This window comes from Chionomys nivalis, chromosome 21, assembly GCF_950005125.1.
Source record: "Chionomys nivalis chromosome 21, mChiNiv1.1, whole genome shotgun sequence".
NCBI classification, from domain to species: domain Eukaryota; kingdom Metazoa; phylum Chordata; class Mammalia; order Rodentia; family Cricetidae; genus Chionomys; species Chionomys nivalis.
Window position 1 is genome coordinate 45,734,045 of NC_080106.1, and position 72,089 is coordinate 45,806,133.

The 72,089-nt window shown below is 41.9% G+C and overlaps 1 non-coding gene across 1 annotated transcript; it reads left to right on the plus strand.

The window, feature by feature from the left end:
• The first annotated feature begins 12,353 nt into the window (after positions 1-12,353).
• LOC130864219 (U6 spliceosomal RNA) lies at positions 12,354-12,460 on the plus strand. Its single transcript, XR_009055917.1, has one exon. It is a non-coding gene; the product is annotated as a U6 spliceosomal RNA (small nuclear RNA).
• Positions 12,461-72,089: the final 59,629 nt, after the last annotated feature.

Here is a 72,089-nt window from a genome sequence, read left to right on the forward strand (position 1 = left end):
CTGCATATGTTCCCATCTGCTGCTGGATGAGGCCTCTTTGATGATGCCTGGGAAAGCCACTGATCCATGTGCATAGCAGAATACTATTAGGAGTCATTTTATGGCTTTTTGTTTGTTTGTTTTGTTTCTTTGTTTTTTGGGTCAGTAGTTTTTAATTTGACCCTAGGTCTTTGGGATATCTAGTATCTGGCTTTTGTCTACCCAAGCAATGCAGAGCTCGGTATGGGCTCCTTCTTGTGGAGTGGGCTGTAAGTTTTAGTGACATTGACTGGCTGTTCCCATAAGCTGTGTGCCACCATTGCCCTAGCATATCTTGCAGACGTGACAGATTGTAGGTCACAGGTTTTGCAGCTGATTTGGTATTTCTGTTTCTCTTTTGGTAGCCTCAGAGTATCTTTCCACACCAAAAAGACTAGAATTCAGGGGTGAAAAGTCCATGTATGCACCAACTCTACTTCTCCATGTTCAACAAGTTATGTAGATGTTGTCCTGCGCAGTGGGAACTCTCTGGCAATTTGCAGAGAGCAATCTTTTGTCTTAGCAACAGTCTGGGGTGTTTGGGGATTTCCATGGGACCTCTTTGGCCAACAATTCAATTGAATGCAGCCCAGTATTTCTATTGGAAACCTGGAAGAGACAACCAGAGATGACGAGCCGCGACTCCACATCTTTCATTACTAGTCCTCAGTAGTCACAGTCATAGATTCTAGGAAGTTTCCACTTGCACTGGATTTCTGCACCACCCCCAAGTGTTCCCCCAATTCCAGCCTTCTCTCTATGTACGCTCTCCCTCATCCTATCACCTGACCCCCATCTTACGTCCCTACCCACCTCCAGGTCACCCATAAACTTTATTCTATTTCCCCTTACTACCCCCCGCCCCCCTTTACCGAACCTCTCTGGCTCTATGGATTGCAGCTTGGCTATCATTACATGATGGCTAATATCCCCTTATAAGTGAATACATACCAAATATATCTTTCTGGGTCTGGATTACCTCACTCAGATTTTTTTTCTAGTTTCATCCATTTGCTTACAAATTTCATGGTGTTTTTTTTTAACTGAGTATTACACTGAGTAATATTTTGTGGTGTAGATTTGACACATTTTCTTTATCTGTTATTCTGTTAAGAGACATCTAGGTTGTTTCCAGTTTTTGGCTACTATGAATAAAGCTACATTGAACATGATTGAGAAGGTGTCCTTGTGGTAGTAGGATGGAGAATGGCATTTGGGTGTATGCCCAAGAGTGGTATGTTGTGGAATATTAGTTTAAGATGTGTTAGATTTGTTTATGTTGTGGAATATTTATTTAATGCCAAAATGTGCTGCATTCTTTTATGCTGCATTTGTTTAACTCTGTAAAACTATGTAACTTTGCCTGCCTAAAACAATCGATTGGTCTAATAAAGAGCTAAATGGCCAATAGCCAGGCAAGAGACATAAATAGGAAATAGGAGGAGAAATCTAGGCTTAGGAGAAGAATGAAGAGTGAGAAGAGAAGGAGAGGAAGATGACAGGGCCAGCCACTCAGCCACCCAGTGACTAGCCACCCAGCCACTCAGTAACTCAGCCATGCAGCCACCCAGTCAGCCATGGAGTAAGAAGGAAAGAAAGATATATAGAATAAAGAAAGCTTAAAAAGCACAGAGGGAAAATGTAGTTAAAGAGAAATGGGATAATTTAAGTTAGAAAAACTGTCTAGATGGGAGGAGGCAGAAATTTTTTTTCAATAAAAAATAAAAAAAAAGAAAAGAAAAACTGTCTAGAAACAAGCCAAGCTAAGTCGGGGCAAAATAAGTAAGAATAAGTCTCCGTGTATTTATTTGGGAGGAGTTAGGTGACAGGACCTCATTGAGTAAACAAACAAAAACCACAAAAAACAAAACAAAAACAAAGCCACAGTGGTAATCTGGGTCTTGAGGTAGATCGAGTCCCATCTTTCTGTAACTGCCATATTGATTTCTGCAGTGGCTGTACAAGTTTGCACTCCCACCAGCAATGGAGGAGTGTTCCTTCTAATTCCACATCTTGTCCAGCATGAGCTGCTACTTGTGTTATTGATCTTAGCCATTCTGACAAGGGTAAGATAAATCCTAAAGTCATTTTAATTTGCATTTCCCTGATGGCTAAGGAGGCTGAGCAGTTCCTTAAGTGCTTCTCAGCCATTCGAACTTCTTCTATTGAGCATCTCATTTAGAGATTAAGGTCTTTATGTCTTTTTGTCTTTACCCAGTTTTCATTTAGTAGAGAATTGATAAGCTTCCATGCGTTTGTAAGCTTTCTGTTGTTTCTGTTGTTGGTACCCAGCTTTAATCTGTGGTGGTCTATAGGCTGCATAAAGTCACTTCAGTTTTCTTGCTTATGTCCAAGTATGTGGTCAATTTTGTAGAAAGTTCCATGTGGTGCAGAGTAGAAGGTACGTTCTTTCGTGTTGGGGTGAAATGTTCTGTAGATGTCATTAGGTCCATGGCTTTATAATTTTTTTAAAAAAATTTCGTAGTACTCATTTAGTTTTTGTCTGGATGACCTGTCCATTGGTGAGAGTGGGGTGTTGAAGTCTCCCACTATCAGTGTGTGAGGGTCAGTATGTAATTTAAGCTATAGTAGTATTTTCTGGTTTTGTTTGGTTTTGTTTTGCAAACTTGGGTACTCTTGTGTTTGAGGCATAGATGTTAAGAATTGAAATGTTATCTTGGTGGATTTTTTCATTTGATGAGTATGGAGTGGCCTTTCCTATCTCTTCTGATTAGTTTTGGTTTGAGTTTATTTTGTCAGATATTAAGATGGCTATACCAACTAGCTTCTTAGGTTCATTTGCTTGGAACAGCTCTTTCCAACCCTTTACCCTTATGTAACACCTATCCTAAATTTTGAGGTGTGTTTCTTGGATGCAGCAGAAGAATGGATCCTGTTTTCACAATCATTTTGTTAGTCTGTACTTTTTTGTGTATCAAATCCATTGATATTGAGATGTCAATGATCAATGATTGTTGACTCTGTTATTTGTTGTTTTTGCTGGTAGTGATAGTGGTAGTGGTGGTTGTGTGTGTACAGATGTGCATGTATGCATTCATGTGTGTGTGTGTGTGTTCATTCCTTCTTTTGGTTTTGCTGGTATGCTATTATTTGTTCCCTGAGCTTTCTTTTAAGTAGTTAATCTCCTTAGGTTGGAGTTTTCCTTCTAGTATTTTCTTTAGGGCTGGATTTGTAGATAGATAATTGATGGAGGTGGGTCTTGTATTAATCTGTTGCTTTCATTGGTTAATTAATAAAGAAACTGCCTAGGCCCATTTGATAGGCCAACCCTTAGATGGGTGGAGTAGACAGAACAGAATGCTGGGAGAAAGAAGCCGAGTCAGTGAGTTGCCATGATTCTCCCACTCCAGACAGACGCAGGTTATGATCTTTCCTGGTAAGCCAGCTCGTGGTACTACACAAAATATTAAAAATGGGTTAGATCAAAATGTAAGAGCTAGCCAATAAGAGGCTAGAACTAATGGGCCAGGCAGTATTTAAAAGAATACAGTTTCCATGTAATTATTTCGGGGCATAAGCTAGCCATGTGGGTGGCTGGGTGCCGGGGATGCAGCCCTGCAGCCACTCATATTACAACAGATAATGTTTAAATTTCACTTTATTATAAAATATCTTATTTTCTCCATCTATGGTAGTGGAGACATGTTGTCCTGACTGTTGTTATTGATTGTGCTTTTATTCAGGAATCCTGGCATCTGGGTTTGGGATTATTATAAGTTTGGATTTGTCTTTGTTGGGTGGATGTTTTGTTCCTTGGTTTCTGTTTCCTCTCTGGCGTTTTGGAGAATGTGGTGTGTTGCTTGTTTTTCTGGACTGCTGAGCTGGTACGTTCACAGGGAATGCTTGCTGGTGTTGGAAGTTGGGATATTGGAATGAATTGGGGGAAGGAAGGCTGGAGGAGCAGGTCTTTGTGATCCATTGGCGATGGGATCAGAGAGGGAGGGGAGACCACAGCAGGTTTCTAACTACAGAGTTGGTAATGGGATGGGAGGGTTGGATCTCAGGAGGAAAAGGAGAGGTGTGGATCTGCCTTCAGCCTACCTGTTGTGCTGGGAGGTTAGCAGAAGGTATCTGCTAGAGTTGGGGTATGGGGCATAACAACAAGTGTGTGGGGGGGTGGAAGCTAGGAGGGGATGGTTTGTAGGAGCCATAGAAGCCATGGGGAGGGATAAGGAAAGACTAAAGCTGGTGTTCTGTTTCAGTGCTAGGGACAAGACTAGGGAACTGGATCTTGGGGAGCAGAGAGCGAGGAGAAAATATCTGGGCAGCCTATTTCACTTTCTGACAGGCGTGGCCTTTGGAACTGGGGCTCTTAGGGTTGCAAGACCATCACTACCTCTTTATCGGTCTTCCTTCCTTCCTTCCTTCCTCCTTCCTTTCTTCCTTCCCTTTCCTTCTCCTTCTTCTTTTTGTAATTCAAAGAGGCTAAAACCTACTACAGGTAGGGTGACTTGGCACATACCTAGATATGATGGTTAACTTGTAATTTTAGCCTGCAATAGCCAAGAATCAACTGAGAAGAGGGCCTCACCCTAGTAACTGTCTAGATCAGTTTGCCCTGTGTGCATGTCTGGGGGGTCATCTTGACTATTAATTTCGATAGGAGAGTCTGCCTTGGATGTGGGGAGCATTGTTTCACAGACTGGGCCTGAACTGTTTAAGAGGAAAGGAAACTGGCTCCGCAAAAGGGAGGCTGCAGCATGGAGCATTCACCCATCTCGGCCCATGACTGCTCGTGCTGTGGACACGGTGGCCCTACTGTCTTAAGCTCTGTCTCTGTGGCTTTCCTTTGGTGATGGACTGCCATCTGGAAGTATAAGCTGCATGACCCTTTCTCCCCTAAGCTGCTTTTGGTCATGGTGTTTTATAACAGTAACAGAATGAAGCTAGAATACCATGTTAAGAGACAAACATGGATAGGTTTCATCTTGGAAAGAAATTAGGCCTGAATTTCCACATTCCCAGGACACCTTGGATAAGGAAGAGCTCAGCTCCAAGCCAAAAGCAGGGGCTGTGCACTCTGGATGGGGAAGCAAGAGCGGATATAGCTCCTTCTCTTGCCCTCCAGCTCTGTGACACTGTGTGACTCTGTGTCATCACTTGGCTTCTCTGACTCTCGGGTTTTCCTTTTGCAAATGGCTGCACTTTACAGGACTGTTTTGGGATGGAACAAGGTCGCACACTCCAGGGCTCAAGTGGGTTCATGCTCAGCATTAACTGTGGTTGGGTTTGGGCAGAAATGGGATTGCGCTTTGCAGGGAGCCTCTGGAGACAGTAAGATATCTTTTTAAAGTTGAGACCTCTTCAGATACTCAGGGTTCTAGACAGTCTCAGAGGCTGCTGGGTGAGCGATACATTTTTTTGTTATTAGGGCATGCAAGAGGGTTGTGCATAAGAACACAACTGACCAAAGGCAGAAGCCACGCTCACAGAGAGCCAAAGGCCGTGCTAATGAGTGCTCGATTCATTTTCTTTCTTTTTTTATTTCGATTTGATTCATTTTCAAGGTTCTTTATTGAGGCTTGGTCACCGTTCTGACCCTAGTGAGCCATTGTAAAGCAGACACACAGCTTTACAATGTGTGTAAGGGGTAGCCACTAGTCAGGTCAGGTCAGCTGATGGGTGCTTTTTTAAACCATACAAAGCTGTAGGTTTCTCTGCAGGACACAAGGAAAGGACATCCAGATGTATACCGAGAAAAGAAAGCAACATGAAAAGAAAGGAGCATTCGAAGGCAAAGACATCACTGAAAATCCCTGAGGTGGAAAGTGGAAGTGTTTTCTGGACAAGTTCTGATCACATCCTAAAGTTCTTGTCCATATTCTGATCTTGAGTGGACTTGACAGCCAGTGAATACAGACCAGCGATCAGAGCCTCGGCCAGCTGGAGTGGTGGCTGTCCTCATTCTCAGTACCATCTTCATCCGCTGTCCTGTCAGGCGATGCTAAGATCCTTCTTAATCTGACGTTGACTGTTCTCTGTCCGCTCGTTCCTTCTCCTGAGCCACGGGCTTCAGCTAAACCTCAGAGAATTCGCTCCTGAGTCCATAGGAATGTTCTCTCAGCTCCATCGTTCCTTCCCCTAAGCCGTGGGCTTCAGCTAAGCTTTAGCTAACATCGCTTCTGTGTCTGTCGGAATGCTCTGCTCTGGTGAGCTTTTCACGTTCTTCGTTTCTGGGGAAGAGCTGACACATCCAAAGGCAGAAGTCCTGCAGACTCTTCCTCTGGACCCTTCACACGGCCTCCCACTTTCTCCCCGAGCTGAGGGGAATGTAACCAAGTTGGTATTGGGATAGCAGCACTTTCTATGTGTGCTTTAATTCCCAGTGTTCCTCCACATTCCCCCAGGATACAGTTCAATAATAGGGTTCCAGGCTTATTTTAAAGCATTTCCTGAACAAACAAATCTCTCTGTAAATACCCAAATGATGCTATATAAAGCAGTGTGTAAAAGGAGATGAATGAGTGCCTTAATGTCTGCGCTCATCTTCCCATCGCTGTATCAAAAGACCTGAGCTCATCACTTAAAAAGTGAACTTGGTATTGAAAATAATTTTCCTTAAGAAATTTAAAGCCATTTCTCTATCAGATTCCAGTTATTATTATGTTTTAAAACTTGTTTACCCTCTGGTTCCTCTGCACTTGTTGCTTGTACTCGTCTCTGGGGCCGCTAGGGTTAGGGTTGATTCTCTGGGGCCAGGGCATAGCAGCATCCTTGTGTTGATTCTGGAGTGGCCCGTGTGCCAAACATACGTGACTCAGTCCTCACTGCTCACGCACCATATCCAACACACGACCTCAGTTCTGGGAAGTTTCCTTAAATTTCTAATTGTGGATTTCTTCTTTGCTTTTTAGTCCCCATTTCATAAAGCTTATTACTCCCCTACTAGATTCTCAGAACTTATCTTCCGTCTCTCGATTCTCTATTTTTAGAACATGTTTACTTGCCAATCTTTTTATTGAGTTTTCTTTCTTTTCTTTTCTTTTTTTTCTGAGACAGACTTTTTCTCTGTGTGGCCTTAGCTCCGTAGTCCAGGCTGGCCTTGAGCTCACAGAGATCTGAGATCTGCCTGCCTCTGCCTCCTGAGTGCTAGAATTAAAGGTGTGTTCCACCACCAACTGGCCAAGTTTTTTAATTCCTATCAAGTCAGAGCACCTGGGAAGTAGCTTAGCGTTTTATTCCAGGGATTACAGTGGTGGCATCTGTTTGGGTTTGGGTCACAGGTTGTACATGAGATGGATGCGTGGTAGGTACACACTGAAACGAAGAACAAGGGAAGCCAAGGGAATGTAACAATTCACAGCTTTAAGTATGGTGACTTTAAAGAGAATCCTCCTTCGGCTTTGGTATTTTCATACTTGGTCCTGTTTGAGGAGGTGTGAGCTAGTAAGAAAGTTATTACTGGCATGAACTTTGAGAGTAGATGTTCACTTGGCTCTGTCTGCTTTGTTTGTATTGGAAAATGTGAGTTCTCAGCTTCCTGCTGCTGTTGCCATGTCTATGGCTTTCTGCTGTGTCTCTGCTCCACACTATGGACCCTTATCCCTCCAGAGCAACGAACCAAAGCAAGCCTTCTCCTTCTTAACTTTCCTTTGGTCGTGATGTTTTTATCACAGCTATAAAAATGTGACTGGCAGAATAGCTTTGGTAAAAGAACACTTAGATATTTCTATAGATTAAAGACCATATCAGGTCTCAGACCTAGAGAGCAGTTTTAGGTAGAAGTGAATTCAGATAGTCCTAACCTCAAACAGATTCCCAGTGGATCAGTAGCTGGTTAAATCCTCTACAAGGTATGTCATTAAGATCTTAACTGGAAAATTTGTAGTCGCAGATATATGAGTGGGGTAAACACTGTTTATCACATAACCCATTTCCTACTTCTATTAAGAGATATATATGTATATATACATATATGTGATTTATATAATATTCTTAATACTATACATACTTGTGCATATATTGTTCACACAGTCTTAATAAAATGCAGTGGTTCCCTAAAGCGACATAGCTTCCAATAAACTGACTGGTCTGCTAGCCTCAAGGAAGTAGCTTGTTCAGTGTTTATGCATGTGACTGAATTATGTAAGCATCCTGTGTCCTGATCCCTGCGATGCTTGAAACTGCTCTATAGCAGGTCATCAGCATGCAGCAGAGATGCGAAGAAAGGCAGATGTTAGTTCCTGTGGGGAGCCTCCCCACTGGGACTCCTGCCAGTGCGAGCCTGATCTAGCATTTCTCAGCCGTACTTTCCTTCTCTTTCCTAAAGCCCCCTGGATTTGGACCGCGTACTTCTGCCCTGGCTTCCTTCTTCCCAGGACTGGTAGCATACTGTCTTCACATTTTCCTTTTCTCTCACTGTTGCTAAAGCCTCAGGTCTTCAAGGCTTTTACTGCTGATCCCTTCCTGTCTTGGGGATCAGCCTGCCCAGCCCATTTCTAATAAATTCCCTGGCTCATCTCTAGTTAGAAGATGAATGAGCAGCGTGTGGGTTCATGTCGACTAGATGAATGAAGATGTTTGTGACGTTTATAATGCCTACTTGGTTCCTGAAGCCCTTCCAGAGGCTTTGACTGTTCTGCATTTCCTTAGTCTCTTTGACTTTAGCTCTTGGAAATCCTGCTACTGTCTGGCCAATGCCTTGCTGTCCTTTCAGATTTGCGATAGTGTGTTCTCTTGTGTGGGACTCCTCACACTTGAAGGTGCACAAGGATTACCTGGAAGAGCTGCTGGAGCCACAGAGCCATTGGTGCCACCTCAGGAGTTCCACTTCTAGAAGGTCCAGGTGATAGTGACACTGTTGGGCCACAGAGGGAAACAAGACCTGACCACTGGGCAGCTGCTCTTCCTGGCAGACTGGTGCTTCCTTACCTTCCTGGGAGCTACAGTTTAGACCTCTGCTTCCTGTACTTCAGATGGCTCCAGGGGTCTGCTTGTGGTTTGTCTTTTCTCTTGAATGGTACAAGCAGAACTTGTACAGTTGATTTCCTTAAAAAAGGGAGGGGTTGAAATTGTAAGGGTTCAGTGGGTAAAGATGCTTGCTGCCCAAGCCTGGTGACCCGAGTTCAAACCTTGGACAGATGTAAAGGTGGGTGGAGAGAACAGACCCCCACAAAGTTGTCCTCCGACCTTCACATGTGTGCTGTGACATACACACATGCACACACACGCACACACTCATGCACGCATACACACACATACACACACATAACTTTTTAGAAAGGTGGAGAGGAAGGAGGATAAGAAGGAAGTGTCAGGAAGATGTAGTCTGTGCATGTGACAGGCTAGGGACAACCATGTATTTATGCCATTGTATGCTCACAAAAGCCTGTGGTCTCCCCATGGCCTGTCTTATTGTGCAGGCACGTTCAGTAACGAATCCAATAGTGATTAGGGAATGAGGGCTTATGCTTCTCGCTGAAAACTGCTGCTGCCTGCTCCAACACCACTTGCCTTGTATGAATCTCCCTAAAAGGTTCTCGTCTGGTTCTGAGAAATTCTTCCAAGGAGAACATTAACTGATAGGCCCTACGCCTAATGAGCAACCTCAATTTTCCTTATTCAGACTAAGTTCACTGTCTTCCTAGAGGCTGCAGGGCTCCCTCAACTGCCCTCTACCCCAGGAAAGTGTTCTGTAGAAACACACATTAGCAATGTCAGAAATAGCTCATAGCAAAGCAGTTTAGACAGTGTCTGTGGACAGCAGGGCTGCTAGGCTTTTCCCTAACAGACCTAAGGAAAATCAGGCAGCAAGGCCAATGCAATGGAGCAGTAGTATTTCTTCATTGAACTCTTTGTTTCTCTTATATTACATGACCCTACAAGGATAAATATACATTTGTATATAAATTGTAAGAGCACATAATTGCTATTATTATTTTGATATGAGAGCAATACTAAGAGATATAATTGCAATATTTAAGACTGGCTTGAGTCAAGGCTCATTTTTGGCCTTGTGGCTCCTGACACAGTAAACACTGGGTTTTAGTTCCTGAAACTTCTGAGGCAGTTGTGGGCTGGGAAGGTCTCTTTCCTAGCTTTTTTGACTGCCAGGAAGTCTGCATTTTTAGTGCAGGGAGTAGGTTATCTCTCTCTCTCTCTCTCTCTCTCTCTCTCTCTCTCTCTCTCTCTCTCTCTCTCTCTGCCAAGTGTCCTCCCCTCCCCCGCCCCGCCTCAGCTGCCACAGTTCTGGAGAAGACAGTGGTGATAATTTAGGAGACCAAGAACCTGGGTTCTCCTGACCCTAGCTGTACCAATATTAGCTACAGGAACTTGAACAAGCTGCTCCTGTTCATTGGTTCTTAGACAAGAGACTTATATGGAATTTTTTTAAATGTAAAATTTTATGAAACCAAAATTTAAATTTCATTTTGAATGAGTGACCTACCTAAACTTCTTGATGATTTTCACCTAACTGCTTAAAAGAATTTTTTTAAGAGTGTTGGCAGTTTTTCAACACTGCAAACTCAAAGGAAAACTAGAACAACCTTTTTAGGCAATTAACTGGAATGCTGAGGCCTGTCCCTTAATTATTAAGTATTTGAGAGGAGTACCAAAATGATGGACAAATTTGTGCTTTTATTTCTCACTTAAGAACTTTGATTTCAGCCTGTGAAAACTTTGCCATTTGTCAGTGACAAGAAAAAGATCAATGTCCTCATGCAATTTTGTCAAGTCAAAACTGAAGGCCCTGAGGAGTCAGACCACAGACAGCTTGGTGACTCAGTGGTTCCTTCAAGTCCCACATCCTGAAGACATTCTGCAGAGGAAAGCAAGGAGCTCTGGAAGTGGGGTGGGGACATTTGGGAAAGGCAGAGCTTCTCAGGGAAACCACGTGTCTGGCGTCTGTACACCCATGAGGTCAGACAAGCCCTTAGGAGCGGTCCTCTTCCTCAGCCACTCCAAACATGGTTATCCAACACAAGTTCACCATTGGAAGTGGGGCTTTCAGATCTGCATGGTTTGCATGGCCGGGGATCCCTGATGCTGAGGCACACACAGCACTCTTTGAGCTCCTCACATTCTGTCCTCCTAATGGAGAACAACATGGCCCAGCTCTACAGGACAACTGTAAGGAATCTGCAATGGTTAATAGCCAGGAGAGGTTGTGTGCTCCCTGGTGTGTGTCTCCATTACCTGCACCTCAGAGAATCTCATTCTGGCACACTTGATCACTAAATGACCCAGTTAAGTCTTTTTCTAGAAGTCTAATTCACAGGCAACCGGGGTCCTTACTCAACATCTCTGGGCTAGGACAGAGGTTTGTGGGGGGAAGCACTGATATATAGCTGAGTCGGGGAGGAGGATCATCTAGGAGGACTGCTTGTTTCAGGTACCAGGCTTCTTGTACGATCCAGGGCCAGGGCCATTGATCAATGCATATTCTAAGAGTAGCGGACAGCTGAGGGTGTGGCTCCTACATCAGCACCGCTCATGGCTGTAAACAGCACTGCGGAATTGTGTGTTGGGTAGCTGAACATCTAAAGGTTATTTTTTCTGAGTTTTTAAAATGGTTTATTTACTTTTATGTGTATTGGTGTTTTGCTGGCATGCATGTCTGTATGAGGATGTCAGATCGCCTGGAACTGGAGTTACAGGCAGTTGTGAGCTGCCACGTGGGTGTTGGGAGCTGAACCCCAGTCCTCTGGAAGAGCATTCAGTGCTCTTAACCACTGAGCCATCTCTCCAGCCCCTGGAGGATGCTTTTAAAGCTCATATCAGTCTCGTGCATCATACTTATCCATCCAAATCATACAAGCCAATCATTTCTACTGTAGTCACTGAAGTAGGAACATCACCATCATCTTAAAGTTTGGATATTTTTCTTCTCTGAAGTCTGGGATGTGACTCACTGGTACAGCACTTACAGGAAGCTGTACCCAAACACTGGAAAGAAGGGGGAAATAAAAGAGATGCTTTCCTCACCCGAATAACAAAGCCTTCATTTATTAAGTCATCCTTATTTCCCTTCACTCCTCCCATGCTTCTTTATAGCCCCAGCTAACTGCTGTCTACACATTGTTCTTAGAGTGACTTTCTGTTCAGAACACTGCATATACACGGAAGATGCCCCATTGTGGTTGGCTTCCCTCACTGACAAGGCTGTTGAACACTGGATTTCTCTAGAGAATTTACTTATTTGTTAAGACTTCTGTTTGTATGTGTTTTATTACTGAATTGGACTACCTTTGTCACTTATAGAGTATACCATATACAAGGTATATTATAAATGTGAAGTATAATATATATGTAACACACACACACAGTTGCATGCACGCACACACACACACTGTCCAGGCTAAGAAAATGTTGTTGTACCTGTTTTGGCAGCACAGGTATTAAAATTGGAACAATTCAGAGAAGGTTAGCATGGCTCCAATGTAAGGATGACATAGGAATTCATTGGATATTCCACAGTTCTATTTTAAACTTGCTTTGGGAGGACAACAGAGATGAAGTGAGTCCAGCCATGACAGGTTTGTCTGGAGTGAACCGGGACAGTCAAAGCATGGAAATTTGATGCTCTGGAAGGGCAATAGACAGCTCTTTCGAAGGATGGAATTTTCGAACCCTGAAAATGAGGTTTATTTTTGGAGAGTAAACACTTTTAGATTCTTATTACACTAAAACATATTGTATTTGAAATGTATCTGTTAAACCTTACATACTGAAACTGTGATAGATTTTGTGAAATATAAAGATTTCTCTTAACTGGTGAAGGTCAACCACTGTTTATGACTTGGAGCAATTGTATAGTTTGCTGATAGAAATTTTGCTTTGGACATTGGTAAGTGGGCTGTTATCTAACATGAAGTTCTTAGGATGCATTGATAAAAAGTCACCTCCTTTCTTTAAAAGTTGATTTCACAGGAAAAAGAGAAAGACAATGTACATTTAACCAACAATTATAGGAATCACTAGTTTATTCTTTTCCTGACAAGGTTTAGTTCATTTAGCATTAAGAATTGGTTCTTTCTTTGATGGGTGTCATCAACATCATTTGTGGAGAAGAGGACTGCGAGCCATCACGGGGTGTTGGTGGCTGAATGGGGCTGAGCAGCAAGTCCTCCTAACACTGAGCCTCCTCTCCAGGTCCCATTGCCTGCTCTAAAAATCCAGAACAATAATGAGGCAAAAACTAAAGTTACTTATGCATTTGCTTGTTTCATCTCTGTTTTCTTTTTCTTTTTTAAATTTAATTTAATTGAACTTGTTGTTTAGAGGTAAAATGGAGGGGGAGACCGATTAGCTGAATATTTTGGCTTTTTTGATTCTGTAAGGACAGGCCTTATAGTAACTTAGGGAAAAGCAACCCGACAAAGATCAATGAAAGAATAAATAAATAAACAAATCACCCAAACTGCCAGGCGGTGGTGGCACACTCCTTTAATCCCAGCACTTGGGAAGCAGAGGCAGGCGGATGTCTGTGAGTTCAGCTCTAGCATGGTCTTCAGAGCGAGTTCCAGGACAGCCAGGGCTACACAGAGAAACATTGTCTCACGTAACCCACACTGAGCAAACAAACAAAAACCCAAATCAAAAACCACCCAAACAAAACCCCTTGGTCTTCCTCCGGGCGGGGGATTTCTGAGACCGGTGTTCCCTTCTGCTTCCCATCTCCTGAGTGGGTCTGGGTTCTCATGCAGCAAATGACTCTGAAGCAAGGCTCATCTTTCTGCCGTGGGCGTGGGTGGGAAGCTGGGATTAGGAGCTGGGCCTCTGCAGTGGGCGTGGGCGGAAGCTGAGTCTAGGAGCTGTGTCTCTGCAGTGGACATGGGCGGGAAGTTGAGAATACCAGCTTTGCCTCAGATTCAATATCCAGCATGCTCGAAGGCCTGCTCAAACTAGGACAGGTACAGGAAAACAAACTTACAATTAAGCTGAATGACTCTCGTGGTGACAAAAATGACTATGGCATGAAAAGGGAACTTATCGAGTTCTTAGCTTGAAAGTGCCAAGTCGGTGCTCATGGGACTGCTCTCATGAAGTGGCCCTAGATGCATGGCTAAGCACCAGAAGATAGGAGAGGTAAAAAGCCACTGTCCTTTGGGACGGATCTCAGTCAGTGTGCATAGCTTTATATCCTTGAGAGACAAACCCTTGTTAGCAAGAGCAGCTGGACTCGGACATCAGGGGTGGGGTGAGGCTCAGCACACAGGAAACATTGCTGACATGGGACGCCCATTTCCGGCAGAGGGAAGGCTAGCGGAGGTGGGGAATCTCTTTTCTTAAGTACATTAAGGAAAATGCTGCCTTTTCGTGCATGTGGCTAAGAACTCGCACCAGAAATAGCAAATGTGCCATTGTGGGTTGTCCTTGGTGACCCTGGGCAAGTGATCTTGTTGTGTTGAGGCATGCTAAGTATAAGCTGCTAGATGGGAGAGATGCACATGAGCCAGGACGGGCAGAAGAGACCGTGTGTGCCGCCACGGACTGATCTTTAATCTCTATGAATTTCCTAAAGGTCGTTTTCATTCTTATGAAGATTACTTGGAAACTGACCGGTTTGTTCCACGTGAAAGCTTAGTTGATTTCATCTCTCATGACTTCAGGGCTCTCACGACTCCAGCCTCTCTCCTGAACTCTCTTGACTTCTCAGCCCACTGAGCCTTCTATCTAATTTGTTCACGTTGTCATATATACAAGTCCGCTGCCAGATGCTGACTCTCACAAGGTCCTGGGAACCAATCTCTTTTGTCGTGACCTCTTTATTAGCTGTGTGGACAGTTTCCTTTCATACTCTGGTCTAATGAACCTTACTGCTTCCTGGCTTTATGACCTCCTCAGCCCCTCCCCCACCGTTCCTGTCCTGCACCCAGACTGCTTATCTAGCTGGAATTTATTTGCGCCCCCCCCCCCCCCCCCCCCGTCCTATGGGAAAGCTCAAGGCTAGCCTCCCTTAAGCGTTAATAAATACAGTTATGCAGTGGCATCCTGGGATAAGTCAGGCTTGACCCTGTCACATGGTTTGTAAATCAGACTTGCTTTGCATGGTTTAGGACTGAGAATCTAACATGCTGTTCACATTCTAGGACTGTGGATTATGCTAAAGACGTGGGACACGGGGCTGACATGTACGGCACACTTCCCGTGTTCAGAGTGAAGTGCGGGGGGCCAGGATGCTCTGTAGTGAGTGTGGACTACACCAGTTCCTATCTCCCACCCTGAGATGAATCAAAGTTGAGAAAAACCAAAGGAAATCACAGGAGGACAGTGCATTGTGTTTTGTACTGAAATACCATGTGAGCTCATGTCTGGGTACCATATGAACACCCCTAACACACATTTTATATTGCAGCTGCCTGATTTCTAGATGTTTTTGAGCCCACTACATTTAGCCAAGCACATATCTTACTTTTCTTTTAAACCCTTGGTACTTCCTTGGATTATGCCCTGTTTTTTTTTTTTTTTTTGTGATTGATTACGATTTATCTTGGCAATGGTAGGAAGCTCGTTGTTATAGACTAGTTTTTTCTTTTAGTAGTTCAGACAGTGAAGAATGACTTTCTAATGCTGCTAAGTATTCTAGGCAGTGGGGTAGGGAGAGAAGAGTAGATTATTTAGCTCTAGACATGCAGAGTGCAGGGGCAGGAAAAAGGAAGGCGGTTTCCAATTTCATAGAGAAAATTTGGACAGCGTTTGAGCAGGGAATAAGAAAAATACCCAGATGTAATTTTATAGCCAACTTCCCATGTCTTCATGTCTGCAGGATAACTTAAGATCTTCTAGGTCCCTTGCCATTCAGTTTGCTGATGGTCCAAAAGAAATAGGAGGAGGGCTGGGAAAATTCCTCTAGATGGTTGGGATATACAAGGTTTGCTGTGCCATTTAAAATTGAAGCCTAATTGTACAATATCAATCACGGTTTGTTTCTAAAATGATCTTTCTGCGTAAATATAACATAAAAATCCCGAACCGAATTTCTGCTTCTGCATATATGTGATAATATCACCAAGGTCATGGTTCCAGGAACAGTGGATGGGCCCAGTAGGCAATCCAATGGAGATAAATATGGTCATTCAATTTTATATGATGGGAAAGTGGTCTACATTCAGTAAAGATTGTACTTCAACTTTGAATTTTGTTCTTTTTCTGGGCTTGTAATCCGAGGTACGTTCTTCTGCTAGGATGCCAGAGGTGAAGTCCAGTTCTGGACGGTCATTAGCTCATGACAGGAGACAACCAGTGCTCTGAGCTGCACTCACAGCAGCAGGTGAAACATGCCGAGGGCATCTTTTGACTCCCATTGTTTTCAGCTTATAACAGGTTTAGCTGAATGAACCCTGCTACACGTTAAGGAGAGTCGATTGATAACTCCCATACTTGTAAACTCTTGGTCTTAGGGTCACCCTTCCTGACACCCCTGACCAAGAGAAAAGAGCAAGATAGCAGCGAGTAGGGAGAATCAAGTCAGTTGTCTTGACCCATTGAGACTGAGAAGAGGATGATTGTCAAAGTGCCCCTGGGGCGTATCTTCTGCTGCTCCTCTTGCTTCCCAGAGTTTTAGCGTATCCACATGCCTTCCTCCCCATGATAAGACTCCTAAAGACTTCTAATACTATAGGCTCCAAGTTGATGGTGACCTTGTTGTCTGGAGGACCCAGGACACAAACTACAATGAGTAAAAATCTGGTAGTTCCATGAAAAAAAAATAACTAGAAGGAGGATATGAGTGTTCCTAAGGGGTTGAGGATTTTATTACGGATATAAGGGAAAAAACAGGTAGAGGCAGAGATAGCTGGAAGAGTTGGGAGTGGATGACCAGAAGACTGAGCTAGGCCCCATGAGGAGAGGGAAGGAGGGCCAGGAGCTAAGAGGTCAGGAGGCAGAGGCCTTAAGCCGGGGGGTGGGGGGGGGGCAACACGACATATAGCCAAAATGACTGGTTTACACAGGAAAGACCACTGAGGGAAGGGCAGCTCAGCCCCTGGAGAAGTTTAGGGGAGGGGGCTGTGAATGACAGCCAGGAAGAGCCCACAGCAGGTGGGCACTGAGGGATGCTAAGAGAACCTGGAGCCTTCATCAGTTTCAGTGTTGATAGCCTCCTCAGATGTCTGTTCCAGGTCTGAGACCTAACAAGGTTGTCAGCTAAAAATGAAATTTGAGGCTATATATGTAGTTGCTATTTTACTCTTCTGCTTTTTGGGGAGCCCGCCACTCTGCTTCCAAATAAACCACACACGGAGTCTTAGTCTTACCTTGAATGCTCAGCCTTAACTTGGCTTGTTTCCAGCCAGTTTTTCTTAACTTAAATGATCCCATTTATCCTTTGACTCCAGGCTTTTATCTTTCTCTATTTCTGTACACCTTTCTCTACTTCTTTCTCTGTGGCTTGTGTAGCTGGGTGAATGGGTGGGTGGGTGAATAGCACCTGAAGTCTTCTTTTTTTCTCCTTTCTCTAGATCCTTGATCCTTCCATTTTGCTCTTTTTCTCTTCCTATTTATTCTCTCTGTCTGCGAGCCTTTCCCATTCTTTCTCCAGACTTGCTGTTGGCTGTTCAGCTCTTTATTAGACCATCAGGTGTTTTAGACAGGCAAAGTAACAGAGCTTCACAGAGTTAAACAAATGCAACATAAAAGAATGCAACACTTTTTATCATCATTAAACAAATGTTGCACAGATTAAACAAATGTACCTTAAAATGGTATTCCAGCACATATATGGAAGTAGGGTGTAGTGGGAGCTGTGGGCTGTGTTCCTGCCACCCCAGCTCCTGGTCGCCTGGCTAGCTTATGCCCCAAAATAACGACACACAAACTGTATTCTATTAAACACTGCCTGGCCCATTTTTATTCATGTGTGTAGCACCTTGAGGTGTGCTTACCAGGAAGATTCTAGCCTACGTCCATCCTGGGTCAGAGCTTCATCGCATCTGGCCCTGAGAGGAGCTGCCCTGCATCTCGTCTGCCCCCCCCCCCCAGAGGAGAGGAAATGGCGCCCACGTGGTCAACTGCATCCACAGAAAGCCTGAGAAAGCTTGGGAAAGAATAAAGCATATTTTCTTGGTAGCAGCAATTTCTTGGGTCTGCTCTGCTTGCTAGAGGCAAGCAAGTGCTCTCATCTAAGAGAGGCTTCCTGACTCAGCTTTAGCTGCAAAACCCTGCAGCTCATTAAGAGGTCCTGCCACAAAACACTTAAATGGTATTGATAAAAACTGACTGCATGCTTGTTTATTTTCAGCCGTAGCAAAAAAAAATTGTGCTGTTTTAAAATACTGGCTTTCTGGGCCATCCTGCCAGGGCAAACTCTGACTCTTTGAGGCAGGAGGTCAGCTACAGAGAGAGCATTTGAGTGTTGTAGCTTGGTTGCTGGCAAGACCTTGAAACGCCACAGACTTGTGGCAATAAACATGACTACAGCTGGTACCTCCACTATGAGGCTGGAAAGCTAAGGAATGGGCTGGATCTAGCTGGCAAAGCCACGGCATTAATCCTACCCATATTGCTGAGTAATTTAAAGGCTCGTGTGGTCAGAAAAAGAGAGATATACAGTAAAAGAAAGATTCAAAGTCAAAGAAAATGTTTAAATGATTTACAGTGTGTTAAAAATATATGCAGGCTAAAAAAGTTCTTAAAAGTAAAACAGGAAGAAAGAAAGTAGTTGGGTGTGGTAGTACACACCTTTAATCCCAACACTTGGGAGGCAGAGGGAGATTTACCTCTGTGACTCAAGGTGTGGTAGCACACACCTTTAATCCCAATGCCTTGAAGGCAGAGACAGAAGGATCTCTGCGAGTTCAAGGACAGTCTGGTCTACAGAGTTATTCCAGGACAAATATATACAGAGAATATAAAACAAAAGTAAAAATAAACAAAATAGAGTTAAAATAAAGCCGCACAAAGATGGAAAATACACAGAGAATCTTGATACTGTATGCTATTATGCTTTCTTTGAATTGTTTGAATGCTGAGGAAAGAGCAACAGCTGCTAAAAGATATTTGTTTATAAATGCTGCTAAACTAATCCAACATAGATATTTTCAAAATATCTTGACTTCAGAATTTGGATCTAAGGATATGATACTTTGGAAAAGAGTTTCTTCTTTTGTTTTCACAGAGGATGAGACCCTGTGGATTTCTTCTATTTCAATATGGTATGATAGACCACGCCATCCTGAAAGGTTGTTGTGAACACCTTCAGAAAATTACTTTGCTCAACTGCCGACTGAGATGAACGTAGCAGACAGGTTATCCCATAAAAGACCCGAATAACAGCGCCCCCATTCAGCAGGAAGCAGTTTGGAGAGAAATAACTACGTCCATATTCCCAAATATTGTTTATAAATGTTCTTTTACATTTAAAAGGGGGAGATGATATAGCTATGAATAATTTGCATTGCTATAGATTTTAAGGTCAATTTTGTTATAGGTATATGTATTTCTGACCTTGATTAAGGTATTGTGATTGTGTAGTTTATTTAAAAATGTAATGTATATAGGTTGTTAATGGATAATTATTAATAATAGTCAAGTTTGTAGTCGTTAGTTAGATTTTCTAGATGTGCATAGACATATTTCAAATAGGTATTCTTCATGTCTTTCAAAGAATACAGAATATGGCATTTTAAATGTTTTAGTAACTTAGGGTTTTCATGACAATGAGACACGTCTGCTCCTGGCAGCACTAATCTACTTCAAGAAGAAAGAAGATGGGCATCAAAGAGGCACCTTATGGAGTTTGATAGCCATTTGGGCAAGAAACTGCTCTTGCCTGGACTATTGCATAAACTGGACACAGAGAACCCACAGAGAGACGACTACTGAACTTGCCTAAAGGTGAGATGGTCTTTCGGTGTTCCTGATTCATAAAAGAGTCTGCGAGACATTCTGCAGGACACAGCAGATAGTGACTGAATTGCCTTTGAAATTTCCTGCTTCATGGAAATGTCTGCTGGAAACTATGGACCTGTAGGCCGAAGATGGATGCCCCAATGGTACAGAGGAACTTTGGGTGACTGTCCAGTCCACGAGATGTCTCTGTGATTTCTAGAGTTTTTTAAGTTGCTTACATCTCATTTACTTAGGTAATATTATATCCTTCTGGAGTCTTTGATGGAGTTGAAGAATAGATAGATAGTTATAGCTATTTTCCTTATTTATGATAAAGATAAAATAGATGTAAATATTGTAATTTTTACTTGATAACTGTTTTGTTATAAGTAATTTTGCTATGTTAAAGCTAAAGCCTTCCTTTTTTTTTGTTTAAACAGAAAAAGGGGAAATGATGGAGGAAGGTCATTTGTCAATAAACAAACTGCCTTGGCCCATTTGATAGGCCATCCCTTAGGTGGGTGGAGTAGACAGAATAGAATGCTGGGAGGAAGAGGAAGTGAGCTCAGATGCCATGCTCTCCTCTCGCAGGCAGATGCAGGGCAGCTCCTCTCAAAGCCAGACGCGATGCAGCCAGCCGCCAGGTCAGACATGCTGAATCTTTCCCAGTAAGACTAGTGCTACACAGATTATTAGAGATGGGTTGATCTGGATATGAGAATTAGCCAGTAAAGGCTAAAGCTAATGGGCCAAGCAGTGTTTAAAAGAATACAGTTTGTGTGTCGTTATTTTGGGGCATAAGCTAGCCAAGCCACCAGGAGCTGGGGCAGCAGTAACACAGCCCACAGCTCCCACTACAGTAGGGTTAGATGAAGCATGCACTTTAGTGTGAGACTCTTAACTATATACTGTTCTGTTCCCAGGTCACTGATAGGAAAGCAGAGAAATCCGAGTGACCCCTGACTCTTAGAGTCCCATGAGGAGTCTCTCATTACATGCACTTGGAGCTTCCAGTAAGTAAAGGCAACCAGTGTTAGATACAAAGGACCAATCATGAGGAAAGTTCCTGTCATGAAGACAGCAGCCAGCCCACCATCCATAGCAAAATCAAGGAAAAGTTCATTGCAAGTGCATTCATAAAAATGCACACAAATATGCAGACACACATACACACGAAATGGCTATTCTTAGATGAGAAATAACATATACCTTATTGAAAAGAAGCCTTTGAGAAGCGTCTAATGAGAAACTAAAGCCTTAGTGGATTGGTGCTCATGGGAACATTAATGGCAGATGTAAACAGTTCAGTGGAAAGCTAGGGGATAATTTGAGAACTTGTAGTGAGAAGGAAGAGCGTGAGAGAAAGGATGGGAAAATAGTCAGTGGAAGTCAAAGGCGCAGATTATAGGCACCTCAGAAAGAGAACTCAGGAAACACAGTAGGAGTACCTTGAAGGAATTACACAAAGGATTATCAGTACCAAAGAACACGACTTTACAATTGCAAAGGTCACCAAGTACCTAATTCAATGTTTGGAAAAAAGACCAGTCCCAGATCTTTTTGAACTTTGTGAAATGTCAGCAATTCAGACATAAAGAGGAGATCGTAACCACTTCCACAGAGAAAGCAACAGAAGCAAATGACAAATGGCATCGACACCGGCAATGGCAGTCAGTTCATTCCCCACTTGGACGAAGGAAGCGTGAGGCACTGGGACAAAGGCTTCAGATTACAGAGATACCAATAAAGCCAGAAGCAGTCGATTGAAAAACTAGAATGCAGCTATTTTCAAATAGGCAGAGATTGTGTGTGTGTGTGTGTGTATGTGTGTGTCTGTGCTATATGTGTACTTGTTCATGTGTGTTGTGGAAGCCAGAGGTCATCCTCAGTGTCAGCAGACAGGTGCAGGATACAGTCAGCCTTTGTGTGTATTGGACATGCAAGCAAGTGTGCATGTTCACATATATGTTAAACATGTGTGGAGGTTGATGTTGGGTGTCTTTCTTGATCACTCTCTACTTTACTTACTGAGGCAGGATCTAACATAGAGTTTTGCAATCTATCATTTCCTCTAGGTAGCTTTTCCGGGAGTGAGCGCTGAGTTCACAGGTGCGTAGTGATGCCTGCCGCGCTTTCACGTGGATTCCCGTGATCCAAACTGCAGTTCTCACTTGAATAGCAAGAACTTTACCCATGAGCCATTTCTCCACCCTCCACCTCGTTTCTTTCTACAGGGTCTCTCTCTGGCCTGGAACTTGCAGTCTGACTATACAGACTGGCTATGGAGCACTAGGGATTTGCCCTACTCTGCCTCCTCAGATCAGAAATGACAGGTGCATTCCACCATGCCCAATTTGTAAACATGGATTCTGAGGACTGAATCAGGTTTTTATGCTTGCAAGGCAAGCACTTAACCACTTAAGATATCTCCCCAACCAGAAGGCTTGTTTTTCCTAGTCATAGCTCTTCCATACTTTTTCAGCACATTCTTCCCACAAAACAAGGATCTGAGTCAAGAGAACAGGAGACTCAATCAAGATCCAGGGTGTAAGGTTACCACTATGGGAATGAGAAGGAATTCCTACAGGCCAAGAGACCTTGCACAGGATGATGGGAAGCTTGAGAAAAATTCTTCCAGCAAAAACAGACCCAGTTGATATATATGGCAGCAGGAGCCATGCAGAAAATTGAATGGAGAATTACTGACAAGTCTAGGAAAATGTAGCTGGAGCCCAAGTGAAAAGAAGCAATTTATTTGAAGAACACAGTGCAGATAATAAAGAAATGGATGGATATGTCTTGCCAAATTCATATATTAAAGTCCTAATTTTCAGTGTGATAGTTTTGAAAGGTACCAATTTTGGGGGATGATTAGATCAGGAAGGTGGAGCCCTAGGGCCAGGATCGGGCCTTTAAGAAAGAAACTGGAGAGAAATCTAGTAAAAAGATAAGCTCTGTGACTTAGGAAGCCCCTCCCCAGGTACTGAGTCCATCAGCACCTCTTGACTTCTAAGCCTACAGAACCACGAGAAAGAAATTTCCATTGTTTCTAAGCCTCTTTGTATACAGTGTTTTGTTACAGGGGCTCAAATGGCTGATGATGGAGAAAAGGAATTGTTATATACCACCTACTCAAAGATGAATCATAGCTACAGAGTTTCAACTAAAACATAGAATAATAAATCTATCTACTCAAGATTATGAAGGAAGCGGTCTGTATGTACAGGGTGTGCTTTATGGAAATATTAGTGTGGAGAGAGATGAGGGACAAGTGGTAGTTTACACTCGACCCTGCAGTCCGAAGACGATGCCGAGAGACAGCCTGAAGAGAAGCTCATCTCAAGGGTTGTTTGTGACCCGAGATCCTCCATGAACATTTTCTGGTGCTCCAGAACTGCAGGCCCTTCATTCAGGAGTAAGTGGGGTTTGCAGTGGCCTCCAGCAATTTTGCAGTTGTCGTCTGGCTAGGTGGTGGGTAGGAAGGGGCAATACAATTTAAATGGGCTGAAGAGGAATGTCTTTGGCAGCTGGCACTGTGGCAGTCAGCACCAGTGGCTCCTGGCTGTAGGTGGCAGCTGGGGGGGGGTCTCAGTCTTTTCTTTCTGACTCTTCTTTTCCTCTTTCTTCCGTTTTTCTCTCTCTATCCTCCTCTCCCTAGCCTCTATCTATCTATTTACTTAACATTATCTGTCTGTCTGTTTGTCCGTCCGTCCATCTACCTACCTGGCTATCAATCATCTGTCTGTCTATCTCAATCTATCCTAAAAAAAATAAATGTTATTAGCTGAAAGAAAAATACTTAGGCATGTATTACTAAATAGCAAGCCCTTCTGGGACTTGGAGTGTTTCCAGAGGACTCATGAGAGGAATGTGCAGGTAAAAGGGGAGTGCATGCATGGGTTCTGTTGAGGGCCATGCATGCATGGGTTCTGTTGGTGACCAAAAATGCAGATGAGAGGAACATGCATGGGTTCTGTTGGTGACCAAAAATGCAGATGAGAGGAGCATGCATGCATAAGTTCTGTCTGTGACCAATCATGCAGCTGAGAGGGTTCTGTTGGTGACATTCACCCTCTTTTGTTGAAATGCAAATTCTTGGGTTCCACACTCAAGGAACCAAAATCTTTGAGGATGAGCTGAAGATTCTGCATTCTAACAAACTCTTTATGGAACTCTAGTGCACTGTGAAGTTTGAGGAAGACTTTTCTAAAGGTGTGTCAGGAGGAAAACGCCATCAAATGTCACAACACCTGTACACCTGATTGGCAGAATAAGGCTTTACTGCTTAGACTCTGACCAGAACTTTGTTACACAGAACTGGGTTCCTCAAAAGGACTAGAGTCTAGCTTAAATGATTAATATTGGGAAAAAAGGTACTCAGAATGAAGGTGACAGTCACTGCAGAGATGATCGAGAGGCACAAGAACAAAGCCTAGCATGAGAAGAGATTCTGATAGAATTCTGAGGAGGTGTGGAGAAAGATAAGATCTTGACTCAACTGACACCCCCACTCCCCAGGTGTATGCATGTCATGAAAGTACATGTATGTGCACATGTGCCTGAGGTCAACCTCAAGTATCATTTTACCCCCCGGGTGTATACATGTTCGTGGAGGAACATGTATGTGCACACGTGCCTGAGGTCAATCTTGTATTTTATTTCTCAGGAGCCACCTCCCTTGTTATTTGAGATAACGTCTCCACCTAATAACTGGGGCTCAATGGTTAGGCAAACTGGTTGGCCCTTGTTCCCCAGGGATCCCTCTGCCTCTATCTCTCCAACACTGAGATTACAAATGCATGCCACCATGCCCGGCTCATCACACAAGTTCTGGGAATCAAACTCAGGTCCTCACGCTTGTGTGACAAGCACTTTACCAACTCAGCTGTTGCCCTAGCCCTGGCTTGTGGACTTTTGAGAGTAAAGGGTTTTGAAGTGGCATAAGGATGAGATCCCTATTCACCTGTGACATCATGTGAAGGTTTACTGTGAACATTCCAACACTTTCCAGTGGTCTTCTTCTGAAAGTGACATGGTGCCAGGAGTGATTGATTTACAAGGACAGAGGTGGGGTTTTGTTTTACATTTTAACCATTGTGTGTCATGTAGCTAGTGGTGGCTGTTTGGACTGCTTCTTTGGTGGGGAAGGTACAAGGTAGACTGATGTTGCTCTTTGTTTAAAGGATTGGGTCAGAACACAGAATACAGCTGGCTCTTTCATCATCATGACCACAGCTGCCTCAAGTGACACAAGATTATTAATACACACTACACATATTTTCACTTCTCACTTAATAATATGACTTCCTGGTTTTATTCCCTCTCTCCTCTCTTAGCCTCCCACAGACATACTTCTATGCACATGTGTTGGATCTTATCTGCCTGAGAAACTTCATCACCTTTGACATCTCCAATTTACATAATCCTTTTATTCTCTGTGCTCATTGTTCCAGAACCTTCCTCCCAGAACATTGGGGTTTTAGTAACTTCTACTGGGTCTTCCTCCAAGTTATATACTCAACCTACTTATTATTCTACTAAAGATGCAAAAAATGCAAGTAGGTAAAGGCTCCATCTAATGCAGCACAGATAGCTACCATTTCTATTTTTTATTTTATTGAAAATAGGATTTTTTGCAATATATTCTGATTACAGTTTTTATCTCCTTCACCTCCCCTGCTATCCATATCCTTTATGTCTTTCCTTAGAAAGCAGACATTTAAGTAATAATAATGATGATGATGATGATGATAATGATGATAATGATCAAGATAAATAATAGAATAAGATAAAGCAAAACCAAGCAAATTGAATAGGGCAAAAAAAAACAAGCAGAAGAAAAAGACATGAGAAACATATATAGATGCAGAGACACTGACATTTGCACATACAAGAAATTCCATAAAAACACAAAAGAAGGCATAATATGAAAATACAAAACCTGTAAGACAATTTTTTGAATTAGACATTTTTTTTCTGTTTTAGGCATGGACACTTTGAGTATCAGCATCTCCATTTAAAATACTCATAAGTAGTTGCTTTACAAAATGAAAACTACCCCAATGTGACATTAGCTTATGATTCTGGTGTTTCCCTGCTTCAGTTTGATCCATTTCAGTCTTTTCTGGGATCTTCCATGAAGCTGTGGATCTTGCATGGGCCAGAAGAGCCTAAAAAGGCCCTATTCTCATATCTGATAGGTGGTACCAACTGTCGCCACGGCCTTTCTTTGGAGGAGCTTCTCAGGCCAAGATCACAGTCATGAGCTTCTTGATGTGAGCATAGAAACTGATGGCATGGTCTCTGGAAGCCAGCTAGGAAATCACAGATCTCACTTCTGTGAACTCAAACTGCTCACGAGTCTCCACATTCAAGGGAAGAAGAAATACTCTCAACCACCAGATGAGGAAATGACCTAGTCACATCGTAACATGGCAGCATACAGGAATGAGGAGACTGTTGTGGCTGTCCTTACCAGCTGTGTGTATGCCTCCAATCACGTAACCCCTTTAGCAAAACATTTTTCTGAATTACTTCATGTATTTTCGTTTATGTATGTGGGTATGTGTGTGTATACACACACACATGTACCTATGGGTGTGTGTATGTACATAAATATGTGGATCTATTATATGGTAAAACCCAGCAGTGTGTCTGCATACTCTTGCACTGGGCTTATGAGTAGTGAAATCATTCACAATTATGTTGAAAACATAGTGATGCCTGGATGGGAGTTGTTTCTGATTGTCTATTATTTTCTCTAAAGTCACTTGTAAAAGAGTCCATGCAATACATATTTCTTTGAAGACGGATAGCTCATAAATATGGAATACATTTTGGATAAGAAATGTGTGATCTCTCACTTGCTCAACTGACTTTGGCTTCTGTAAAACTGGCTGTCTTTTGTCCTTGTCTGTTCTTGCCGCTGCAGATGGACTTAGCTCTCACTGCTCAGAATTAGCTTTCTCTTCCGGTTTTAGCTTTCTTATTCTGTGTTTGTTTACTACAAGTCCCTTCTACCATTTTTAAAACTGAATAAAAGGCAATAAAAATATTTAACAATACCGGAATATGATACCAGAGAGTTGGCTCAGTGGTTAAAAGTATGCATGACTCTTGGGGAAGACCCGGGTTTTGTTTCCACCACTTACAACCACCTGTAACTAGAGGTCCCAGGACTCTGACTCCTCTGAGTTCCATAGACACTCTCACTTATATGCCCATACATACCCTAGTCCACATCAAAAATAAACATAAAATACACTAAGAAGCCTATTGTAGTACAAGATGAATTTTCACTTTAGAAAACAACGTTAGTACAGTCCAAGCAGACAAAAGGACCAAATATTGCGACTGCTCCACTGTGGTAATGTGTGTAACATTAGCCCATGCAATCAAATGGTTAAAATTGTGGAGGGAGATCCCTAGAGAGCCACTGGACTCAAATGGATTAATGTGCTCTTTTTGTTTTTTCTCACGCATTGTGATCAATCATTGAGAAGATTCACAGTGACTCATCCTTAAAAAAACAAAAAGTCACAAATTTAATGTCTCCATTTTCATCTGTTCTTCAATTTTACCTTCTTCAGACTCAGAAGGGTTTTTTTTTTTTCTCATTGAGGAGTCATTAACTTGGTTATTGGCTGTTGGGAGATTAATGAATGAAACATGTGCTATTCTTAGCTAAATCTACCAGTTTCCTGCTCTGGATGCTTGCCATTAGTTTTGGTTAAGTTTCTCAATCATTTAACTCCTGATGCACATCCTTCGTACAAAATAGTTTTCTTTTCTCTACAAAATAATCCAAACGTATTATTTTCCTACATACTTTTGCACAAATATTTAAGCTTACATCTGTTTTGTGTCTTTTAGCCTGGAAATACACAGAGCTGGGATGGCCATGGGGCTCTGCCACGTGGTTGTTTCATCACAGGAGATGCTCGCTTTGCCGACTCCTGTAGCCCCGGCACAGGGGCCTTCTCATGGGATGCTGGCCTTGCCGACTCCTGTAGCTCAGCAGCCACTGCCATGAAGATAGAGGCTGGAATAGAGGTTGTTCTGTTCACTGAGCTTTCTGTCAGGTGTCCGGGAAGCCTGTCTACTGCTCTATTCTCCACATTGTTCCATGATTAGTATCTAACTTCCCAGCTCATAAACAGATTGAAGCATCCAAACAGAAGAAGGTAGTGAGTTGCTGAAGGGTCTTTCTCCAAAACGTGGCAATTTGACAGGCCAGCAACGATAGAAAACCCAAAAGAAACAGAGAGAGCAGACTCAGAATTCAAGAGCACAGCAGTTTCAGGCACATGAGTGCAGTCGCTGGTGAGCTAATGATGAGCAGAGGCCAAGAACAGCATCCAGAGCTTATACAAGGTGCAGCGTGTACCACTCATTAATACAGCCCCAGCTTGCCAGGAAAAGCTTACATTGCATCCAAATGGTCAATTTTAAAGGCATGTTAAGATTTCCAGCAGATTGTTGTTATTGCTTTTAATCTTATTAGTGTCTGCTCCTTAAAGGTTTAAGTTCAGTTAATGGAACATTTATTATGCTGTATGAGTCACGGACCGTCCTTTGTATGTGTTTTTATGGCACATGTAATACATACCAGGCACCAACTAGGAGTTGTGTCCACAACAGCAAATCAAACAAACATTACTGCCTCCTGAGGGCTTGGACTGCACTGGAATGATGGGCCTATTAAGCACATTAGAAAAAAAAAGAAAAGAAATACATATATGAGTCCAATTTGAATAAAGGCTATGAGAGTGGGGTGTGATGTGGAACCCAAAGAATGGGTGTGATGGGTAGAGGGATGGCAGATCATTGAGAATTTCCAGACGGCGCCACAGAACTCCTTCTAAAAAAGACTGGTTGGAGGCAGTAATAAGAATGGTGGGGGAGGGAGAAAGGAGGGCGTGGGAGAGGGAAAACAGGGTGGAGTGAGGGAGAAAGGGTGAGGGAGAGACGGTGAGGGAGCCTGTGTTTACAGCAGAGGAAATGGGCAAAGGCTTTGAGACAGTTTGATATCTCAGAGGGGCTGTGACGGGGAGTCTGCTGACTGTGATACAGGTCAGAGAGAATGTGGAATGGTTTGTTGTTAAAGAACAAAGAGCCTGTCTGGAGGGCTGTGCAGAACCCAGTGGGGAATCTGAGTCTTCTTCAGAGTCCCGTGTGAAGCCATGAAGGTTTCACTGCCTAGGTACCGGTGACTAGCTCTGGGTGATGTGCTTGCAAGGCAGATCTCTGAAAACACAAGAAGCAGAAATGACTCCTGATTTTAAAGGCCCTACATCTTAGACAATTTAAGGATGCTCCATAGGAAAAAAAAGACTCAAAACTACAAACGTAATTGGGAATAGAATTTATCCTTAGAAGGACCCCATAGAGTCAAGAGCCTAGAGTTAAGCTCCCAGTTTTACAATAGGCTTTCGGGTGTCTCGCGAAAGTGGCTGTGCATGGGACCAAGGCCAGTTTTCCACTTCGAAACTTACTCGACACATTCTCTTTTCTTTCATAAGAGGCTCTGCCTCTCTTGTTATTCTCATTTTTCATCTTTATTTTATACTTCCATCCAATACCCTCAACCCAAAGCACAATGTTAAAAACAAAACCAAACAAAACTTTCGTTTGGCTCTTATGATAGATTGGGAGGGTCTTTTGTGTGTGTTTTTCCTACAGATACAAGTGACACATGGTTTGAAATGACATATTTCTGAGAGCTGGCATCTGAATATAGAAAACAGAGTAGGAGCAGGGGCAGAATGGGGGTAGATGATGTTCAGTATTCCACTCTTCACATTTTTAGTTTGCTAGATACATTTCAGGAGACTGTCATATAAAACTCCCACAAACAACAGCAACTTCTCTTCTTCCTCCTCCTTCTCCTCCTTCTAGATCAAGGACCCTGCACGGTTCAAAGTGCTTTATTGTGCTGGAACACACTGCCTCTTTTTTTTTTCTCTATATCCTTTGAAATCTTATTGAACACTGTTGTAGCTCTTTTACCCATTTGCTAAACGAGTTTTTTTTTTCTGTAAAAAATATACTGTCTATTCCATGAAACACTCTCTAAAGAAATAATGCTGGGATTTTTATGAAATAAAGGCCAGTTGAGTTGGTTAATTTATTCCAGTCCCAATGCTTTGAAACAGGAGTTGCAGTGAATGAAAATGATTAAGTTTGCAGCCTGGCCTGCAGATATGAAAAGATGCTGGGAAGTGCGGAGTGGGGAATGGCTTTAATTTACTGGTGGATCTCAGCCTGTGATAGGCCTGCTTTTCATTTGCTTTCATTAGAGAGAAAGAAACACAGGGCAAGGCTTTCGGGATGGCCAGAGTTGAAAAGAACTATTCGCTTGAAGCTCTGAGATTGTTATTTCCATTGAACAATGGGGTATTGTTCCGGAGGTTCTAGGAGCAGGGAGCTGGGACTTGGGAAAACAGTCATAACACGCTCTTTAGAGAGACTTCTAATGCCTTCCTCCCTCATAGGTGGGTCTTCAGAAGTCATGGAGTTACAAAGTTAGGACCTGGTGTAGTGAGCAGGGCTCTGGGGACTCCCCTCTGCACTGAGGTATTGTCTCTAGGCTTTCTCCAGGTGACTCAGTCATCAGTATACTCCATAATCCCCAGACTACAGAATAAATAAGACTCGTGCCCTCATGGTCCTAGCCAAACACCAATGCTGATGAAAGGGAACACAGCAAGGCCCTGTGTGGTGTCGCCACGTGGATACAAGTGGAGACAATTCTTCCATGCCCTTTCCCTTTGTTCTGAGTCCTCACTCTGAGCTGTGTTTGCACAGCCCACAGTGCCCAGGACTGATTTATAGCAGCATTTAATCACCCAGCCTTGGTTTTTAGTGTCTTGTAAAGAAGTAGAAGAAAGCAGACCTGGCCTCCATCTCCTAGAGAGGACAAGGACGGAATGTTTCATTATCATGGCTGGAATCTCCGCCTCTCTTTTAAAAAGGTAGCATGGAAAACATCTGGCTTGCTTTGAAGTCAGTTTATTTTACTAAACTAAACTTTCTCAGATTGTGCCCCCTTTTACTGTGCCATGGAATACTTGATTAATTCTGGCACGAGTACACCTGTGTTTATAAACCTGACAAGTTAAGTCCAGAGATGAAGGAAGCTGGAGTCAGAAATTTGTGCCAAATTAAGTCTATTGGTAGGCTCCAGGATTTTTTTTTTTTAATTTTGCATTCTTGTTATTATTTTAAACAGTTCCCTATGTGGATAAATGTCTTTGTCTCTGAGTATTAGATTATTTGCAGAAGAAGTGTGTACAGTGGTTTAAAGCTCGGGGTCTTGAGAAAGCTGGGTTTATTTAAATCCCAGGTCCACAACTCATTGTAGGACCTCTGCAAAGTTACTTTGTGTCCTTGGGTCCCAGGAGCCTAAGCATAAACTGGTGACCACCTGTGGCCAACGTCCCAAGGTGTTTCCAGCCATGTGCAGTTGCTTCCCTACTGGTACAGCTGACTCAGGAAGATCAGTGTCACGAGAAGGATGGTGTGAATTCCGAGGTAAAGTGTCAGGAGCAGCAGGCCACTTGGAAGGCCTCTGACACTGCCTGAGGAAAAGCCCACATGGCTAAAGTTTCCTGCCAATCCCAGGATCTGGTGAGTGAGCAATCTTAGAGAATCTCTACCCACAGGGATGCCTGCAGATATAAACAACCATGGTTCATGTTCTTGTTTGATTTTGGTTTTGTTTTCTCTGTGTAAAAGCCCTGGCTATCCTGGAACTCCCTCTCTAGACTGGCCTCGAACTCACAGAGATCCACTTGCCTCTGCCTCTCAAGCTCTGGGATTAAAGGGTGTGCACCACACCCAGTAGATGGTCAGTGTTTTAACGACAACTTCATGGGAAATCATGACCTAAAACCACCCTATTGAATTGCTACCAAGCTTCTACCTGTGGGATATGAATGAGGCAACAAAAGGCTCTTATTGCTTTGACATGGATTTGGGATGTTTTTCTGTATAGTAATGGAATCAGATATTTTAATCATAGTTCCCCATCAGGGGATTGTTGGGCGCACTAACGTCCAGCTCAGCCATGCACCTTTAGGTTGGTGGTGCCCCCTTCTCCATCTCACCCATCTCTCTTCCCTCCTTTAGAGGCTGTCTTTGTAACTTTATAAATAGAGGATCAGCAATGATGGAGTTTGTGCTTAACAATACATTTAGCTGGAGCCCAGGACCATCTTGTGTTATAAGACGTTGAGCAGTTCAAATTCGTAAACTAAGACTGAGCATCTGGAAGTGTATACTATTGTATGACCAGGTAAGAAATGCTGACTAACACTCCATTTGAAGTAAGTTTCATTGATTAGCATGTTGCAAAATGGGAATTGACTCTGGTAAATTAACGATGGGCAAAGATGGCTCCATTGGTATTTTGACCAAGAGTTCTGTGATTTATTATGTCTTTTAGTTTGTAAATATCACTCGCTTTACAAGGCAAGAAACTGTTAATTAATTTAATAAATACTATTGAGGTCCAGATATGTTCAAGGCTCTTCTGTAGACAACTGAGATGCTGCAAAGGGCACAAAGCATGTTAGTGTATCTTCACCCAGAACAAATCTTGACATGGCAAAGGCTTAGCAAAATTTCACAGAGAAGTGGGTTGTACCATTGGAAATTGCTGTCCATGTGCACACAGGAAACTGTCAGCGGGTAATTTGTGGGTTTTTGAAGAGTCTGGAGCTTCCCCAGGCTGTTGTTTCATTCGGGTCAGCTGATCCTGTGGTTCCCTAAAGTCTACAAAAGTCCCTCTGCTTTAAGGAGACCAAGGCTTTTTAAACTTGCTCTAACATAGCTGGAGGGGTTCCAGACATGGTGAGCTGTTAAAGGCCAGGGAAGGGCTGTGTACAAAGAAGCCAGAGGTGGCCAGTAGCCTGGAAATTGAAGACAGACCACATTCCAGTGGAGACCTGAGGAAGCAGGGTGTATCTATAAGTTACTTTCTGTGGCAAAATGTGCGTGATCTTGGGTGTGCACAGTCTTGACCGGCATCCTGAAACTTGTCAGGTCTGAATAATCTTTGAGAGGCAATAAATTGTAGGTGCTGAATTGAACCTGATTTGACCTAAAGTTTGAGAGAAATTCAACAAGATACCACAATCTGATCAGCAATAAACCCCCTTCCATACTTTCTCAAGGGTTTCAAAGTCTTTGCAAAACTATGTTTTTCTAAGGTATGTATAGAGCAGTTTTTTTTCTAAATCCAAATAACAAACCCCAAATAACCACTAACCAAAAGGTAGAAATTATTTCTGGTTTGTCTGTTATGTTAGCTGAGGGGGCTGTACAGACTATGAGTGTTGTGGTTTATTCTTAGGTCAAGTATCTCTTTGATTATTGGGAGACAATATGTAGTCCTATCTGATGAAGGAGGGTCATCTGTCTTTGTGTTACTTTCATTGGTTAATAAAGAAACTGCCTTGGCCTTTGATAGGACAGCAGCTTAGATAGGCAGAGTAGATAGAACAGAATGCTGGGAGGAAGAAGGAAGTGAGGCAGACGCTATAGCTCTCCTCTCCAAGATGGATGCCAGTTAAAATCCTTTTTGGTAAACCACCACCTCGTGGTGCTACACAGATTTTTAGAAATGGATTAATCAAGATGTGAGAGTTAGCCAGTAAGAGGATAGTGCTAATTGGCCAAGCAGTGTTTAAAAGAATACAATTTGTGTGTTGTTATTTCAGGGCATAAGCTAGCCAGGTGGCTGGGAGCCGGGCGCCGGGAAGTGGCCTGCAGCTCCTTTTACCCTTATCTGCTATTTTACAAAGTTATAGTCTGGACATTTGTGTCATTGAAACTAAGATCTTTAGACTTAGATCTTTATTTTAAAGTTTCATCAACAGTGTATCAGTTGAACTGATTCGTAGTCATGTGAACTGCTTTAGCGGGCCATTGCTGCTGTTTGGGAAGACAAAACAGAGTCTTGTGGGTTTTGCATTCTCATCTTTGTGTATTGCACAATTTAGTGTTATACCTAAAGGACAAACAAATAAACTCTTTTTACAAATACTAGATTGACTTAAAAAAAATCTTTGGTTAGATATGTTTTGAAGGATTCTTCTCTGAAAGACAGTGAAAGAAAATGTCTTCTTGATATTTCTTCATGTACATGTGAGTGTGTGTGTGTTTCTCTCCTCTCTCTTTCTCTCTCCGTCTCTCTCTCTTGTCTGTCTTCTGCCTGCCTGTCTATTTCTCTTTCTATTGTGTGTGGGTCTGTTTCCCTCTTTCTTGTGTGTGTATGTGTGTGTACACATGTCTCTCTCTCATGTATGTCTCTTTCTCTATTGTGTGTGTATGTGTGTGTCTGTCTGGTTTTCTCTCTCTCTCTGTGTATGTCTGTCTGTTTCTCTCTCTTTGTGTATGTGTGTGTATGTCTATTTCCCTCTCTTCTCTCTCTCTCTCTCTGAGTGTGTGTGGTATGTCTGTTTCCCTTTTTTTTCTCTCTCTCTCTCTGAGTGTGTGTGTGTGTGTGTGTGTGTGTGTAAAGGGCTTATTGGTCAATGCTTGCTATTTTTCCTAAGTGCTTTGTATTCTTCCTTTACAAAAGAGGAGACAATTACCAGAACATTGCTGCAGTTGATGCCAACAAATAGGTGTTGCACAACAAGACAAGCATGCAGCCCCAAAGAAATCATTGTTTGAAATGCAGCTTGATGCTGATATGCAGCAAACAAGACTTGAATAGCTGAACAGAGCTTAGGAACTTGAAATTCTTATCAAAAGCAAAACGCTTCTCTCTCCTTTGTAGAATTTTCTTGAACATGAAGCCCATGTCTAGCAGCTGCTTTGGTTCATTTTTGTCTTTCTTACAGCACTTGACACGGTGATGCCTTCACGTGGGTGTTGTGTGTCTTGAAAACAGTGGTGGATGAATATGGGAAAGATTATAGGCCTTTAACAATGGCTTGCAAAATTGTCAGGGTTCTTGGGAGAGGACAGGAAATGTTAATTTAAAAATAGTTCTCCAAGCCAAAGAAAAAGAGACAAGAAAAAAAAGGTTATTTCATTTCTTAATCTATGTGGATTACCTCTTAGGAACTGAGTAAGGAGTGGATCTGGGATTAGTGCAGAAGAAGAGCTGTTGTGCTCAGAGTGCCTCTCTCTCTCTCTCTCTCTCTCTCTCTCTCTCTCTCTCTCTCACACACACACACACACACACACACACACTCACTCGCTCAGGACTCCTCCCAATAGTTTTAGAGAAAGTCCTGTCTTTAAAATATCTGCTTCAGAGGGAAGATTACTCAGCAAGTCTCTGAACATGCCACCATCAAAATAATTTCCTTTTAATGTTTTTAAAGCTCCTATTGCAATTAGAAAAACAGAAAATGACTCATAGATTCCAATATTTTATATCTTGGAATAATATAACTTTTTGCCCTTTAATTATTTTGGGGGCCCAAGTTATATTTCCCCCTGTATCGCTTTTGGGTGGGAAACTGATTTTCATGTAGCACAGGTTGGGTTGAGACGCATTCTGTAGCAGAGGGTGATGGTGAATGTCTGGACCTCCTGCCTCCACACCCAGTGTGGGTGCTGGCTTTACAAGTCTGTGCTACCATGACTGGTTTCACACAGTCCTGGGGATTGAACCTCGGGCCTTGTGCATCATAAGCAAGAAATTTCTCTGCACATTACATTCCCTGCCCGTGATTTTTAAATCCTAAAATCTTGCAAAACCTTTACCCTTTGTATTCAGATTTCAAGTCACATGTTAATTTAGTATTTCTGCAAGTTATTGACAGTGATCCTTAGTATCATAGATATATTTTAAACTACCCTTGGGATTTTTTTTTCCTGGTAAAATGATGGCATGCCTTCTGCCTTCTTCAGGGTGGTTGGGGAAAATGTAAGTGTTGTCTTCAGCAAAGATGGCTATGCAAGGAAAGAACAAACTCTCTGTTCATCACCCAACTCCAATTTGACTTAAAAGAAGGAAAGTTTTATACACAACCCTGCAAATAACCTAAAAGATGTAGTCTGACTTTTCTCTCCCACCCGCCAATTCCCAAATAACTGGCAAGGAGACTCAGTATTAATTACAAATGTTCAGTTGATAGTTCAGCCTTATTACTAACTAGCTCTTACAACTTAAGTTATCCCATTTATATTAATCTACATTCTGCTATGTAGCACTATCTCTCTTTCATCTTGCATGTTTCCTTTTTGTGTCTTGTTGGTGACTCCTCTGAGCGCATCCTTCTTCTTCCCAGTATCCTTAGTCTGGCTTTCACACTTAACTTTATCCTGCCCAGCTATTGGCCAGGCAGCTTCTTTTTAAAACCAATCACAGTGTAATTTACACAGCATACAGAAGGATTATTCCACAGCAAAAAGACTTTGTGCAGACCTTGGCTAGTAGTTAAAAGCATTTTCTTATTAATATAAAGGTACCAAAAGGTAACTTTCTTCCCTTTACAGCATCTGTGCTGTAGGGATGGCTCATGCACCTTGCTCCATTTCTACTGAGTACTGGAATTTGCAGCATATCATGGGGTCTTTGACTGAACACTACTTTCAAAGACACTTTCTAATATTGTAGAAAATCTGGTTTTCTTTGATGAACATTCTTCCTAGCTGTGGAATAATTGGGACGTATGGCAACAATCTTTTGTTTGGATTTGCTTACCAGGATGCTAAGTTCTTTGACTCCCAAGTCTCAGCTTCCCTGAGCCTTGTCTCCAGCACCCTAAAGAGTTGGATACTGCCTTCCTCTGCTTGGCTACCAAGTATGACGTACTCTACAGTTCACCTTGGAGAAAGCTTTATGGCTTTATCACAGAAAGTTGATATAATTTAGTGACTTGCTATTTGAAATGCTTACCTGCAAGGGAACCATTGTGAGTTTTGATGCATACACTGTTAAGCAGTATACGGCCATTGAGAATGCAAATCTATAACAAGTTAGATAATTTCTAATTTAGTCAAGACAATACTATTTATAGAATTCATTTTCTCCCTTCATAATGTAGCAAAGGGTTTCTACTCCTTCAAAAACTTATTGAAAAGTGTGAAATAAAAATTATTAAGTTATGATTGACGGTCAGTGGTAAAATCATTATCAAACGGTTTGCTCTGTTTTAGAATTTTCCGTATCAGAGGTGACTTTTAAACTACCAAAGTGAGTTAAAATTGTCAACACTTGTTCTTGCTATATAAAACCAATCATGGTCGGATATGCTTGAAGGATTAGTTCCCAGTCCTAGAAATAGGTGAGAGACACAGGGAGGAATAGAGAATATAGACAGAAGGCATGTTTTAGCTCACCCGATTTCATAAAGTATATAGAGTAATTAAGACATGTTTAACCCTTAACTAGTTGAGAGCACTGTATTTCAAATCTTGTTTAGATAACAAAAAACACAAGTTTTCAATAAAACTTCTCTTAATGTAAATAAAGGAAGTTGTTGAAGATCCTCATCTGAGATGCTCTGTGTGTCAATCATCTCACTCTAGGACAAGGTACCAGAGATGACGACTTAGCAGAGGAGGTTTTCACAAGGCTCTACTCCAGCTGCAGAGCCACCAGCAATTAGTTAACAGCTGCTGGGTGAAGCATAACCAGTCTTCTCCTGGGATGATCCAACACCACGGAAATGGTCAGTTCTAAATAAATAGACATCTAAGCAACACCTAATGGCTTTATCAAGTTCTGTGTGTGTGTGTGTGTGTGTGTGTGCGCGTGTGTGTACATGTAGCAATAATGATTAAAGGGGAAGAGACCATGCATATGAGAGGGAATGTAGGAAAAAACAAGAAAAGGAGCTGGGAGAGAGGGGTAGAAAATATGTAAATGCATTACACATGAATGAAAATCTCAAAAAATGAAAATGGAAAATATTTAAATTTTATTTGCTTGTATGTATGTGTATGTGTGCATGCGTGCATATGACCTATTCATATGTGTGTCAAAGGACAATTTGCAGGTGATTTTTCTCTTCTTCTGCTATATGGGCTCTAGGGATTGAACTCAGGTTATCAGGTTTGGTACCAAACATGCTTTCCCACTGAGCCCTCTTGCTGGACCACAGATTTCCTTTGCTCACAGTTTCAGATGGTTCTATGGTCTCTGGACTAATGTGGCTAAGCAGAATATCATGGCAGGAAGTTTATGGTGAAGCAAAGTGGCTTCCGGTGTGCAGACATGAGACAGGGAAGTGAGAGTAAGTGGCCAGGGACAAGATCTACTCCTCAAGGCCCACCCCCAACAGCCTACTTCTTTCAAGCAGACTTCACCTCCTAACAGGTGTTCAATATGAATTTATCAGTAAATTGGTCCATTGATGAGGTTAGAATCTTTATAAGTGTTGCCACCATTTTGAGACCAAACTTTTAACATATCAATCTTCTGAGTCACTTCAGACTTAACCTATAGTACTGTGTTTTATCATTAAATCTCAATCTAGGAAGAATTCTTTAGTGTGAGGTAGAGATACCAAGACTCAGAGCAGAATGAGCAACTGTGCTGAACATAGAACATGCATGCCCAGGCATGCAAAGTAGGAATTCCTCCCTCTCTCCCACAAAAGCTTAAGGATATTCAGTGTCTTCCTTGGTCTGGAAGAGTTTGAGTTTTGCATTGCTGGTTTGTCTGACATGCAAAGTATAAGAGCCAAAGAACATGATAACAGTTTTCCATATGTCTCCCTGGCCAAAACTAACAGATGCTGGCAACTGAGTCACCAGAACAATCTGGAAGCCGTCAATACTGGGGCAAGGGCCCCTTCCCAGCATGAAGAGGAATACCAGGCGCAAACCAGTCTCTGCACTAGGGAATGGGATGTGAACTTGGGCAAAGGTGCTTCTGAGAGCGCAAATAGCTCCACAGAGTTCAGAGAGATCCCAAGGAAACAGTCTTCTGAAAACCTCACTTCTGCCCAGAGCTAAGGGAGATGAGCAAGGCTGACACTGTGTGGGTGCTTTGTTTATCAATGCTTTAGAGGAAGTATTTCCCTTCACACAGCAATTGCATTGGGTAGTTATTGAGAGGAAGTTGGAATTTTCTTTATTTAGATGGGAAATTGGGAGAGAATTTATGAGAAATCTGGGAAGGCTCAGTAACTCTAAGTAACTTCCTCACTTCAAAGTAACTTTCTCTCTGTGTTTGTGTGTGGAGTTTTAGTCATACGATTATGTTCAGTTATTTCATTTTTTGTTGTGTGTGTGTAGAGAAACACAGAAAGAACACATAAAACCTAAGAAGATATGACATAATCTTTTACTCACTCATTTTTTTGATATATAAAAATAACCCAGTCACCGAAGAGGGCAATCAGTCTTTTGTGTGAAATCAGCATGGCCTCAGCATTCATCTTCACTGGTCCACACTGCTGAGAAAGAAGGGTTTCTAACATCCCATTAGGAGACAGAGATACGTGTAAACAGTAATCATCAATTTTTTTAAAAAAAAGACAAAAAGGCATCTACTTAGAGTTTTAGTTTCCTTTTGATCCTGACTTAAAAATCATCACTACAGAGTGAGGGGTGCAATGGTTTAAAGTAACTTCCTTCATGTTTGAAAATGACTGGAAATTAATTTCTAAAACACTGAGCCTTTTTGGCGAAGGCTTAATGTCAAGTGTTATATAGAGGAGGTGATATGATATCCTACATTCTGTCCCTGTAAACCTGAGCAATCTCAGGGAGAAAACTGGACATAGCCAATAGGCTCTCGGTGTGCCTGACAGGTTGGTTCTACTAAACAGATTAAGGGTGGATGCTTGTGACCAGGTAAGCACAAAATCTGAGAGTTTAGGATCGTTTGGTGAAGTTTAAAGAAAGTTAGTAAGCATGCGCTTTTGTGTTTGCTGAATCTAATAATAAACAAAATGGAGTTTTTGTTTTCATTTTTTGGTAGTTGTAAAACAGTATGGTCTTCCAACACATTCCAACACAATTTGAGAACAATTGTGAGAAAACACAACCAAGCCACCAGTGCCATGAACTGAAACTATGATGAGTGTGAACGGCAGGTTACAGTGTGTCTGTTATGTGGTAAGTGTGAGCGGCAGGTTACAGTGTGTCTGTTATGTGGTGAGTGTGAACGGCAGGTTACAGTGTGTCTGTTATGTGGTAAGTGTGAATGGCAGGTTACAGTGTGTCTGTTATGTGGTGAGTGTGAACGGCAGGTTACAGTGTGTCTGTTATGTGGTGAGTATGAACGGCAGGTTACAGTGTGTCTGTTATGTGGTGAGTGTGAACGGCAGGTTACAGTGTGTCTGTTATGTGGTGAGTGTGAACAGCAGGTTACAGTGTGTCTGTTATGTGGTGAGTGTGAGCGGCAGGTTAAGTGTGTCTGTTAAGTGGTGAGTGTGAACGGCAGGTTACAATGTGTATGTTATATGATGATATGGTAAGGGTGAATGGCAAGTTAAGTGTGTTTGTTATGTGATGAGTGTGAACAGCAGGTTAAATGTGTCTGTTATGTGGTGAGTGTGAGCAGCAGGTTTCAGTGTGTCTGTTGTGTGAACGGCAGGTTACAATGTGTCTGTTATGTGATGATATGGTGAGTGTGAGCGGCAGGTTATAGTGTGTCTGTTATGTAATGAGTGTGAACAGCAGGTTACAGGGTGTCTGTTATGTGGTGAGTGTGAACAGCAGGTTACAGCGTGTCTGTTATGTGGTGAGTGTGAACAGCAGGTTACAGCGTGTCTGTTATGTGGTGAGTGTGAATGGTAGGTTACAGCATGTCTGTTATGTGATTGGCTATTTTCAGTCCTATTACAAGGGAAAGTAGGCTCAGGAGAATTCTGGACATGCCCAGGCAGAATGCAGGCAGAAACCTGTGCTCGATTGTTTACACAGCATTTTATACTATATTTCTATCCATTTGATCATCCACCCATCCACCCACTTGCCTATTTAATGAAAATTAGGTATATACTATGTGCCTAGGGCCTATTCTCAGGGTAGTCATGCACAATTTAGTGACAACACAAGAGGTTACATTCATATGTTACCTATGTTTTAAGCTTTCTCAGATACACGTAAAGATAACTGAAATTGACAGCTCTTTGAGCTTCTTGATGGGACTCTATGGCCTCAGCCCTGTCAGGCTCATTCATAGAATATCCCTAGCTGACTGGGCTCCAACTCTGATTTCTTTCTATAATGAGTTTGTATTAGAAATGTTTCCCACAATCTCAAGCATTTAAACACTTTGTCCTTACTGGTGGTGGTGTTTGCTGAGGTGTAGGTGTTTATGATCTTGCTGGACAAAGGACGCCATGGGGGGTGCACTTTCAGAGTAAAAGCTCTTTCCTACTTTGAGTTTATTCTGTTTGGGGACTGCAGTCGAGAGACGCCAGCTTTCAGCTCCCTGCTCCACTGCCCCACCCTGCTGCCGCGCTCTCCCTGCTCTTCAGACTCTAACCCTCTGGAACCATGAGTCAGAGTAAACTCTTTCTTCTTCAAGTTGCTTTGGTCATAGTGTTTGATCACAGCAACAGAAAGGTAACTAATCCTCGGCTTCCATGATGTGCTGGTCCACTCCTAATTATGGGATGGTTTGGAAGACAGCAGAGCCACACTTTCATGGGAAGTCCCATCAGAGTGTCAGAAGCAAGCCCACACAGTGTCTGCTTACCATAAGAATCATTAGCTGACTTTGGGCAAGTTGACAGGGGGATGTGGCCGCATGGGACACCCCAAGGGCATTGTGGCCTACACCAATTCCAATGTGATTTTAGATTAAGGCCAATAAAACACAGGTAACATGGAGAACTATCAAGACCTTACTGCTGAATCAGCTTGTCTGGTGCTCTGTCTTGAATGGAAAGCAAGACTGCAGGGAAATTCCCCCTTGGACCCCAGCTGGTAAAGCATAGTGGTTGTGTGATCTTTTGAAACAGCCAGGCATCACACATCTTTAAAGAATAACGCAATCTTTTCCTTTCATGTCGACATTTTATTTCCTTTATCTTGATTAGAATTGGATTTAATAGTCTTTTTGTTGCCACAAGAGAGAAGGATGTCGTTCATGATGCCAAGTTGTAAAACAGTCTGTCGTGCTGATGGATACCCAGATAGCATGGGAGGTGGGGGGGGGGGCTAATCACTCAATATCCATCAGCAGTTAGGTTGGACACGTAAACAAGAACACATGTGGAAACTGATGTATGTGCTGATTGGAACAGTTAGGTACTTCCTTAGCAAAGGTTACAGAGCCTTGTTCCCACCACCCCCATGTGAGCAAGCGTTACAGAGCTTTGCTCCCCACACCCCGTGTGGTATATATGGGAGAATCTGGGGGAGGTCAAGAAAAACTAAGCACAGCCTAAGACAGATTTGAAAAATAAGCAGCAACATCTGGCTGGTGACTTCCTCCCACATACATAGGAAGGGTCTTCAGGGCAGCTAATGAAAAATGTTTGTCTTGGCAGCATGTTGGTTTCATGTCCAGCAGATCTGTGAATGAGCTTTGCTTGGGTTTCTGCTTCTCTTGGTGTTGGACCTAAGGCCTGATGGTCACAAGCTGACATCCATTAACCGTTCTCAAGCATTGCAGGTTTGCTTGAAAGTGTCTTCAAAAGATTCCTAAGTATTAAAGATCTTCTAATTTTTCATTATTTAAAAAGTGGTTTATATCATCTTAATGAACTTAACGAACATAAATATGTGGGGAGGTTTATCACTGAATTTCTTCAGTTAACATAGAGAACATTCCACTTCAATTCTAACCATTTAGCACGTTGCCCTAGGCATACCTGTGTGACATACGTCCGTTTTAAGTTCTTAGTGCAGTTATTCACATAAAATGATATCAGTCTAGAATTATGTACCATGTTATTACCTATCTCATACCTAGATTTACAAAGGGCACCTTCAACCCTTTTCTTACTAGACTGGTTCTATTTTTTATTGTTCTTGCAGGCAGAGAAAGAATAAAAAGTGTATTACATGCCGAGAAAATAAATAAAACAAAAGTTTACAAATAGAAAAACCTGAAGTCTTGTTTTTTGTCTAAATCACATGGTGATGATTTCTTGACTTTGTGGAACTCTAAAACAAAGTATTAGAGAATGGTCTTTTTCATAGTGTAGTTGCTAGTTTAAAGATAATGTAAAGAGAGCAAAGCATGCAGATTGTATTGTGGGAATTTTGTGACTTATTGTTTCTCAGAGAAAAGAAGATGGAGAGACATTAGAGGAGGGAGCGTGGGACACAAGGCTGAATGTCTGCTCAAGCCTCCCACCTCACTTCCTTATCATCCCTTATTGTTCAGTCATTGCCATTTATGAAATCCAGATGTAGGCAGAGTGGCTTCCACATGGAATAAACTCCCTTAGTTAGGAGAACTGCGAGTGTTCCAGCTTCAGGATTCCTACGGTAATGCCAGGGATTTGTTTTGCTTTATTTTGGGTTTCAGGTATTGGCTTTCCACATAGTGAGACCGTCTGTTTCTTTGAAGCCTTGCACTTCTTGACACACACCTCTTGGAGAGACTTAAGTGAATCTGCATCTGAGATCTCCAAGGAAAGAAAAGTCCTGGGATTCCCAGAGGGGACATTACAGGAGTAGCTATTGTATGAATGGCAGCAACACAGGCTTTAAGCTCTGCCCAATGACCCTACAAAGACGGAGAAACACAATCACAGACATGAAACAAGTGGTCACGCCTGTCACGTGTTGTTTTAGAAAAAAAAGGCAGCATAAAGAACATAGTTCAGAGGCAGTCTCAGTGAGTAAGACTCTTGCTGACAATCCTGAAGACCCGAGTTTGATCCTCAGAACCCACATGGTAGGAGGAGAGGACCACCACTTGCAAGCTGTCCTGTAACGTCATGTGTGTTATGGTACCTGCATGTGCACAAAATAAATAAAGATATAAAAAACCAAAGTAAATAATATAATTTGCTTTCTTGAACAGCATCCAAAGGCATCTGGAGAAGGGAAAATCTATCTCCACTTAGGATATTTGACACAAGACTAGTTTTGGGGTTGGCAACAAAATGGTGGCAGTGGGTATGTCTAGAGGAGTATCTAGGGAAGAGGCAGTCCTGGCCAACAGTTACTTTTAACTTAATAATTAATTGACTTAGTTACTGCAATACTGGAGATTGGGCTCCAGGCTCATGCATGCTAAGCAAATACTCTACCAATGAGCTGTATACCAGTCGTCACATATATAATGTATAGATGTGAAAGTCTGAGATCCTAGCTCTCTGCCTCCCTCTATTGCCCTAGTTCCAGATGATCAACCAATCACTGCTCATCCTTCTTAGGTTTGTTATAGGAAGTTCATAACAGAGAAGCACAAAGGGATTTATTATAGAGATGGAGGACACTCTAAGTGTCTTAGTTAGGGTTTCTATTGCTGCGAAGAGACACTATGACCACGGCAACTCTTATAAAGCAAAACATTTAATTGGGGTGATTCACTTACAGTTCAGAGGTTGGTCCATTGTCATCATGGTGGGACATACTTGCAAGCAGACATGGTGCTGGAGAGTTAGTTAAGAATCCTACATCTTGAAGGCAACAGGAAGTAGTCTGTGTGTCACATTGAGCTAAGCTTGAGCAAAAGAGATATCAAAGTCCTCCCCCACAGTGACACACTTTCTTCAACAAGACCACACCTCCTCCAACAAGACCACACCTCCTCCAACAAGACCACACCTCCTCCAACAAGACCACACCTCCTCCAACAAGACCACACCTCCTCCAACAAGACCACACCTCCTCCAATAAGACCACACCTCCTCCAACAAGACCACACCTCCTCCAACAAGACCACACCTCCTAATAGTGACACTCACTTTGGAAGTCATTTTCTTTCAAACCACCACACTAAGGAAAAAAATCTGGGAGGAGGGCAACCCAAAAGACATTAAGAATCAAGGTTTGTTGGTGTTCTGGAACTTTCTTAATGTTTGCTATTTTGTGGTAGACTGTCTACAACCTCTCTATCATTCACAAGTTTATGCACTGTCAAACTTCCCAAGGAGACTCCATCTTCTAGTTCTTCTTTTTAACAATAGCTAATGAAAGGTCACACTAATCTACCACAAATCCCAACTGCTCCCTGTAGCATTGAATAAATTAACCAGTGACAAAATATATACACAGCAGACAAATTCCTAGGCCAACTAGAAAGGAGAGAGTGGAAGAAACTGCATTTTCCCTAGAAGATCAGTATGGACTTTGGTCATGGTTTAATTTTAGCTTGATGGTTCAAAGGCCCATGCAAGAAGAACATAATCCACAGCTTTGTAGCCATTGGGAGTGAGCCCATCAGGAGGTGGGGACCACTGGGAGGCCTGAGGTTTTATGTGACTTAGAAGGTGTGCCCTTGGAGATTATGAAACTCTGGTTTCTTTTTTCCTCTTACTGTCTTTGGTTCTCAGCTGCTATGAGGTCAGCAGCATCTTTACCACAGCCCAGCCTAGGAACTCCCTACCTTCTAGACTCATATGGCTTCCAGAGGATTCTTAAAGCTAAAATCTCATTTACAACAGCTGGAACATAACAGCCCCATTAGTTAAGGTCAAGGCATGGGGAGTGTGAAAATTTATTTTCTTCACCAATTTCCATATAACTTAGCAGAAATACTAATTATAACTTGAATCTTTTCTTTTTCTCGGAATAAAAGAGACAGTTTCTTATGTCTAAAGTACAAAGTGCACTGTGGAAACCAGTCATCAAGAAACACGGGACAGAAAAGTTTCTTCTGCTGGAGAATCTCTGAGTATATCTTTTTTTCCTGAAAACAACAACAAAAAAAAAGATGTGCATAAAGACAGCAGTCTTGAGTAATTTCCCTGTTCCCTTTCTGTTTCTGATGGAGATGGCATTAAACATCTGTGTAGAATTAGAGTCCTGAATGTTGTATTGATTGCACTTCTTATTTCTTTATCTGAGTTTTCCCAGTCGGCCATTGTGTGGCTGAATACTTATTGCTCTTACACACACTGCAGGATGTTTAAGTGTGCAGGCAGAGTTCTCTGTGTCTCAGCAGCTGCTCCCAAATAATTAGACAGAAACTTAATATTAAATATAAATTCTCAGCCAATAGCTCAGGCTTGTTACTAGTGAACTTTTACAACTTAAATTAACCCATTATATTAATTTATATTCTGCTGTGTGGCATTGCTTCCCTTCCATCTTGCACCTCCTCTTTCCCCTCCCTGCCTGGCCGGTGACTCTTTTGACTCCACTGTTCCTCTTCCCAGTGTCCTTAGTCTGGTTCTCTTGCCTAATCTTATCCTGTCTAGCTATTGATCAGTCAGTTTCTTTATATGAATATATGAATATATGTCACAGCAACATATATTCACACAGTGTAAAGGAATGTTCCACATAAGTGTGATGTTTCACTTGTACCCGAGGTTGGCTCTTCTCTCCCTTCACAGGCTGCCAGCCTCTAAGCCCAGCACACTCCACGTGAGCTTTGCCTCCTTGTGTAGAACATCCTGTTCTCTCTCACCTCTGAAAGACAACATCTCTGGCTGGCCTGTGGATTCTCACGACCCCGTTTCCCATACTCAAGCTCTTTTCTCATCAGTCTTCTGTGTGTTCACACTTGTCTCTGATACACCTCAGGCTTTCCTAACATTGTCACCCTCCTTTGTAACCCCAACCCTTCCTACTTTGTTTTTTATCCAATCCACTGGTTTGGAAGCAATGCCTTTTAGAGACCACATTCTTTCAGTTCACAAGGCATGTTTCAAGAGTCTGTAATGAGAAGAGCGAGCAATAGGCCTACCAGCCAAAGATCTTATGTCTCTTGCAAGTATTGAGAGTTTGCAAATAAATGAATGTTTGTTACATTTGTACTTTGGCGGATACAAGGTGTACCATTGCCTGTGTATAATTCCTAGATGTCAATAATCTCTTTTACTTTTTGAAAACTTCCATTTTCACTGACATGTGAACATGGTTCTAAATAGAAAGTAGCAGTAATTTTCCATGCACTGGCTAATGGCACCCATTTGGTGATTAATTCTCCCAGATTGAGCCTATGTCTGAAACAACACTGTAGCAAAATACCTCAGTTCTATTACACCCCAAATAAGACAACTGGGGGAATTATTCGTCTGTACTCTTTAGCCATTTTTATTGCCTTTTCATGCTGGCTTCTTTGGTACTTGCTGGAGGTCTTCTGAAGGATTCTGAGAACAAAGTCGTATTTATGATGGCTGGGAAGAACATCTCTACCCATATCATAGTGGTCAGCACACCATATTCAGTTGGCAAACTGATCGCATTCACAGCTGTTCAACTTCCACCGGATTTCTTTCGAAGGGAATTTACAAAGAAAGTTGGAGTGGAAAGACTCTGTCTTTCATGAAGAAATCTTTCCCCCTCCTTTCAAGATATGCATTCATCTAAAAAGAGAGTTTTGCCTAAGGCAGGGACTCAAGTGGGGATTGAATTCAGAACAGTGAGAGGCTAGCCCTTAATTAATGTAATATTTAGTTAGAGCTTCCTTGTTGTTGACCTTATACCCAAAGGTAAAGGACTTCGAGGGGTCCCCAGGGTTATATTTCATTATTAAATAATCTGGTCTCAGACCTCTGCCAGAAAATATGCTCACAAATTGGAAAGGTAGGTGTCTAGGAACTGCTGAATAATAAATCTGTTGTTGGTATTAACTCTTAGATAAGTCAAAATTCTAAAATCAAACTCCAAGAAGGGAAAACTAAAACTGGGTAGAAGATTCTCTTTTGGAAAGTTTGGTATACACACTTTCAACCTGGAAGAGCAGGTCAATGGCCCGTAGACTGTCTTCAAGGAAAACAGCGCCTCAGTGAACTTCTTCTAGACTTTGAGTCTGGTTAATTTTCCTTCCTTTTTTTGATTTATAAGTTTTTTTGTAATAAAGTTTATACATAAAAAGAAAACAACCTCAGCTCTTTGGAATGCTTGATGCTAAAAACAAGGGGTAAGGGTCAGTTCACAATACTTTTCTACAAAATAGGGTTACCAGATTTGTCCTTTGATGCATTTTAGACACATTAACATAGGAGAAAGATGACTTCAATTTTTAAAATAAGTTATATAAGTTATTAGTAAAAGAGATACATCAACTTGAACTATACACTAGAGCATGGATATAAGCATGCTCAGAAACCTAAATTATGAACTAACTTTTTATTTCTATTTTAATTCCTTAATCTTGGCTTCAAGCCTTAATTTCAACTTGATCCAGTCTATTGGTGAGGTTTCCCCCCTCACTTTTTATTAGACTCATTTCAATTTTTATTTCAGTTGGGTTTCCTTCAGAATTTCTATCTCTTTATTGAATTCTATTTTCATATCCTGACTCATCTTCTTTATTCCAGTTAGCTGTTTATGTTTTCCTTGCCTTCATTCCAGAATTTATTCATATCGTCTTTGTGTTTATCAAACATATTTATAACTGCTATTTTGAACTCATTGTCTTGTATATCATCTAAGTTGCTTTCCTCAGGGAGCACTTTTGGAAAAGACATACTGTCTTGGTTTGTGTGTGTGTGTGTGTGTGTGTGTGTGTTGTGTTTTCATGATGGGACCTGGGCATCTAGAGATAGTTCAATGGTTGAGTCTTTGGTCTGGAGATATAATTTACCACTGCAGAGCAGACATTTGGATCTCTATTTGCTTTTACTTATTTATTTGTTTTTATTATGTATACAGTATTCTTCCTGCAGGCCTCATTCCAGATGGTTGTGAGCCACCATGTGGTTGCTGGGAATTGAACTCAGGACCTTTGGAAGAGCAGGCAATGCTCTTAACCACTGAGCCATCTCTCCAGCCCCCTCTATTTGCTTTTACCTTATCTACTTTTACCTTGGAGCTACTCAGGGTTAATGTGTGATTGGTATATCAGAAGTGGTCTTGACTCAGTTAGGAGAAAGGTGTAGCTTCTCACCATAGGAATGGACCCCTCCCTCCATAAAGCAAGCACATTTGTACTGCAGTTCCAAAGTCAGAGGTTGGAATGGCAGAGAGAGGCAGAGGTGAGGCATTCTCGTGGAGTACACAGGCTCCCAGCAAAGGCCTTCAGCTGACAGTTTATGTCCTGGTGGATAAAAGCAGGGGAGGACTACCCTGGAATGCACTGGGGGCTTCAGATGCATGGTATTGGCCTAGCATCATGGAAGTGCAATACTCCCTGTGGAATGTATGCTTGCCTTCTGAGCACAGGTCCACGGAGGACAATACTCCCTGTGGAATGCATGCTTGCCTTCTATGCACAGGTTCACAGAGGATCAATACTCCCTGTGGAATGCATGTTTGCCTTCTGTGCACAGGTCCACAGATGCCCAAAAAGTATTATGAACAAAATCCTGGTGGATAAGAACCACAGGAATTCTGTGAGTGCTCTATAGTGAAGAAAATGTTTCCGTTTCTTGCAATTCCTTCAAATGTAAGTAGGTAGCTCAAATATCCACTTCTGCTGATATTTTTTTAATGAAAGTTAGAGTCAGTCACAGTTGACTGCAATGGCTCAATGCTAATTCCAAAGTTCCTGAAAGATAATTTCCTACAAAAACAAAATAAAACAACATCAGCAGTAGCAGCAACAAAGTCACTGAGAAATGAACACAAGGACAGTCTTCAGATGTTGAAAAGAATGCAAAGGGATAAAGGAAAGGTAAATTCAGATTAAACTCCTTATGAAGGATCAGTGGAGGGACCAGCAGGGAAAAGTCTCTGCTGTCAAGCTGACATTAGTTGGACTCCCAGGATCCACGTGGGGAGGAGAGAAGCAAGTCCTACCAGTTATCCTATGATTCCACATGTGTACTGCAGCACACGTGTGCGAGCATGTTTACATGACCTGTATCTAGAAATCAATGCAGTAAGTAAGTCAGTAAGTATGTAAGTAAGTAAATGTTGAACTGGAGAGATGGCTCAACAGTTAAGTTCCAGCACTCCTACGGAGGCTCACGATCGTCTGTAACTCCAGTTCCAGGAGTCTGATGCCTTCTTCTGGCCTTTGTAGGCATCAGATATGCAAGTGATGGACAGACATATATGTGGGCTGGAGAGATGGCTCAGTGGATTAAGAGCAGTGGCAGTTCTTCCAGAGGACCTGGGTTTAATTCCCAGTACCCACATGGCAGCCCACAATTGTCTGTAATTCCAGTTTAGGGGATCTGATACCTTCATACCGATGTATATAAAATAAAATTAAATAAATTATTTTTTAAAAAAATTAAAAATAAAAAACAGACATGCATGCATGTAAAACACCCATATACATAGACATCAAATTAAATTAAACTGGACAGTGCCTGTATAATCATCTGGCTGAATACATCCCTAACTCTCATAAGTATTGTCTTGAACTTTAATTAATCTTTGAAACTTCTCTGAAGAGTTCCCTCACCCCAGGGAACTGTGAGTATTTCTTTCCTTTGTACTCACTTAAGGTAGGAGGGTGGACAGGAAGGTGCAGAGATCCCGTGCTGGCTGACTCCTGCTTCACCTTGTCATACTAGCAGACCAGGTCCCTGCACTTCCTGCTCCCTGTGACCCCCCAGAGGTACTTCTCTGTGTATCTGTCAGCCCTTGCCAGGTCATTCAGAGCCACAGAAGCCTCTGTGATGAGCTCTGCCTCGCCAGATGGATTCCCTGTTATGGAATTGATTTCTGAGAGGGTTTCATTATTCATGCTGTCAAGAGTGCGTGTTTGTTGTGTAGTAGAGCAAGCTAAGGTAAACATGCATGGGCAGACCTTTGGCAGCCCACCCTAGCCTTTCTATTTACCTAAATGGCAAGCTAGCATTACTATTTCACCCAGGACTGGATAAGGGCCGGTACCGACTTTAAGAGTAATCTTTCAGTTTGAATCAAATAACGTTGATTCTACTCTAGGAGACTTTTCTGTGAGATATCTAGACAACTTAACTGAGGTTCTCTGTAGACAAAGCACGTTCTCCTCCCTGAACTCACTTTTATTAGTGCAGGGGTTCCTGGATAGGAAAGTGTAACCTGGGACACAACCATCTTCCTTTCTAGGCTCTGGGCATTCTATCCATAAGATAAAAAATTGAATTAGGTCATGGCCAAGGGCATTCCAGTTGCCTGGGGAGATGTGCTATGTGATCCACGTCTATGGAGTTCAGCGTGACCTGCCCTCCAGCCCATTACTAGCTCCACCGTACGAGCATTAGCGTGACTGCTCCCTGCTGTGCCTTATGGTCCTTTCACTTCTGCTCAGTCCTATTTTATGATTTTACTTAGGATGAGTGAGAAAACAATGAATATCAAAGGAATAATCCTTCCAAGTGAAATGGGAATTATAAAGAAAAGTTCTGTGATAACCATCACCAAATACCAAGGATCTATTTGATTGCCCTGGCTAAGACAAATAGTTCTCAGTGACTTGGCTGGGATCTTGGTGACATCTATGCTAGACTGTGGGGAATTTTTCTTCAGTGAAGGGAGTGGAAAGCATTTTTCATGAGACAAATGCAAAGGTGTTAAGAGTGGATCTGAAAAGGGAGAGGTTTAAACGTGTTCTGCCTAAACTGCACACACGGCAACAGCAAACGGCGCTGATCTTCAATACAGATAATCACAGTCTGGGGCTGTCCAAACCAATGAATATTTCTTTAAATATTTAAGGAGGAGGTGCTTACTCCAATAGCACTTTTCGGTTCTTTTTGTTCTATTAGTTAAATGGGAGGAAGCAAAGTTGCCTGATAAGAGACTGGAAGGGTCTTGCTATTCTGCAGTAACAAGGGAAAGAAGTCTAGTGGGGAGGGCAGAGGTAAATTAGCCACCTTTTGGAGAAGGATTAATTCCTGTAGGGCCTTGGGTGCCGTGCAGCACATACACTTCACTCTAATTAACACCCTTGGGCTCAAGAATTAATGCAGGCCAGAAGGGTTGTGGGTTGCTTGCCAGGCATCAAGAGTGCAGGGCCATTATTATCACTTCTAATAAAATGTACTCACCCCGTACTTTGATCCTTTCTCAAAGACATTCTCTCCTTCCAAACACTCTCATTAACCCCGGCATCATTACCAAGATTAAGGGCTGAGACACTGTATCATTATCTCCAGGGTTTGAGAAGACAGGGTTAGCTCCGGGAGGCAGGCTCTTGTTCAGACCATGGCGAATCCAAAGCAGAAAAGGGATAAGAAATCAAGGCTCCTGATTTTCCTTGTTGGGCCCCAGATAACACAGCTGATGAAAAGGAATGATGTCAGAATCTGACCCCAGGAAACATCAAATTCTCTAGTCACCTGCTCACCTTCCTTGCAGCAGAAGGGTTTGGTTTGATGGAAGAGTCACTGGAAGTTTCTCCTCTCTCCGCTGTGACTGAAGAGACTCACTTCTCCGCTAGCTAACACTATTTTACTTTTTAAAAGTCTTACAAATCCACTCATATGCCTCTATTAGAAAACTTTCCAGCTGTGAGACCAGCTGTTAGAGAATCTACTCTCCAGGTAATTAAGTGGGGGCAGTGAACATGTAGGCGCAAGACAGCTCCAGGATGCTGGCTTTCCACAGAAGCAAGTGGCTGCATCATCTGGAGTCTTGTTCACACTGTGGATCGCTGGGTTTTCCTTTCAAGATTCCAAAGTCTTCATTCCCTCCAAATTATGGTTGTTTTTTTTTTTATTTTTTTTTCTTTTTGAGGGCTGGTCTGTAGATACCAGTGCCTTCCATGACAGCTTGGTTCCAAGCAGATCCCTATGCAATGTGGCTTCATTGAGATGATTTTAGATTTTCTGTACTTGCCAAAGGATTTGCAATTTGAGAGGGCAGCTGTTTTCTCCTCCAGCTGCCTCTCAAAAGTGTGATGAACCTTCTGGTACTGGAACCTGCCTTAGAGGCTGATGAGAAATTCTGTACTTGGATAAGCCTCTCTGCCAATTACGCAGTCAGTAGATCATTGTTAAGGGCCAGCTGACTCCATTTTTTTCCTTTTCCTAGGTAAACATAATATTAGAATTTGATTTATTTCTAGGTTGTTTCCTATGGTGTTTTTTGTTTTTCTATAATCTTGTCCTAAGCAAAAGGTCATTTTTTTTACTCGTTCTTCCCCTATGATGTTGTGATTTATAATTTATAATAGATTTTCTGCCCCCCCCCCCGCCCCCATAATAGGTTTCTCTGCCAATGCACTAAACCAGACCAAGCCAATTCGAAAAAGTGTAGCAATGGATGATTTGAGCAAAGCAACTCCCAGGCTGGTTCTCCAGTCCCAGAGACTGAGATAGGAGAAGCCTGAATTAAAGCAGGGAGATTACATAGGTTGTAGGTGAGGGGTAGTGACGTGTCCACCACAAGCTGAGTTTGTGCCTAAGTATGGTCAAAAGCTGAGCTCTTAGGTGGGAACTTGGGCGGCTGGTAACTTCAGGAGAGAAAGCTGCAGCAGCTGTCAAGAATGTAATGCAGAAATAGGCTTTTTGGCTGGCACCTTTCCTTTGTTCAAAGACTCTGAGTGGTGGTGGTGGTGGGTGTGGGGAGGGAGAGGGGATTAGGAGGGAGAGGGAGGAGGAGAGGAAGAAGGAGGAGAGGGAGAGGAACTGGATTTTGCAGTTCATGTAGGGGTGACTGGAGGTTCCAGCCAAATGATTTGCGCATCATAAATTGTTTCCACTGTTTCATGGTATGTTTTGAGAACTGGCTGACCATAAATGTTTGATGATATGTTCTGAGAACTGGCTGATAACTAACTAAATTAATTGCAAAAATTCTGCTTTCGTAATCACTCGCTATGTACCCCAGGCTGGAATTTGACTATATAAAGGATCCCCTGCTTTCAGTCTTGGCCACTTCATTCTCTGACTCTGACACCCCCCCTCCCCCCCGCGTGCGTGGCTACTTACCAACAGCCACCATGGAGCTTGCTCTCTTCCTTTCCCCATCTCTCTCCTCAGGCCCATGCTGAGATTTACAGTTCTCCCACTCTTGTCTTTAAGTTTCCTTCTGAGTCCATTTTAAAATTCCTTTATTAATGAGACAAGAGCCCAAGAAGAAAACCTTGATTTTCCTTGATGCAGCACCTCAGTGGGGCTTCCAGACGCTGCGTTTAGATGCACACATTAAAGCGAGGTGTGACGATGCCTGTAACTCCAGCACCAGGAAAGGGGCCGAAGTGGCAACTGAGTTCAAGTTCAGTGAGAGACATACGGACCAGCTGTTCTAGCTTCACTGGGAGACTCCATCTCAAAGACGGAAGGCAGAGACTGAGGAAGGCACTGAGCAAACATGGGCGTATAAATCCTTGAGCATGCATACATATACACATGCAGACACATATAACACACGCACACATACACATGGACACACATATCTAACATACGCACACATACACATGGACATACAGGACATACATGCACACAGGTAGACACACGTACATGCCTGTGCATACACGGACACACATGCAAGCATGCACACACACTACTGCATATGCATGCATGAAGGCACATGCACATGCACACACACATGCATGCACATGCTTGTATTCAAAAAGTATCCTCTCATTCTTTGGGGTTGAGTCCTTGAGAATACCCACAAGCTGGTGTTCTCTCAAGAGGCAAAAGGCAACAAAGGTCAGCCTGGAGAAACTTGTGAACCTGTAAGGGAAGCCTGGGAAATTCTCAGACACTGGCCCTGATTAAAAGCTGAATTGGCCCTGGAGAGCAGCATATTGTGTAATTTTAAAATTAAAAAATAATTATCTTTTAGGTTTTCAAGTCTGTCCTGATATTCCTTTAGCTATCATATCCTGCTCAGTGGAACTTTTCTGACTTTCTGGGCTCATGTTGCTGTTACATTTAACATTGGACTTCCTGCCTGTTTTCTAATGAAAAATGAGTAAACTTTCTGCATGATAAACTTCTTTCAAGTCCCTTTCAGCCTCTTGGCCTTGATTCTGTGGACCTGCATCACAGTTTCCCTCTTGGGAAAGTTGAATGTTTGGACTTGCTCACCCCTGCAGCCAGACGCTGAGATACATTGCCAGTGGCTCACCCCTGCAGCCAGAGGCTGTAATACATTGTCAGTGGATCACCCCTGTAGCCAGATGCTGAGATACATTGTCAGTGACTCACCCTGTAGCCAGATGCTGAGATACATTGTCAGTGGCTTACTTTCTGAAAGTGCTTGATTGTATCCAATTCCAAGTATACAAAACAGATCTTTTTAAATCCACGCAATAAGAACACTATGCCTCTTTAATAGAGTTCCTCACCTGTAGTGACCCCAACCATAAAATTATTTTTGTTGTAACTCTATGACTGTAATTTTGCTATTGCTATGAATTGTAATGTAAATATCTGTGTTTTTGGATGGTCTTGGGTAACCCCTATGGAAGGATTATTTGACCCCCAAAGGGGTGACAATCCACAGGTTGAGAACTGCTACTTTAGATGTTTTAGGGCAAAAAATGTTTAGACCAAGGAAAAGAAAATCAAGATGGATTTAGGCACTAATGAGAACATTCCAGCCTTTCTGTGAGAGTGGATATAGACTATGATCCGATAAGACTATGATGGGGCACAAGGGTGGTTGTTTAATAAAATTCACCTGTGGTCAGGAGGTTGTGTCAGCAACTCGCTGACAGGAAGTGGTAGGGAGGAGCCAGGGTGTTAGGGGACAGTTGAGCAGAAGCATGAAGAATTCTTGGGGGATGAGAAGAGGTGAGGTAGGCGAGCGGCTTGCTATTCAGCCCCTCTGGGGAGCAGAATTCCACCTCAACTTTTGAATCCTGACTTCTTTAGAGGGACAGAGGTTTGAATAAGTTCCCTTTGTAGTTTTGAAAGAGTCAGTGCCTGAGGGAACAGAATTCTTGGCCTGACCGCTGCTGGTAGTGGTGGAGGTGCAGTTGCTGACTAAGATAAGAGGTCTGTGATCCTGGTACGGAGGAGGTGGAGATGGGCAGCATGCAGCACCAGCACTGGGGGTGTGGAGACAGAGGATCCAGTGTTTCTTCTCACCTGTCTGTCTAGCTGAATTGATGGGCTCCACTCAGTGAGACACACTGTCTCAAAAACTAAAGTAGGAAAAAGAAAGGAAGACACGTTCCCACCTCCAAGTAATACACAGATGTAGACATAAACATACCCAAAATTAAAAAATAAATCTTCTAGCGAAGAAGATAACAACAAATGCAAAAAGACAATGAAATGGTAAAAATGAGAAGCAAGACTGTACAAACAATTGTAAAAACAGAAAGAACGAAACCCTCTGGGAAACAGAATCTGAATGAGGTCCTGATATAATAATGTATGTGGATGTTTTTTAAAGAAGGCATTCAAGGCAGAGGGAAGTTATGTACAAAGGTCCTAAGGTCAAAGAAGATTTGGCCAATCAGAGGCAAGGGCCTGAGTCATTAAGACCAAGCTCTAGCTGTCGTGAGTTAAGAGGACTTAGTTGCTAGTTAAAAATACTTACTGATTAGACTTACAAACGAAAGATTCTTCTATTTCTGCTTCCCATCACCCTTTGCTTTCCTTTCCTCCCTTACCAGACTTTTAGCGGTGCTATCCCCTATCTGAAATCTGCTCAGCATGGAGACAAGTTTTCTGATTTAAATGACTATGACCCTCTCCCTCAAGGGAACTTTCCCAAGGGTGATCCTCATGTCTTACAGCCCTGTGCAAAGACACCTCAGCCACAGGACAACTTCATGGGGGTGACAATCACATTTGTTCAGCCAACTTTACTCTGAAAATTCCAGTGTTTTGTGCCCTGGGAAACTGCTCCATGGTCTCCTCAAATGAGAAAAGGGGATCTGCCAGCATGAGCAGCTCTCAGAAGGGCTCTGAGGTTTCCATGAAGAGACCCTGGCATGTAGCCATGATATTTTCTGAAGAGTTTTTATTATTGAAGGTTTTTGGGGAGGTTAAATGTGTGTCTAACTAATTCATAACTGGTGGCTGATACATCGCTGGATGTCTTTTGTGAGTGTTTAGACACAAACAGAGAAAGGAATCCAATGGTGGTAGAAAAGAGAGAAGGAGACAGAGAAAAGGGGCCCCTTTGTGGACCACAGAGGGGGTTCGCTGGAGGATTAAGGAACCGGAAGAGATTAAGGAGGTGAAAGGCCATGCCCTTCTGCTCTCGCACATACCCACACTTCCCTCTGTGGTTCTGTAGAGAAGACCATTGTCATCACTTTCCCACAAAGCTCCCTTTGTGCCTTTTGGCTCGTGAGGTGAGGCGACCATGAATAGTGAGTGTGTAGGGCAGTGACAGGGCCACTGAAGTCTCAGTGGCCCTTGCTTGTCAATAATTACCTCTGTTGAGGCCTTTCTAGCTGCTAGCAGTAGGTTTAACTAATGTGATTTATGGTCTGTGAACATGACCTGTTACGAGAGGAATTAGTCCACGCCAACACTAGTGAAGAAGGCACTTTCAGTTTGTCTCCTTGGAACTTTGATGACAGCCAAAAGATGTCCCAAATTCTCTTCTCCCTCTAAGACTTATGGGGAAACAAAAGAATGGATTTGTGTCTGCTACACAGGAGCTGTTTCATCAGTGGCCATTGGCTAGGATAGCATCAGTAACACATTAACAATGTTTAAAAGCTTATTAGTTTGTTGTCTGAATTTGATAGTCTCTCTCTTTCTCTCTCTGTGTGTGTGTGTGTCTGTGTGTCTGTGTGTGTGCATGCTGGGGAGGCAGTCCCACGTTAGCTTGCCCAGATCCTAGCGTGAGCCTTAGGAATGCACACTCAGACACTTAGCCTTTCACTGCTGGCATTTACCAGAGGAGCCATTTCCCCAGTCCCATATATGGTAGAGCATTAATTTAAGAAGTAAGACCATTGGATGACAGGGAAATAGTCACACATGATAACAGCAAAACAGAAACAACTCATCTCAACAGTACGCATGTGCAAGAGAGGAAAGGCGCCAAACCCGAACACTGACCTTGTTTGCTTGTGGAAAAGAGGACCCCAGCGTCAAAGGCAGCTGGGAAATGCCTTCGGCTCTAGTTTCAAAGTAAAATGTGGCCATTTAACTGATCCTTTGGTGTTTCCTCTTTGTTCAAAAAAGTCTAAACTGTTTAAAACTGCAATCCACAGTCAGCCACATGCAGGGAAAGCTGTGCTTTGCGTGGAGCATGAGATGATGTCATAATCATGTACACATGGGAATGCAAATGAAGCCCACGAGGCAACAGGACTGACCACAGTTGAGAAATGGTTGCTCCTGAAAGGGCAGAGGACACATGGATTTCTCTCCCTTTGGTTGGGAGGATCTTGCCATTTACGGACCCAAGTGAATACATTTGGGGGAAATGATCCAACCTTGCCCTCTGTTCCCTAAGTCCCAGGCACTTTTGTGTTGTGATGTGCATCTTACTGTGTGCAGTTGAGAGGGTGGTGATGTATCCATCCCCACAGTGACTGCAGGCATCGGTCTCACAAGCAAAGCCTCACCATCTCCGTCGCCTGGTGTTGGACCAGATAACCAGGTGTAGCAGCGGAAGTAGGATGGAGAACTGTGTCAGTGAGCTAAACTGGGGTCTTCTTCCCCTTTCTGCTTCGTTAATGCAGCCTTGAGTCATTCTTTCTCGTTTCTACCCAGCTCCCTCACTGCTTCACCTACAGACTCTCCTTTTCATTTGCTCACAGCCTGTGTCTGTCATCTAGTGCCCTGCTACCTCATCTACGAGTTATCCTAGGGTCATGGCAGTTGTTCAAGGCTCACTGCTGTGAGGCAGCTCCTCCTGGGGAATAGAGTATGATGTATGTGAGCAGTGTCTGAGAACTCATTAGGTAGCCCTTGAACCTGAGGAACTGAACTTCACAGTGGAAGCCAGTTACAGACATTAGTGGCTGGATATTTCAGTTTTTTGGGAAACCCAAGGAGCTCACATAAAATGAGAACCAGAGTGTTTCAGGGGCCGTGCCAGATCTTATTCTTCATTCACTGACACTCCTGAATGTTTCCACTTGGCACCTGTGAATTTGACCTGCTTTGATATTCTACAGCCACTTGTTCTTTATAGGAGACTTGTTTGTTATAGATGTGTTTCTTTAAAATCTGAAATTCACTCTAACAACTGCAGGGTGCTCTTCAGAACATGGCTGCCCTTTCTGAGCACATTGTCGTGATGCCCACATACAGAGAGATTTACGGTGTGCAAAATGAATCTTCGTGGCAATGGTGAGCATTTGTTTTCTAGGCTGGTGAATGTCTAGAGGAATGGAGGGTCATGGATGCTGTCCTCTACAGACATCTCACTGTCTAGTATCACCAGAACGCAGTTAGGACTGGGAACTTTGATCCAGGTACAGAGAGCTACAGAAGGTTAAATAGGAACGGCCCCATCATAATTTTGAAAGAAGTCACTCTAGCTGCTAACCAATTGTCATCTGGGAAGGCAGGAAGGAGGGAAGGAAGGTGTGAAGGTAGGAAAGTAGTGTGTAAACCCCTAAGACCTGGAATTCATTGGGAATACTGCAGATTTTCACTGCATCACTGTGACAGATATCATGAACAGAAGCAGCTTAGGGAGGAAAGACTCATCCATGCGGGTCACAATCCATCACCATGGGAGGTCAGGGCAGGAATTCAGTGTAGGAATCTGGGGTCTGGAACAATGTAGAGGTGCTGCTTACTGACTCTCTTCTTCTGGCTTACTCAGCTGGCTTTCTGAGATAGCCTATGCCACCATTACCCAGGCTTCCCCCAACAAAACAGCAGCGGTTGTGGGTCAGTAAAGAGTGCAGAGATAAACCACTCTAGAGATGATTTCAGGAAGCAAAATTTGCTTCGTTGCATGTGAGTCCATTATCATGAAGGCAGGAAACATGGTGGCACGCAGGCAGACATGGTGCTGGAGAAGTAGCTGAGAGTTCTACATCTGAATCTGCAGGCAGCAGGAAGGGAGAGGCAGTAACTAGACCTGGCTTAAGCTCTGAAACCTCAAAGCCCACCCCTAGTGATACACATCTTCCAACAGGATCACATCTACTTCAACAAAGCCATACCTCCTAACAGTGCCACTCCCCATGTGCCTATGAGGGCCGTTTTTATTCAACCCACCACAGAGAATAACCAGGACAGACTGTCATGCTCATTTGTAACCAGGGAGGTTTTAACTGTTTCTCAATTTTTTATTGCTTATTGTGAAGACACAGTCACAGGCCACTGGTTCAATGAAGTAAGCTTCCCCCAGAAAAAGAAAGACAAAAAGAAAAAGATAAAAAAGAACCAGGAAACAGAAGGCACGTTCCACTCTATATAATCAGAGTTAAATGGAGCTTAAGAAATAAAACATAAAAGAGGGATCATGACAAAATAATAAATTATTATTTCCTAAACAGATAGATGCGGGACCAGTGTGTCCAGTAGCATGTCTTGTAAGCCAGGGTACAGAAAAAAGTGTCTCAACTGTTCAGTTTCTAAACTTGCCCAAGGGAATAATCAATTCGAATCCAACGAAGAAATAAAGAACAGAGGAGCATGTGACATGCTTACATTTGGCACCAGAAGGCAATGAGTGCACCCTAATTTCAAGGTAAAAACAGTCCCCTAGGTACAGTTCCAACCGTGGCCATTGTACACATGATGAGTCATGCCTTCTTTGGGACGTTTGAGAGACTGTGTTTTGTTCGTGATATGACATAAATCAAGACTTGGCATATCCAACTTGGGAGAACAGTAAGAAGAATGTTCCAGGTGACAATTGCTCATAATCATTAGCAGAGATGGGAGAGGAAGATCTTTGACCTCAAGAAAGGTTGACTGAACACATGGCATGGTGGGCACTGGGAGCGCACTGACGGCAGACCCAGTGGATCATGTGGGAGAGTCAAACAAGAGTGCCTAAATATGTAAGCCAAGAGAAAGAGTAGCTACAAAACTTATGGAAAGAGGTCCACAGAATATAAGAAAGAAAATGTACCCTTGAATAGTACCCTCTGCTGTGCTTTGCTCTAAAGTCATTAGTAGTTACATAGTCAATATTCAAAACAATGGCTAAGGTAGCTAAATGAATAACTGTGTGATGTAATGATACTGGGAAGGTGGGGTAGCTTAGTATTTCAGTCTCATTAGAGTGTAGTAGGAAGTCGATACTTAGTATCTAAAATTGATTAACCAAGAAGTACTCGTTTAATTATTATACATGAAAAGTGGAAAGAGCTTCTAGAGTTTCTTGTGATTGACAAATGTAAACAATGTTGGCTGTTGGGGCAGGTCAGAAGCGTCTGTTTTTTATTAGAAGAATAACTGTAAACATTACCTTCCCACAGCAGCCCTTAGTTTATGCCCCGTGTCTCACAATCTATTTGGTTTAACATTTATAACAGACAAATGGATCCCAATGTGGATAATACGTGATCAACTTAATTGTAACATTTTAATTTAATTTGATTTCTTTTTTTCCTTTTTGGGTTTTTTGAAACTGGGTTTCTCTGTAGCTTTGGAGCCTGTCCTGGAACTTGCTCTGTAAACCAGGCTGGCCTCGAACTCACAGAGTTCCACCTGTCTCTGCCTCCCAAGTGCTGAAATTAAAGGTGTGCGCCACCACCTCCTGACCTCAACTTGATTTTTAAGAGTTCATGTTATTGATTTATTATTGATTAAAAATGAAAGCTTTTCAATAGAAAAGAGCCTATTGACTTGCGGTGTTTAACTTGCATAGAGAGGGCTCTGAGAACTGAGAAGCAATGTTAGTTACACAGCCTAGGAATCAGAGAGGCAATGCTTTTAGAGCATGCATGGTGTCTTTTGTCCTGGTGTGACAGTTATGCATATTTGCCACCAAACAACTTCTCAGTCAGTGATTGACAGCCACAGACCCCTGGGTCAAATTAGCACTATTTCAGGAAGGCAGCAGACAACAGCTGGGAAGCATGCAGTATTGAATACTTTGGGAATATCAAAATAAATTCTGGCATAAGCAAAAGAATGCTGTGTTGGCAGTAGAGAAACTATATTTATGTGTGAGCTGATCACTGCACAGAGTGAGAAGACAGAAGCCAAAATCATTTTCACTTGGATGATGGTGCAGTCGATGCTAAGAGCAGAAGGCAAAGAATATGCAGGAAATGTATGTTCCTATGTTCTCCACACTTGGGTCTTTAGAGTGAGCACTGTAACAAACATGTCAATCAATGCGATGTCTTGTTGTGGGGTGCCCACCCGAGCAGACTACTTTGACAGAGGTTTAAGCGAAGAGAAAGTCTTTACTAGGTGGCCAGTGACTACACCGGGTGCTCGGGATCCCAGGGTAACCCCAAGCCTTTCTTAGGGAGATCTTTTAAGCACAAAACCACATCCTGGGTAGACACAGCTCAGTCAGCAAGGAGTTAACCAGAAGCAGAACTCTGTAGAAACCAAAAAGCAAGGTTAATACATCTACTTTCCCTGAACTCTGTGTGGACTTTGATGAGTTAGGTCTCTGCCTTCATTTTGGCAGGTGGTTCTCTCTACACACTGAGTTTTACAGCTGGAATACACTTCCATCATGGTGTCAGTTGTGCTAAGGTCTGGGGCTTGCTAAGGTCTGTTACAGCCTGAACGCCAAGTCCACACTCATGCTAATTTTCCTTGGGATCTGGAGAGAGGGGTGAAGTGGAGAGGGCTGCAGTCAGCGAGGATGTTCATGACCTTCATCTGAACCTGTGGCTTAACGTGGGCCGTGACTTCGCACAGTGTCAGCTCTATTCTGGTCCCTGCAAACCTGGGTTCGACTATGTTAGCACTTCATTATCTTTTTCCACTTGGGAGATAATAATACACTTGGATGATTTTTTTCATTTGTTTAAATCTTCATGAACATTGTTTTCTGAATTATCCAGTACTTTAATGAAGGGAGAGGACCCAACCCTGTGACTGATATGAAAGAGAGAGCAAATTGGAAAATGATTTGAACTTTTTCTTCAGCATAATAAACAAAAAGTCACAAACTTGTATAGAAGAAATTGTCTGATTATTTTACTCTTTCTTAGCAATTGGTGTTGAATTATATTTGCCATATAGAACATACTGGCAAGAATCACATGAGATGAGCTCATTATATCATTTGCCAATGAGAAAAGGGAGTGGAATATGTATCCCATATCAGATATGTCCTACACGGGATTTAGGACATGAACCTGTGCATGTATGGCTGGAAACCAAAGTGCTTTCCACATCATCAATGTATTGGTGCGCACACACCTGTTTGGTCTTTAGTCACCATCTCTGTTCGTCCTTGTCATCCTCTTTATCCTTCCAGGGATTGGATACTGAGGTTAAATCCACCACCCCCTAGAAAACAGGGAACTATCATGTGGGAAGTTGGGGGCAGTGTGTGTGAGTGTGGGTCTAGGAAAAGCAGCACAGACTTTACTCAGAACCGGGTTAAAAGTGAAATGGTGAGACTCTGGACAAGATCTACGAAATCAGAAACTCTGGGGCTGGGGCCCAGGTGACATCCAGGTTTTGAAAAGATCAGTGTTTGATTTCTCTGCTCTGGGACAATGAGATCTTATTAGAAATGAATATTCTGGGCCCTGCAGGACGTTTTTGCAGGTAAAGGGACTTGGTGGCTGAGTTTGACCCCTGGAACTTGTGTAAAGCGGAACCAAGCACAGAGTTTTCCGGCCTCCACACATTTGCTGGAGTGCTTGCACACCCCCAGCATTGCACACACAGTGATAGCAATAGCAGTGACAACAGCAACAATGAATTAATGCAGATTCATTAACCCCATTCTAGAGACTCATGGTTTCGGGGCCCATGAATTTCAGCTGTTTCTTCCCTAGGCTAATGTTGAGAAGCATAGTGGTAGCTATTCACATCACTCCTTTTTGTTGTTGTGGGTTTTTTTTGTTTTGTTTTGTTTTCCCAGGGTTTCTCTGTAGCTTTGGAGCCTGTCCTACTGTCCTGGAACTCGCTCTGTAGACCAGGCTGGTTTTGAACTCACAGAGATCTGCCTGTCTCGGCCTCCTGAGTGCGGGGATTAAAGGTGTGCACCGCCTCTCTCTCACCAAGAGTCCAGGGCTGAAACACTTGTCTACTGCCTTCCACAGGAGAAGTGCATTCTCCCAGGGTGTGCTGCTGAACTCATCTATACCAGAGCCGTCTTCTGTGTCAGTGCCGGACTTCCTCTAAGTGCTGAATCGATTGCAGACAATGTCTTTGATTTTGCAAGTGGACGTCCTGAAAGAGATATTGGGACCCAGCCCTACGCACTATTTTTGTTTCTGATTGTTGAGAGGTGAAGAACTCAGGCCACAAGTGTTCCCACCACCATGTGTTCCCTCACAAATAGTCCAAAACTTGAGGGCTAATGTCTAGTCTCAAACCTCTAGAAACAGGAAACAAAATGAGTGTTATTTAAACATTTTTTTTCATGGTGACGAAAAGCCAACACTAAATCTTCACAGAAAGCCACTATATGAAAGGAATAAGTTGTATCCAGACAGGATCTACACTTTAATAGAAAGGCAGTCTTGACTGTAGTGGCTGTTAAATAGCTAAGGTAGCTTTTGACAAGAGAGCCATGGGATGTAGACCATCTTCTTTCTAGTTCTGAGTCGATGGTCTGTGTTCCCTCCCAGGGCTCATGAGAACCAGTGGGGTGTGGGAAGGCATTTGGAGAGAGGCAGCTACCTACTCGACACTCATTGTTTTCTGTCGTAGTACCTTGTGGTATATATTTTTTTAAGCTGGGAGAACCTTATAGAACATTTAGATTGCATTTTCATTTAGTAAAGATGTTGACTGTGAGATTCAGGTAGTTTAGATTAAAGAACTTTAGATTGCGTTTTCATTTCAGAATAAAGATGCTGACTGTGAGATTCAGGTAGTTTAGATTCAGGGTATGAGTTCTCCCACTGAAGTTTAAATTCTTCAGTGTAAAGGGAAAATGCTATCTTTATTTTATTACCTGGATAGCCTAGGAAAGTGTGTAGTATGTAGGACAGACATATAAATGTTTGAGTGGACAGGGGATTTGCTTAAACTTGTTAATGATTAAAGCTGAATGACAAAGGTTTTCTGGCTTTCAGTCAGGTGGTTTTCTGGTTGTATCATTTGATTCCATAGTTTTTAAGGCTCTATAAATATGGCGCCATTTGTGTTGCCGTAACGAATTCTTGACGAGTGGATTCTCCTGACGTTCACTCTGACATCAGGTAATGGTGGATCAAAGCCAATCAAGGGCTTTCATGGCAGAGACTCCACCCTCTTTTCTCTACCACACACAAAGAACAAACTTACATTGTGGATGGTCCCCCAGCAATCTAGTTAGTATACCGCTAATCTGGAAGAAAGGTTTCTGTAAACCACTTTCCTTTCCTGAGAGAACAGGTGCTAAATTTACTTACTAAATAGAGAAAGAAAGAGATGATGGGATTGGAGCAATAACTCAGTACTTAAGAGCACTGGTTGCTCTTTCAAAGTCCCCGGCCTCATTTCTCACAAACACACAGCAGTTTACAACTGTAATTCTAGTCCGGGAGGTTCTGACACCCTCTTCTGTCTTTCTCCAGCACCAGGAGTGCATGTGAGTCAGCCATATACGCCAGCAAAACACCCATACAAATGAAATAAAAATAATTGTTTTTAAAGAGAGCAAAAGTGAAGGCCATCTGTCCATATCAATACTATGTCTTAAGAGTCAACAATTGCCCAGAACCTGAACCACAGCACAGACAGAAACTGTGTCAACCAGTGTTCTTACACAGGTGTGTTCAATTCCCTCCTCTCTTCATGTCTCCATACACTGGCATGTTCCCTGGCACGGCAAGTTGAAATTGATTTAAGTACAGCCTAAGGTACACTTTTGTGTGTCGTTTGTTTTACTTAGCATAATTGTTTTTGTGGGTGAGAGTAATAGACCATGACATTTTAATTCTTACGTAGTGTTTCATCAAATGTCCCCTATGCACGCCCCTGCTTTTGCGGTTTGAATATAAAATGTCTCTTACGGGGTCATGTGGTGGTTTAGTTCTGAGTTTTTGTATCTAATTTTAGAGGCTCTGGAAACTGCAGGAGGTGGAACTTTGCTGCAGAAAGTGTGTTTCTAGGGATATATTTGGGTGCTGGGTCTTGTCTTAGCCCCCCTTTGTCTGCTATGAGGATACCACCCTCTGACACACGCTCCTGTGATGGTGATGTCATGTATCACTCCTGGCCCAGAATCAGCAGACCCAAGGACCATGGACCAAATCTCTGCAACCATAACGCAAAGACATCCTTCCTCCTTACATTGTTCCTTCCGATTTTGTCACAGTGCACTAAGACTGATGTTCCTATCATAGACTCAATTGTCATGAATTTGTGGCCATAGCAACTAAAGCTACAGTAGATGCTCATGCCCAAATCTTTACATGAACTTATACTTTTATTTCATTTGAGTAGATAAGAAGTAGTAGGTGTGAGTGATATAGCAAATGCAGCTAGAAGGTGAGAAAACTTAAAAATACTTTACCAAACAACCGAACCATTTTATATTAAAATCCAGCTCCTAGGAGAACGCCGGATGCCCTGTACCCTGGCGGCAGTTGGTGTGGTTGCTGTGAGCCTTAGTCATTGTAGTAGGAGGGTAATTAATGCTTCACACTTTGTTTTCATTTATGTGTTTCTAGTGACAGGTGATCTTTAGCGTTTTTGAGCTCTTACTTGAGATCCGCATCATTGCTGTTTGGTCAAGCAACAAATGACCTTTAGGAGTTTCCCATCTATTATAAGAATAAGCCCATCTATGCACATATATGTTTAAGACATGTAAATATAAATGATTGTGTGTATAGATACACATCTATGCTTTACAAATATGTCTCCCACTCCATGAGTTGCCTTAAAGGCTCCAAACTATACCATTAAAATAGCAAAATATTTTAATTTTGATGAATCAAATTTGGTGACATTTTGTTTTCTGTGTGCTAAAATTAAGAAATCTCCAACAAACTTGATGTTAGTAGAATCTTTTCCTGTATTTTCTAAGTTCTGTAGTTTAAGCTGTTGCATTTAATCTTTGGTCTATTTTGAGTTAATTTTTAAAAAATATCAAAAGTAAAGGAAACATTTGCTGAGAAATATCTGCCAGTATCCCAATGCTATTTGCTGGATTGATTTTCTTTTCCTCACTGAATTGGAATGAGCCTAATTCTATAATTTCTTCATTTCTCTTTACGGTACTGTGCTGTCTTAATTGCTGTAACATTATAAGCCTCAAAACAAGGCAATATTGTGCAAATCTTCCAAGTCTGTATTCTTTTCAAAGTTAGTTTGGCTATTTGAGGCTTTACAATTTTTCATATGCATATAAGAATAAACTTGTTGATTTCGACAGAAATGGCTGCTTGGATTTTGGGATCATTTCCACTGAGACTATAAAATCAATTGATAGCAATCCATATCTTATAACAGAATTTTCCAACCTATAAATATAGTACATTTTATACTTAAATTTTATTCACTTTAGTATTTTGTTTTACACATTGAATTTCATATTTGTCTCTATCTAATATTTCAGTGCCATAAAATCATGTTTATTTTGATATCAATTATTATTGCTTGCTACTATTACTCATATTATCAAATAATAATTACTTATTATTATTAATTGATAATGATTTTTATTGACTACATGCTCTGTCAGCCGCATTTATTCACACTCATTTAAGTAGCTTCTACAGGATTTTCTGCATAAATAATTGTTCATTGGAAAAGTGTTATTTTTTCTTTCAAATTGTGGAACTGTTATTGCCGTATTGCACTGGAACTTTCTGCATTAGGGCCAAATAGAAGTAAGGAGAGTAAATGCCTTTGCTTTGTTGTCCTCCTTAGGGACCGGGAACTTGTGTACTGTCATTTGCTTGTGGATATTCTCCAGTAGGCTAAGATTTTGATTATCTTCTTAGTTTATTTAGAGATTGTTTAGAAAGTCAGGAATTAGAGATAGATTTCATCAAGTGCTTTTTCTGTATATACTGAGGTGATAATAGAGGATTTTTCATTTTAGTCTTTTGATACAGAAAATTACACTGAATGACTTTTGATAGGTATGCCAACCTGGTATTCCTGAGGCAAGTCCCAGTTAACCACATTAACCACAGTGTAATTTCCTTTCTCTGTCTCTTTCTTTCTTCCTTTCTTTCTTTTTTTCTTTCTTTCTTTCTTTCTTTCTTTCTTTCTTTCTTTCTTTTTCTCTTTCATCTTTTGGAGTCAATTTTAAGATAATTTCTGAGAAATTTTGTAATTGTTCTCATGAAGAAATTGGTTTATGGTTTCTTCTTATTGTATATTTTCCCCCTGTATTAATGTCCTGTCAAGGTTAACTAGACTAATCTTGGGCATCTTTCTTTTTTCTATTAATTTTGAGGAAGATTTTATGCAGAATTAGTATTCTACTTTTCTGTAAGAACCTAGATGGTTTATCAGTGAGGCCATCTGAGCAGAAGATGTCATTGTAAACATTTGTAAGTAAAAACTGAATAACTGTTTAGGTCATCTTCTTTCTTGAAGTATCCTTGATGGTCATGGTCTTTTGAGAAGTTTGTCCATTTCATGTAAGTTTAGCAAGCTGGAGATGTGGCACTGTGGGTAAAGGCGCTTTTGCCAAGCCTGCTAACCCGAGTTAAATCCTTGGCAACCGTATGGTGGTAGGAGGGAAGCAGCTCCCACAAGTTGGCTCTGATTCCACATGTGTGCTCTGGCATGCATCTACTCCACATAAGTGTAAAAAAATCACCAAAACATGCAAAATTACAATGTGTTTAATTTAGTCAGTGTCATCTTTTAAAAATCTAAATTATTATTATGTCCTTCTGTCCTATTCTCTACTCAATTTCACTCTGACAGCTACTCTTCACTTCCATATTTTTTTTAACAAAAGTCAGGGAGGGAGGGGAGCAGAAAAAAATGTAGAGCTCAATAAAAATTAATAACAAACAAATGTCATAATTTTGTTCTTTATTGATCAATAAAATTCTCATGTGTTTGTATCTATCTATGTATCTATGTATCTATCTATGTATCTATCTATGTATCTATCTATGTATCTATCTATGTATCTATGTATCTATCTATCTATCATCTATCTATCAACATTTCCTCTTCTATTCACCTGTTTATGGACACCTAGGCTGTTTCATAACTTGACTATTGTAATTGGTACCACAGTGAGCCTGAATGTGCAATTATCTTTGTAACATTCTGACTTGGATTTCTTGGGGTCTATTCTCGGGAGTGGCATAGCTGGATCATATGGTAGATCTGTTTTTAGTTTCTGAGGAACGTTCATACTGAATCCCATAGTGACTGAATTAATTGAATTCTCATGAGAAGTGTATGAAAATTCCTTTTCTCTGCATCCTTGCCATTAGTCAATCAGAGACTCGCAATTAGTCTCATTGTCAATTCTTGGATTCTTGGACTACTTGAGCACTTTCCAGAATGTTCTTGGCTATCTAAAGTGAACTCCAATAGTCCAGGAAATCTTAACAAAATTAAAAGTGATTTTGTATCAAATTATAATCTTCTGCCCAAAAGCAGACCCAATTAGCAGAATGAGAATTAACTTGTAGAGTTGGAGAAAATTTTGGCTATTTCTTTATCTAATAAGTGACTACTATGTAGAATATAGAAGAACACCAAAACTCTCCTTCATATTATACAATCAGTAAGTGGGCAAATGAACAGTTCTGTAAAAATGAAATACAAATGGCCAATACCTACATGGGAAGGAAAACATTCAACATTGTTAGCCATCTGAGAAATGCAATTGAAGTATGTCAGTTCTACAGCAAATACAGATGAGGATGTGGGGAGGAAGAAACCCTTAGCACTTGAAATCAGCATAGAGAGTCTGGGAAAAAGCTAAAGAAGGATTGCCATGTTACCCAGCTAGACTACGCATGTGAAAGATTCTAAGCCAACATACCACAGAGATAGCTGAACACCCATTTTTACTGTGGTATTATTCACAGAGGCCAGGTAACGACTCAAGCTAGGGATCAAGCAACAAATGGATAAATTGAATGGGTTTGATTAAGACATGGAAGTATGAAATTATGACATTTTTGAAACTGATCCCTCATGTCCACACCCACTCCAGTACACCCTCAAAATCTCTTCCATTTCCCCTTCACAGGGAGATCCAAGTGTCCCCCTTGAGCCCTTTTGTGACCTAGCCTCTCTGGGTCTGTGGATTGTAACATGATTATCCTTTATTTTACAGTTAATATTCATTTATAAGTGAGTAAATACCATGTTTTTCTATATCTGGGTTGCCTCACTCAGGATCAATTTTTCTAGTTCTATCCATTTTCCTGGGAAATTTATGTTGTTATTGTTTTTAATAGCTGAGTAATACTCCATTTTGTAAATGTACCACATTTTCTTTATCCATTCTTCAGTTGAGGGACATCCAGGTTGTTTCCAGGTTCTGACTGTTACAAAGAAAGCTGCTATGAACATAGATGAGCAAGTGTCCTTGTGGTATGATTGATCATTCTTTGGGTATGCCCAAGAGTTGTATAGCTGGGTATTGAGGTAGGTTAATTCCCAACTTTCTGAGAAACTGCCATGTTGATTTCCAAAGTGGCTGTACAAATTTGCTCTCCCAAATGGTGATACCTTCTGATCTTTTATTGTACAGAATAGTTTTAACTATTCTGGGCCTTCCCTTACCCTACCCCTATGAAGTTGAATATTATTTTTTCAAGGTTTGTAAAAGATTGTTTTGAAATTTTAATGAGGATTGTGCTGAATCTGTAAACTGATTTTTGTAAGATGGCCAACTTTACTAAGTTAATCCTACGATCCATGAGCATGGAAGATCTTTCCATTTTCTGATAATCTTCAATTTCTTTCTTCAAAGACTTGGGGTTTTTATCATTCATTTGATCTCCTTTAGTTGGCTTACTGCTCTAGCTAGAACTTCAAGTATTATATTGAATAGATATAGAGAAAATAAGCCTTGTCTTATTTCAGATTTTAGTGAAATTAATTTAAGCTTCTCTCCACTTAATTGAATGTTGGCTGTCAATTTGCTGTGTATTGCTTTTATTATGTTTAGTTATGTCCCTTGTATCCCTGATCTCTTGAAGACTTTTTACCATGAAAGGGTATTGGATTTTGCCAAAGGCATTTTCAGCAACTAACGAGGTGATCATGTATTTTTTTTCCTTTAAGTTTGCTTATATGGTGGATTACATTGACAGATTTTTGTATATTGAACCATCCCTGCATCTCTGGTATGAAGCCTATTTGATTATGGTGGATGATTTTTTTATGTGTTCATGGATTTGGTTTGCCAGCATTTTATTGAGTATTTTTCATCAATGTTCATGAGGGAAAATAGTCTGTAATTATCTTTTTTTGTTGAGTATTTATGTGTTTCTGGTATCAGCATGACTGTGGCTTCATAAAATAATTTGGCAATGTTTTTTCTGTTTCTGTTTTATGAAATAATCTGAGGAGTATTGATTAGCTCTTCTTTGGAAGTCTGGTAGAATTCTGCACTGAAACCATCAGGCCCTGTGCTTTTTTTGCATTTAATTCATTAGGGGATATAGGTCTGTTTAAATTGTCTATCTGATCTTTATTTTTTTTAATGTATATAGTGTTCTGTCTGCATTTATGCTTGCAGGTCAGAAGAGATCTCCAGATCTCATTACAGATGGTTGTGAGTCTCCATGTGGTTGCTGGGAATTGAACTCAGGACCTCTGGAAGATCAGCCAGTGCTCTTAATCTCTGAGCCATCTCTCTAGCCCATTTTCTGATGCTGATTTTTGTAAATGGTATCTACGAAAAATATTGTTCCTTTCTTTTAGATTTTCCAATTGAGGAGAGTACAAGATTTTGAAGTATGAACTACTGATTTTTTGAATTTCCTTGGTGTCTGTTGTTATGTCCCTTTTTTGTTTTTGATTTTGTCAATTTGGTTATTCTGTCTATAACTTTTAGTTAGTTTGGATAAGGGTGTGTCTATCTTGTTAATTTTCTCAAAGAACCAACTATTTGTTTCATTGATTATGTATATTGTTCTCTTTGTTTCTGTTTTATTGATTTCAACCTTCAGTTTGACTATTTTATGTTGTCTCCTCCTCTTCGATGCATTTTCCTCTTTTTGTTCTAGAGCTGTGAGGATTGTTATTAAGTCATGGGTCTGATAGTTCTCTAACTCCTTTATGTAGGCACTTAGTGCTGTGAACTTTCCTCTTAGCAGTTTTCATCATGTTCCATAAATTTGAGTATGTTGTACATTCATTTTCATTTAATCTAGGAAGTCTTTAATTTCTTTATTTCTTCCAGTGGTAATTTAGTAGAGAGGTGTTCAGTTTTCATGAGTTTGTAGGTTTTCTGTTGTTTCTGTTGTTGAAATCCAACTTAAATCC